The 72,089-nt window shown below is 36.8% G+C and overlaps 3 protein-coding genes across 3 annotated transcripts in view; all 3 read right to left on the minus strand.

The window, feature by feature from the left end:
- Positions 1 to 10,030: 10,030 nt before the first annotated feature.
- On the minus strand, positions 10,031 to 37,915 carry LOC132552057 (integrator complex subunit 4-like). The gene is made up of 18 exons (XM_060216197.1): positions 37,862 to 37,915; positions 34,132 to 34,441; positions 33,557 to 33,663; positions 32,504 to 32,692; positions 30,643 to 30,782; positions 29,456 to 29,576; positions 28,568 to 28,639; positions 28,125 to 28,299; positions 27,178 to 27,383; positions 24,897 to 25,155; positions 23,086 to 23,219; positions 22,302 to 22,450; positions 21,529 to 21,622; positions 20,708 to 20,782; positions 19,077 to 19,258; positions 17,596 to 17,893; positions 16,309 to 16,429; positions 10,031 to 12,397 (listed from the first exon to the last, which is right to left on the minus strand). The coding sequence occupies exons 1-18, from the start codon at positions 37,913 to 37,915 to the stop codon at positions 12,264 to 12,266; spliced, it is 2,820 nt and encodes a 939-aa protein (XP_060072180.1). The 3' UTR covers positions 10,031 to 12,263.
- Positions 37,916 to 46,395: 8,480 nt separating this feature from the next.
- On the minus strand, positions 46,396 to 50,902 carry LOC132552073 (tubulin beta chain-like). The gene is made up of 2 exons (XM_060216215.1): positions 50,378 to 50,902; positions 46,396 to 47,220 (listed from the first exon to the last, which is right to left on the minus strand). The coding sequence occupies exons 1-2, from the start codon at positions 50,897 to 50,899 to the stop codon at positions 46,396 to 46,398; spliced, it is 1,347 nt and encodes a 448-aa protein (XP_060072198.1). The 5' UTR covers positions 50,900 to 50,902.
- A 7,136-nt stretch (positions 50,903 to 58,038) lies between these two features.
- LOC132552066 (zinc finger CCCH domain-containing protein 13-like) overlaps positions 58,039 to 72,089 on the minus strand; it is a 21,097-nt gene continuing 7,046 nt past the window's right edge. The window contains exons 8-20 of the mRNA XM_060216207.1: positions 69,764 to 69,972; positions 68,952 to 69,254; positions 68,436 to 68,498; positions 67,866 to 68,052; positions 66,420 to 67,422; positions 65,871 to 66,009; positions 65,283 to 65,443; positions 62,491 to 62,873; positions 62,128 to 62,237; positions 61,329 to 61,421; positions 60,114 to 60,305; positions 59,285 to 59,496; positions 58,039 to 58,695 (exon numbers count right to left, since the gene is read on the minus strand). Of these exons, the coding sequence (XP_060072190.1) occupies positions 58,540 to 58,695; positions 59,285 to 59,496; positions 60,114 to 60,305; positions 61,329 to 61,421; positions 62,128 to 62,237; positions 62,491 to 62,873; positions 65,283 to 65,443; positions 65,871 to 66,009; positions 66,420 to 67,422; positions 67,866 to 68,052; positions 68,436 to 68,498; positions 68,952 to 69,254; positions 69,764 to 69,972 (3,211 nt within the window). The 3' untranslated portion in view covers positions 58,039 to 58,539. The remainder of the gene's footprint in view (positions 58,696 to 59,284; positions 59,497 to 60,113; positions 60,306 to 61,328; positions 61,422 to 62,127; positions 62,238 to 62,490; positions 62,874 to 65,282; positions 65,444 to 65,870; positions 66,010 to 66,419; positions 67,423 to 67,865; positions 68,053 to 68,435; positions 68,499 to 68,951; positions 69,255 to 69,763; positions 69,973 to 72,089) is intronic.

Genomic DNA, 72,089 nt, shown 5'->3' on the forward strand with positions numbered 1-72,089 from the left:
TCTATGATAAAGACTCTGAAATATAATCCCTGATCTGCCTGCTGAATCTATGATAAAGACTCTGAAATATAATCCTGCTGATCTGCCTGCTGAATCTATGATAAAGACTCTGAAATATAATCCCTGATCTGCCTGCTGAATCTATGATAAAGAATCTGAAATATAATCCCTGATCTGCCTGCTGAATCTATGATAAAGAATCTGAAATATAATCCCTGATCTGCCTGCTGAATCTATGATAAAGAATCTGAAATATAATCCCTGATCTGCCTGCTGAATCTATGATAAAGAATCTGAAATATAATCCCTGATCTGCCTGCTGAATCTATGATAAGGACTCTGAAATATAATCAATGATCTGCCTGCTGAATCTATGGAGAAAGACTCTGAAATATAGTGATCTGCCTGCTGAATCTATGATAAAGACTCTGAAATATAATCCCTGATCTGCCTGCTGAATCTATGATAAAGACTCTGAAATATAATCCCTGATCTGCCTGCTGAATCTATGATAAGGACTCTGAAATATAATCCCTGATCTGCCTGCTGAATCTATGATAAGGACTCTGAAATATAATCCGCGATCTGCCTGCTGAATCTATGATAAAGACTCTGAAATATAATCCTTGATCTGCCTGCTGAATCTATGATAAAGACTCTGAAATATAATCCTTGATCTGCCTGCTGAATCTATGATAAAGACTCTGAAATATAATCCGCGATCTGCCTGCTGAATCTATGATAAAGACTCTGAAATATAATCCCTGATCTGCCTGCTGAATCTATGATAAAGACTCTGAAATATAATCCCTGATCTGCCTGCTGAATCTATGATAAAGACTCTGAAATATAATCCCTGATCTGCCTGCTGAATCTATGATAAAGACTCTGAAATATAATCCCTGATCTGCCTGCTGAATCTATGATAAAGAATCTGAAATATAATCCTGAATCTATGATAAAGAATCTGATCTGCCTGCTGAATCTATGATAAAGAATATAATCCCTGATCTGCCTGCTGAATCTATGAAATATAATCCCTGATCTGCCTGCTGAATCTATGATAAGGACTCTGAAATATAATCCCTGATCTGCCTGCTGAATCTATGATAAAGAATCTGAAATATAATCCCTGATCTGCCTGCTGAATCTATGATAATGAATCTGAAATATAATCCCTGATCTGCCTGCTGAATCTATGATAAAGACTCTGAAATATAATCCCTGATCTGCCTGCTGAATCTATGATAAAGACTCTGAAATATAATCCGTGATCTGCCTGCTGAATCTATGATAAAGACTCTGAAATATAATCCCTGATCTGCCTGCTGAATCTATGATAAAGACTCTGAAATATAATCCCTGATCTGCCTGCTGAATCTATGATAAAGACTCTGAAATATAATCCCTGATCTGCCTGCTGAATCTATGATAAAGACTCTGAAATATAATCCATGATCTGCCTGCTGAATCTATGATAAAGACTCTGAAATATAATCCCTGATCTGCCTGCTGAATCTATGATAAAGACTCTGAAATATAATCCCTGAATAAAGACTCTGAAATATAATCCCTGATCTGCCTGCTGAATATGATAAAGAATCTGAAATATAATCCCTGATCTGCCTGCTGAATCTATGATAAAGAATCTGAAATATAATCCCTGATCTGCCTGCTGAATCTATGATAAGGACTCTGAAATATAATCCCTGATCTGCCTGCTGAATCTATGATAAAGACTCTGAAATATAATCCCTGATCTGCCTGCTGAATCTATGATAAAGACTCTGAAATATAATCCCTGATCTGCCTGCTGAATCTATGATAAAGACTCTGAAATATAATCCCTGATCTGCCTGCTGAATCTATGATAAAGACTCTGAAATATAATCCTTGATCTGCCTGCTGAATCTATAAGGACTCTGAAATATAATCCCTGATCTGCCTGCTGAATCTATGATAAAGAATCTGAAATATAATCCCTGATCTGCCTGCTGAATCTATGATAAAGACTCTGAAATATAATCCCTGATCTGCCTGCTGAATCTATGATAAAGACTCTGAAATATAATCCCTGATCTGCCTGCTGAATCTATGATAAAGAATCTGAAATATAATCCCTGATCTGCCTGCTGAATCTATGATAAAGAATCTGAAATATAATCCCTGATCTGCCTGCTGAATCTATGATAAAGACTCTGAAATATAATCCCTGATCTGCCTGCTGAATCTATGATAAAGAATCTGAAATATAATCCGTGATCTGCCTGCTGAATCTATGATAAAGACTCTGAAATATAATCCCTGATCTGCCTGCTGAATCTATGATAAAGAATCTGAAATATAATCCCTGATCTGCCTGCTGAATCTATGATAAAGAATCTGAAATATAATCCCTGATCTGCCTGCTGAATCTATGATAAAGACTCTGAAATATAATAAGAATCTGATCTGCCTGCTGAATCTATGAATAAGACTCTGAAATATAATCCCTGATCTGCCTGCTGAATCTATGATAAAGACTCTGAAATATAATCCCTGATCTGCCTGCTGAATCTATGATAAGGACTCTGAAATATAATCCCTGATCTGCCTGCTGAATCTATGATAAGGACTCTGAAATATAATCCCTGATCTGCCTGCTGAATCTATGATAAGGACTCTGAAATATAATCCCTGATCTGCCTGCTGAATCTATGATAAAGACTCTGAAATATAATCCCTGATCTGCCTGCTGAATCTATGATAAAGAATCTGAAATATAATCCGTGATCTTCCTGCTGAATCTATGATAAAGACTCTGAAATATAATCCCTGATCTGCCTGCTGAATCTATGATAAAGACTCTGAAATATAATCCCTGATCTGCCTGCTGAATCTATGATAAAGAATCTGAAATATAATCCCTGATCTGCCTGCTGAATCTATGATAAAGAATCTGAAATATAATCCGTGATCTGCCTGCTGAATCTATGATAAAGACTCTGAAATATAATCCCTGATCTGCCTGCTGAATCTATGATAAAGACTCTGAAATATAATCCCTGATCTGCCTGCTGAATCTATGATAAAGACTCTGAAATATAAGATCTGCCTGCCTCTGATAAAATAATCCCTGAGAATAATCCCTGATCTGCCTGCTGAATCTATGATAAAGAATCTGAAATATAATCCGTGATCTGCCTGCTGAATCTATGATAAAGACTCTGAAATATAATCCTTGATCTGCCTGCTGAATCTATGATAAAGAATCTGAAATATAATCCCTGATCTGCCTGCTGAATCTATGATAAAGAATCTGAAATATAATCCCTGATCTGCCTGCTGAATCTAAAGATGATAAAGACTCTGAAATATAATCCGTGATCTGCCTGCTGAATCTATGATAAAGACTCTGAAATATAATCCCTGATCTGCCTGCTGAATCTATGATAAAGAATCTGAAATATAATCCCTGATCTGCCTGCTGAATCTATGATAAGGACTCTGAAATATAATCCCTGATCTGCCTGCTGAATCTATGATAAAGACTCTGAAATATAATCCGTGATCTGCCTGCTGAATCTATGATAAAATCTGAAATATAATCCCTGATCTGCCTGCTGAATCTATGATAAAGAATCTGAAATATAATCCCTGATCTGCCTGCTGAATCTATGATAAAGAATCTGAAATATAATCCGCGATCTGCCTGCTGAATCTATGATAAAGACTCTGAAATATAATCCCTGATCTGCCTGCTGAATCTATGATAAAGAATCTGAAATATAATCCGTGATCTGCCTGCTGAATCTATGATAAAGACTCTGAAATATAATCTTATATTTCATTTCAAAAACTCTAAACATAATCAAGAAAAGTACACAAAACCATATTCTCGAAGAGGCATAACTCTGCAGGAAGGGTCACAGACAGACAAGAATCTTAACTAATCTGTACCCTTCCAACAAGAAGCCATATACCAGATTTTATTTTTATAAACCTAAGCATAACCAAAGAAAGACCAGAAAACAAAGGGGCATAACTCTGCCAAGAAGGGTTACAGACAGCCAGAAATCGAACTTAATCTGTACCCTTCCAACAAGAAGCCATATACTAAATTTGATTTTGATAACTCAAAGCATAATCGAAAAAAGTTCGGAAAACTTTCGTACGGATGCCGCGTGACGACGGACAAAGTGATCCCTAAGTGTCCGCCAGCTCTGCAGGTGACACAAAAATGATAATATACAAAGATAACAACAGCACAAGACACCAACAAAGATGGAGATGTAAACAGGAGTCACACAGAAACAGGAAAAAGATTTTTTTGGATTTCGCTGGTTTTATCATAAAGTACCACTACAGTAAGACATGGTTCTACACATATGGTTATAATTTTTTTAAGTGAAAACTAAGTCTCAGCAAGGCAGGGTGTCGTAAGTCATAGGTTATGTCTCAGCAAGGCAGGGTGTCGTAAGTCATAGGTTATGTCTCAGCAAGGCAGGGTGTCGTAAGTCATATGTTATGTCATAGTCATATGTTAATGTCTCTCAGTCATATGCAAGGCAGGGTGTCGTAAGTCATATGTTAAGTCTCAGCAAGGCAGGGTGTCGTAAGTCATATGTTTATGTCTCAGCAAGGCAGGGTGTAAGTCATATGTCAGCAAGGCAGGGTGTCGTATATCATATGTTATGTCTCAGCAATGCAGGGTGTCGTCAGTCATAGGTTATGTCTCAGCAAGGCAGGGTGTCGTAAGTCATAGGTTATGTCTCAGCAAGGCAGGGTGTCGTAAGTCATTTTAAGTCTCAGCAAGGCAGGGTGTCGTTAGTCATAGGTTATGTCTCAGCAAGGCAGGGTGTCGTCAGTCATATGTTAAATCTCAGCAAGGCAGGGTGTCGTAAGTCATATGTTAAGTCTCAGCAAGGCAGGGTGTCGTAAGTCATATGTTGTATCTCAGCAAGGCAGGGTGTCGTAAGTCATAGGTTATGTCTCAGCAAGGCAGGGTGTCGTAAGTCAAGGCAGGGTGTCGTAAGTCATATGTTAGGCAGTCAAGCAGCAAGGCAGGGTGTCGTAAGTCATAGGTTAGTCATAGGTTATGTCTCAGCAAGGCAGGGTGTCGTAAGTCATAGGTTATGTCTCAGCAAGGCAGGGTGTCGTAAGTCATATGTTAAGTCTCAGCAAGGCAGGGTGTCTCAGCAAGGCAGGGTGTCGTAAGTCATATGTTAAGTCTCAGCAAGGCAGGGTGTCGTAAGTAATATGTTAAGTCTCAGCAAGGCAGGGCGTCGTAAGTCATAGGTTATATCTCAGCAAGGCAGGGTGTGATAAGTCATAGGTTATGTCTCAGCAAGGCAGGATGTCGTTAGTCATAGGTTATGTCTCAGCAAGGCAGGGTGTCGTAGTCTCAGCAAGGCAAGTCATATGTTAAATCTCAGCAAGGCAGGGTGTCGTAAGTCATAGGTTATGTCTCAGCAAGGCAGGGTGTCGTATATCATAGGTTATGTCTCAGCAAGGCAGGGTGTCGTAAGTCATAGGTTAAGTCTCAGCAAGGCAGGGTGTCGTAAGTCATAGGTTATGTCTCAGCAAGGCAGGGTGTCGTAAGTCATATGTTAAGTCTCAGCAAGGCAGGGTGTCGTAAGTCATATGTTATGTCTCAGCAAGGCAGGGTGTCGTAAGTCATATGTTATGTCTCAGCAAGGCAGGGTGTCGTAAGTCATAGGTTATGTCTCAGCAAGGCAGGGTGTCGTTAGTCATAGGTTATGTCTCAGCAAGGCAGGGTGTCCTAAGTCATATGTTAAGTCTCAGCAAGGCAGGGTGTCGTAAGTCATATGTTAAGTCTCAGCAAGGCAGGGTGTCGTTAGTCATAGGTTATGTCTCAGCAAGGCAGGGTGTCGTCAGTCATATGTTAAATCTCAGCATGGTAGGGTGTCGTAAGTCATATGTTAAATCTCAGCAAGGCAGGGTGTCGTAAGTCATATGTTAAGTCTCAGCAAGGCAGGGTGTCGTCAGTCTCTCAGCAAGGCAGGGTGTCGTAAGTCATTTTACGTCTCAGTAAGGCAGGGTGTCGTAAGTCATATGTTAAGTCTCAGCAAAGCAGGGTGTCGTCAGTCATATGTTAATTCTCAGCATGGTAGGGTGTCGTAAGTCATATGTTAAATCTCAGCAAGGCAGGGTGTCGTAAGTCATAGGTTATGTCTCAGCAAGGCAGGGTGTCGTAAGTCATATGTTATGTCTCAGCAAGGCAGGGTGTCGTAAGTCAGCAAGGCATGTCGTAAGGTCATAGTTAAGTCTCAGCAAGGCAGGGTGTCGTAAGTCATAGGTTATGTCTCAGCAAGGCAGGGTGTCGTAAGTCATATGTTAAGTCTCAGCAAGGCAGGGTGTCGTATATCATAGGTTATGTCTCAGCAAGGCAGGGTGTCGTAAGTCATAGGTTAAGTCTCAGCAAGGCAGTGTGTCGTAAGTCATATGTTGAGTCTCAGCAAGGCAGGGTGTCGTAAGTCATATGTTAAATCTCAGCAAGGCAGGGTGTCGTAAGTCATATGTTAAGTCTCAGCAAGGCAGGGTGTCGTCAGTCATATGTTAAGTCTCAGCAAGGCAGGGTGTCGTAAGTAATATGTTAAGTCTCAGCAAGGCAGGGTGTCGTAAGTCATAGGTTATGTCTCAGCAAGGCAGGGTGTCGTAAGGGTCTCAGCAAGGCAGGGTGTCGTAGTCATATGTTAAGTCTCAGCAAGGCAGGGTGTCGTCAGTTATATCTCAGCAAGGCAGGGTGTGATAAGTCATAGGTTATGTCTCAGCAAGGCAGGATGTCGTTAGTCATAGGTTATGTCTCAGCAAGGCAGGGTGTCGTAAGTCAGGTTATGTCTCAGCAAGGCAGGGTGTCGTAAGTCATATGTTAAGTCTCAGCAAGGCAGGGTGTCGTAAGTCATATGTTAAGTCTCAGCAAGGCAGGGTGTCGTAAGTCATAGGTTATGTCTCAGCAAGGCAGGGTGTCGTAAGTCATATGTTAAGTCTCAGCAAGGCAGGGTGTCGTAAGTCATATGTTAAGTCTCAGCAAGGCAGGGTGTCGTAAGTCATATGTTAAGTCTCAGCAAGGCAGGGTGTCGTAAGTCATAGGTTATGTCTCAGCAAGGCAGGGTGTCGTAAGTCATAGGTTATGTCTCAGCAAGGCAGGGTGTCGTAAGTCATATGTTAAGTCTCAGCAAGGCAGGGTGTCGTTAGTCATAGGTTATGTCTCAGCAAGGCAGGGTGTCGTCAGTAACATATTAAGTCTCAGCAAGGCAGGGTGTCGTTAGTCATAGGTTAAGTCTCAGCAAGGCAGGGTGTCGTAAGTCATAGGTTATGTCTCAGCAAGGCAGGGTGTCGTAAGTCATATGTTAAGTCTCAGCAAGGCAGGGTGTCGTTAGTCATATGTTATGTCTCAGCAAGGCAGGGTGTCGTAAGTCATATGTTAAGTCTCAGCAAGGCAGGGTGTCGTAAGTCATATGTTAAGTCTCAGAAAGGCAGGGTGTCGTAAGTCATATGTTAAGTCTCAGCAAGGCAGGGTGTCGTAAGTCATATGTTAAGTCTCAGCAAGGCAGCAAGGCAAGGCAGGGTGTCGTAAGTCATATGTTATGTCTCAGCAAGGCAGGGTGGTGTCGTCAGCAAGGCAAGTCATAGGTTATGTCTCAGCAAGGCAGGGTGTCGTAAGTCATATGTTAAGTCTCAGCAAGGCAGGGTGTCGTAAGTCATAGGTTATGTCTCAGCAAGGCAGGGTGTGGTAAGTCATAGGTTATGTCTCAGCAAGGCAGGGTGTCGTTAGTCATAGGTTATGTCTCAGCAAGGCAGGGTGTCGTCAGTCATATGTTTAATCTCAGCAAGGCAGGGTATCGTAAGTCATATGTTAAATCTCAGCAAGGCAGGGTGTCATAAGTCATTTTACGTCTCAGCAAGGCAGGGTGTCGTAAGTCATAGGTTATGTCTCAGCAAGGCAGGGTGTCGTAAGTCATATGTTAAGTCTCAGCAAGGCAGGGTGTCGTAAGTCATAGTTTATGTCTCAGTAAGGCAGGGTGTCGTCAGTCATATGTTAAATCTCAGCATGGTAGGGTGTCGTAAGTCATAGGTTATGTCTCAGCAAGGCAGGGTGTCGTAAGTCATAGGTTATGTCTCAGCAAGGCAGGGTGTCGTAAGTCATAGGTTATGTCTCAGCAAGGCAGGGTGTCGTCAGTCATATGTTAAATCTCAGCATGGTAGGGTGTCGTAAGTCATATGTTAAGTCTCAGCAAGGCAGGGTGTCGTAAGTCATAGGTTATGTCTCAGCAAGGCAGGGTGTGGTAAGTCATAGGTTATGTCTCAGCAAGGCAGGGTGTCGTTAGTCATATGTTAAGTCTCAGCAAGGCAGGGTGTCGTTAGTCATATGTTAAGTCTCAGCAAGGCAGGGTGTCGTAAGTCATATGTTAAGTCTCAGCAAGGCAGGGTGTCGTAAGTCATAGGTTATGTCTCAGCAAGGCAGGGTGTCGTTAGTCATATGTTATGTCTCAGCAAGGCAGGGTGTCCTAAGTCATATGTTAAGTCTCAGCAAGGCAGGGTGTCGTAAGTCATATGTTAAGTCTCAGCAAGGCAGGGTGTCGTATATCATAGGTTATGTCTCAGCAAGGCAGGGTGTCGTAAGTCATATGTTAAGTCTCAGCAAGGCAGGGTGTCGTAAGTCATAGGTTATGTCTCAGCAAGGCAGGGTGTCGTAAGTCATATGTTATGTCTCAGCAAGGCAGGGTGTCCTAAGTCATATGTTAAGTCTCAGCAAGGCAGGGTGTCGTAAGTCATATGTTAAGTCTCAGCAAGGCAGGGTGTCGTCAGTCATATGTTAATTCTCAGCAAGGCAGGGTGTCGTAAGTCATATGTTAAGTCTCAGCAAGGCAGGGTGTCGTAAGTCATAGGTTATGTCTCAGCAAGGCAGGGTGTCGTTAGTCATATGTTATGTCTCAGCAAGGCAGGGGTGTGGTCAGTCTTATAGTCTCAGCAAGGCAGGGTGTCGTAAGTCATAGGTTATGTCTCAGCAAGGCAGGGTGTCGTTAGTCATAGGTTATGTCTCAGCAAGGCAGGGTGTCGTAAGTCATATGTTAAATCTCAGCAAGGCAGGGTGTCGTAAGTCATAGGTTATGTCTCAGCAAGGCAGGGTGTCGTAAGTCATAGGTTATGTCTCAGCAAGGCAGGGTGTCGTAAGTCATAGGTTATGTCTCAGCAAGGCAGGGTGTCGTAAGTCATATGTTATGTCTCAGCAAGGCAGGGTGTCGTAAGTCATATGTTAAGTCTCAGCAAGGCAGGGTGTCGTAAGTCATATGTTATGTCTCAGCAAGGCAGGGTGTCGTAAGTCATAGGTTATGTCTCAGCAAGGCAGGGTGTCGTAAGTCATATGTTAAGTCTCAGCAAGGCAGGGTGTCGTAAGTCATAGGTTATGTCTCAGCAAGGCAGGGTGTCGTAAGTCATATGTTAAGTCTCAGCAAGGCAGGGTGTCGTAAGTCATATGTTATTCTCAGCAAGGCAGGGTGTCGTAAGTCATATGTTAAGTCTCAGCAAGGCAGGGTGTCTCATAGCAAGGCAGGGTGTCGAAATATGTTAAGTCTCAGCAAGGCAGGGTGTCAGCAAGGTATAGTCATGTCGTAAGTCAGGTTATGTCTCAGCAAGGCAGGGTGTCGTAAGCCATATGTTAAGTCTCAGCAAGGCAGGGTGTCGTAAGTCATAGGTTATGTCTCAGCAAGGCAGGGTGTCATAAGTCATAGGTTAAGTCTCAGCAAGGCAGGGTGTCGTCAGTCATATGTTAAGTCTCAGCAAGGCAGGGTGTCGTAAGTCATATTTTAAGTCTTATCAAGGCAGGGTGTGGTAAGTCATAGGTTATGTCTCAGCAAGGCAATATATGGAAAAGTGTCGCATTTCTAAAGAAATCATATTTAATACAGACAACCATGAAGGGTGATATGGATAGCCCACCATAATCAAATTAGCACTTATTTTTTTTTTTTTTTATTTATTTTATTTTTGCATTTTTTCATTGTATGTACACAAAAAAGTTCACACACACACGCCCTTACATACATACATATGTCCAACATGTATCATCATACACATTATCATCACATACATCATCATTAAACATGTATCATCATACACATCATCATCATACACATCATCATTAAACATGTACCATCATACACATCATCATTAAACATATATTCTCATACACATCATCATCATACACATCATCATTAACATGTATCGTCATACACATCATCATTAAACATGTATTATCATACACATCATCACCATACACATCACAATTAAAGTGTATCATCATACATATCATCATCATACAACACATCACCATTAACATGTATCATCATACACATCATCCTCATACACATCATCATTAAACATGTATTATCATACACATCATCATTAAACATGCATGTATTATTATACACATCATCACCGTACACATCATCATTAAACATGCATGTATTATTATACACATCGTCACCATACACATCACCATTAACATGTATCATCATACATATCATGTATGTATTATTATACACATCATCCTCATACACATCATCATTAAACATGTATTATCATACACATCATCATTAAACATGTATTATCATACACATCATCACTTACATGTATTATCATACACATCATCCTAATACACATATATATCATCATTAGCATGCATCATCATACACATCATCACTAACATGCATCATCATCATCATCATCATCATCATCATCATCATCATCATCATCATCATCATCATCTACGGATTTGTCAAATTGTGAGTGTTCATCATATATCTAATGTACAGCATAAATAATCAACTTTTTTTATATTTATTTTATTTTTTGCATTTTTTCATTGTATGTACACAAAGAAGTTCACACACACGCCCTTACATACATACATACATACATACATATAAGAAAAAAGGAGAGAAGAGACAGATTATGATAGAAAATGGTTAGATAGAGGAGAGAAAGAAGGCAGATGGCTAGAGAGAGGAAGAGAGAAAGAAAGCAGATAGGGAAGGAAACAGGAAGGAATTCAAGACTTAAATAAAACTATATAAAGCAGATGGTGATTTTAAATAATTTACCAAACTGAAAATTTGTTGGTACAGATGATGGCCATTGTCAGGGACTGGTAACCATATCATCAATTAGCACTTATTTGACATCTGACCTTGAGGTCAAAGGGCACTATGATCCAATGACAAAGCACTTCACTAGGTCACTGGTTGATAAAGATGAAATTACTTTTAGAAGTTTAGAATCACACAGAAATGTTTGTGGGTAGCTCACAGAATATGTAAAATTGTGGAAACAAAACAAACCTCCCTGCTGACACCAATAAAAACAATAACATAAAACAATTAGACATTAATTGTATTTATTAACCATAGTTATTTAATTATATTTAGGTTCACACAATCACAGCAGCACTTCTGTTGTTGATCACACAGGACCACACTCAAATGTCCTGATTTCAGCTCCTCACCACAAACATCATCATCATGTTTTTTTATATGGATAATTATGTTTATCTCTAATAGATGACAAGCTAGCATAAACTGAAACAGGTCGTCACACAATTTCTGTTTAGACAGATCATCAGAAAGGAAATTTTCATCAGTATATCTTTCTTTCAAAAACAAATGATCTTGTTTAATCTAACAAACAAAACACAGACCTTTTCATAGGTTTTATCATACTTTTCTTTATTGTTTCCCCAACAGTTACAGCAAAATCAAATTTCTTGCTTTAAACTGCTGATCGTTTTTTTTCCCCCGATGATTATTCTGGATTTTACTTCATAGGTAATTACAGACAAACTTTGCAAAAGAAATTTTTTCAAGTTTTCTATACACATCAAGTATATATATATAGTCCGGTCTGGAGCTTCCTGAAATGTCAGCAGAGTTTTTGTAAGTGAAAAGATGACATGGAAAATCCTGTATCTATTTACTGCTTGTTCACAACACATATTGAGCACCACAAAATTGTAGGTAGTCAAAGGTGCAGCCTTGACATTGTCGTCCAAAACAACACTTGTGTACTATTTTGCAAAGATCGATGATCTGGTCTACATCACATGACAGTTTGACCTACATCACTTGACCGTTTGACCTACATAGTTTTAGAGTGACCTACATTACATGACCATTTGACCTACATCATTTAAATGTAGTTTACGTCACTTGACCATTTGACAAATACACAGTCTCTGTATTCTATATTGAAACAATAATCTATTTTCACCTCTTGAATGATTTGGGCGACACCAAAACTTTGACAGGTTTACAGAGTTCGATGACAGACTCCTTGCTGTCTTGGTCACCGGAGAATGATGGTGTATCTAGTACAACGCTGATCTCAACATGGGTAGAATCTGTAACACAACAAAACCTACACATCAATTGTGATATCTTTTAAATACATCACAATTATATACTTACACATCAATTGTGATAATTATCTTTTAAACACAACACGATTATATTTTTCTCTGTGTAATGGTGCAACATCAGCAAACATTCAGATGATTTAACATCGTAAGCTATTAAGTACGATTCTACAACTTCTTTACACAGACTACTGTCATCAATTACATGAGGGATTTATTTTCATTGATATCATGGACACTTTTGATCCAGTGGTTGATATGTCCATGAACTGTCATTATTAGTATCAGTACATTTATTGTGCTTACACATGAAGTTAACTGTTCACGAAATAGTGATTTGTAATTTTCATTTATTTAACTGATTTCTTATTCTTATAATTCCTGTCGTATCAAAAGAACATACAATGCCATTGTGGTATTCATGTGTGTAGGATTCCTATGATTCTCTATCCTCACACTATCTGTATATACTGGTATACTGTACACATCAATATTTCTTTACTTTTCTGTAAATACTGGTATACTGTACACATCAATATTTTCTGTATATACTGGTATACTGTACACATCAATATTTCTGTATATACTGGTATACTGTACACATCAATATTTCTGTAAATACTGGTATACTGTACACATCAATATTTCTGTATATACTGGTATACTGTACACATCAATATTTCTGTAAATACTGGTATACTGTACACATCAATATTTCTGTATATACTGGTATACTGTACACACCAATATTTCTGTAAATACTGGTATACTGTACACATCAATATTTCTGTATATACTGGTATACTGTACACATCAATATTTCTGTAAATACTGGTATACTGTACACATCAATATTTCTGTATATACTGGTATACTGTACACATCAATATTTCTGTATATACTGGTATACTGTACACATCAATATTTCTGTATATACTGGTATACTGTACACATCAATATTTTCTGTATATACTGGTATACTGTACACATCAATATTTTCTGTATATACTTGTATACTGTACACATCAATATTTCTTTACTTTTCTGTAAATACTGGTATACTGTACACATCAATATTTCTTTACTTTTCTGTAAATACTGGTATACTGTACACACCAATATTTCTGTATATACTGGTATACTGTACACATCAATATTTCTGTATATACTGGTATACTGTACACATCAATATTTCTGTATATACTGGTATACTGTACACATCAATATTTCTGTATATACTGGTATACTGTACACATCAATATTTCTTTACTTTTCTGTATATACTGGTATACTGTACACATCAATATTTCTTTACTTTTCTGTAAATACTGGTATACTGTACACATCAATATTTCTTTACTTTTCTGTAAATACTGGTATACTGTACACATCAATATTTCTTTACTTTTCTGTAAATACTGGTATACTGTACACATCAATATTTCTTTACTTTTCTGTAAATACTGGTATACTGTACACACCAATATTTCTGTATATACTGGTATACTGTACACATCAATATTTCTGTATATACTGGTATACTGTACACATCAATATTTCTGTATATACTGGTATACTGTACACATCAATATTTCTGTATATACTGGTATACTGTACACATCAATATTTCTTTACTTTTCTGTAAATACTGGTATACTGTACACATCAATATTTCTTTACTTTTCTGTAAATACTGGTATACTGTACACATCAATATTTCTTTACTTTTCTGTAAATACTGGTATACTGTACACATCAATATTTCTTTACTTTTCTGTAAATACTGGTATACTGTACACATCAATATTTTCTGTATATACTGGTATACTGTACACATCAATATTTCTTTACTTTTCTGTAAATACTGGTATACTGTACACATCAATATTTCTTTACTTTTCTGTATACACTGGTATACTGTACACATCAATATTTCTGTATATACTGGTATACTGTACACATCAATATTTCTGTATATACTGGTATACTGTACACATCAATATTTCTGTATATACTGGTATACTGTACACATCAATATTTCTGTATATACTGGTATATGTACACATCAATATTTCTTTACTTTTCTGTATATACTGGTATACTGTACACATCAATATTTCTGTATATACTGGTATACTGTACACATCAATATTTCTGTAAATACTGGTATACTGTACACATCAATATTTCTGTATATACTGGTATACTGTACACATCAATATTTCTGTATATACTGGTATACTGTACACATCAATATTTCTTTACTTTTCTGTATATACTGGTATACTGTACACATCAATATTTCTTTACTTTTCTGTAAATACTGGTATACTGTACACATCAATATTTCTTTACTTTTCTGTATACACTGGTATACTGTACACATCAATATTTCTTTACTTTTCTGTATATACTGGTATACTGTACACATCAATATTTCTTTACTTTTCTGTATTTACTGGTATACTGTACACACCAATATTTCTGTATATACTGGTATACTGTACACACCAATATTTCTGTATACACTGGTATACTGTACACATCAATATTTCTGTATATACTGGTATACTGTACACACCAATATTTCTGTATACACTGGTATACTGTACACATCAATATTTCTGTATATACTGGTATACTGTACACATCAATATTTCTTTACTTTTCTGTATATACTGGTATACTGTACACATCAATATTTCTTTACTTTTCTGTATATACTGGTATACTGTACACACCAATATTTCTGTACACACCAATATTTCTGTATATACTGGTATACTGTACACACCAATATTTCTGTATATACTGGTATACTGTACACATCAATATTTCTTTACTTTTCTGTATATACTGGTATACTGTACACACCAATATTTCTGTATATACTGGTATACTGTACACATCAATATTTCTTTACTTTTCTGTATATACTGGTATACTGTACACATCAATATTTCTTTACTTTTCTGTATACACTGGTATACTGTACACATCAATATTTCTTTACTTTTCTGTATATACTGGTATACTGTACACATCAATATTTCTTTACTTTTCTGTATATACTGGTATACTGTACACACCAATATTTCTGTATATACTGGTATACTGTACACATCAATATTTCTTTACTTTTCTGTATATACTGGTATACTGTACACACCAATATTTCTGTATATACTGGTATACTGTACACATCAATATTTCTTTACTTTTCTGTATATACTGGTATACTGTACACACCAATATTTCTGTATATACTGGTATACTGTACACATCAATATTTCTTTACTTTTCTGTAAATACTGGTATACTGTACACATCAATATTTCTTTACTTTTCTGTATATACTGGTATACTGTACACATCAATATTTCTTTACTTTTCTGTATATACTGGTATACTGTACACATCAATATTTCTTTACTTTTCTGTATATACTGGTATACTGTACACATCAATATACTTTTCTGTATATACTGGTATACTGTACACATCAATATTTCTTTACTTTTCTGTATATACTGGTATACTGTACACATCAATATTTCTTTACTTTACAGTCTTTTTTGTAAAGCAAAAGAAATCCATCATAATTTATTTTCTAACAAATATTTGAAAGTTTTGTTTCTCTCTCAAGGAAACAAACTGTCTTTAGTTTGTGCTTTTTACTACAACATCTTTTGAGTACTCTAAAATCATATGTTTTCAAGGGGATTCTGTGGTTTTTCAAAAATCACTATTTCGTGAACAGTTAACTTCATGTGTAAGCACTATAAATGTACTAATTATGACAGTTCATGGACATATGAATTCGTGGATGAAATCTTTTCCATTAAAACATCAATATTAATGATCCTGATACAGAAATCACCAACAGTGATATTTACCTGACCAAGGGGCGTGGGAGAGTAGCACCTGGGACTGAAGACGATGTCGTAGCTGACCAAGTCTCTGGAACGCGTCAGGACTGAGAGTGATGAGCTGTGTTTGTTGATCAGCATATTTCACCTTTATTTAAAACAGCCATGATACAGGTAAATGCATTAAAACTAATTTCAAAAATGAAAACCTTTGTTTTTTTGGGTTTTTTTTTGATAAATGATGATCATCGATGTAGAAGGAATTGAAATCCACAAATATTGCTGTCTAACATTATCATCTACCTTATCAAAACCTCCAATAATTGTTTTCTATCAGTTTGTTTCATTGCATAAATTAAGAAAATATTCATCAACCCAGAGAAAGATTTTCCACCAACATAACTGAAGTAAAAAGTGGCAGGAGATATTTGTTGCTCAGTAAAACATTGGAGACTGAACGAAGAATCAAAGTGTGCTACCAGAGTCCTTTCCATTTATCAGTGTGACTAGTTGGACCAGGTTTATTCATTAAGAAGTAAGGACAATACAAACCTTCTGATCTTATTTTGCTTCCCAACAAGTCTCACCTTAACTTTTCAAAGCCAGTATGAATATCTTTAACAAATTACGGCCAAAAAAAGTTACCTTGCCGTACACTGACGTTGGTCAATTATACAGATATTTTGCAGCTACTAATGTTTTGTGGAAATCCCCAGACTAGTTTCCACCAACATTTTTTTAAATCAGTAAGGTGTGAAATTCAAAGGTTGTCTCATTGAACAAAACCAATTCCTTTACTTTACTCTACATTTGTTCAGTTGAATTTCATAAAATGCATATGTACTATCTCAAAACCTTTTCACCTCAAAAATCATCATTTAGTTTTAAATTCTACAGATTAATGCAATGCCATCTCTGGCAAAAGACAAGAGGGAAAGGGCTATTGGCATACACAGAGGTCGGGTTCCACGACAATGACAATGATTTTTACAGCGAAGGAACAAAGTTTTGTTTACCGAGGAGTCAAAATTTTATATGATGAACAATGATTGGAGATAAGGTGTATGGCAACATTGGAAGGACGCTTTGCTGACTGCTGTGTAAGCAAACATCCAACCACTTATCTAACATATTTCCCTGAAACCTGACATACCTGATACTAATCTTGAATACCTTCTTTACGTTTAAAGCATATTTACAGGAAAATCCTACTTTATGCTTGAAGTGTAATATCTAAATTAAGCATGAATCAGTTTGTCCACATAAACAGACTTACTCTGCCATATTCTAACAATCTTATGAAACCATTCTCACCCGTAATTTGACGTGACAAGGCGACTTAATGTTTTCCAATGTGGCATCGACAGCTACAGCTGATGTGAGGCCCGCAGCAAACTTTATCGGGTTATCTGATGTTCCTGTCGGTTCGTGGAGCACAACACCGGCTTTACGGATCTTATTGATCATAGGAAAGGCACAAGCTTTCACGGACTTCAGCGAGAACTGGAGGTGTTTCCGGAATTCTGTATCACTACAGGAATCGAGACTGTCTAGGACGGAGAATAAATAGGTGCTGAAGGAATCGGGCGTGATCTGGTGTGTGGTCATGTACCTGTAAAATTTGTATCAAACCTTTTTCATTACCTGATACTCATTTATTGTAAAGAATATAAAGTTAGAAGATACATGACTTTTGGCACTCCAGTGTCAAAGCCCTCAACTTCTTATCTTGTTATGGACCTTGCCTTTTTTATATCATGTTATGTCTCTGAATTAAAAGGCTTAAATAAATAAGAAAAAAAAAATCTTTGGGCTTGCCTAAAAAAATTTTACCAAAAGATATCTTTTCAAAAACAGCTTACACTGGAATGGATTTACATCAACTATGAAAAACTTCGCAGTGATGCTGATATACATGTTTGATAACAGATACATTTCTCTATCTGAGACAAGTTTAAAGACCAAATATACACCACAAAATCACAAAGAAGAAATAATATTTTTATATTGATAAACTAAAAATTAAATTTAAGTTTTAAGACCCAATATATATACAAAACTGCTGAGAAATATTGATCTTTTTATGTTGATAAATTATAGATTAACTTGTATTTCTTTGTCTTTGATAAAACAAATGGTTTAAAAAAAAGGGTGTTCCCTTCACAAAAAAAATCATACAAGTGACAAAAGGAACCATTAGGCAAAGTCAAGGGAGATAATTTAGAGGCACAGATCAGGACCAAGACTGAACTGATGAATATCTAGCACATGCATTCTGAGGAGGGCGGCTCTACCTGTCCCCTACTAACTTGCTGACTCAGTAGTTTTCAGAATTTCTTCATAAAACATTCGGTGTAGACATATTTCAGAATTGTCGTGAAATTAGGTCTGAGTTAACATGAATGATATTTCATTATTGTTTTGTTGTTTTAATGTTTGACAGGATATGACATAAAACATTTTAAACATCTGTGTATTCATTTGTAATAGAATGTTTCTGTTTCAACCAGGTTAAGTGAAAGCAGCCATTGACATCAGATAGAATACATACAATGTCACAGAAATCATGTCTTTCATTTTCAAAAAGCTGCAAAATTTTATATGTGTAAAGTGAAAGTTACGGAAATGATATTTCAAGTTTATTTTTAGATATAAATGTATATATAAGTATTTTTTACATAATGTATTGTATTATAGAAATCAGGAACCATTAGATTTCACATCATCAATAGGAAGTGACAGAAATAAACATAACCTACATAGTTTCATAATTAATCACATGTTTATCCTCTTACTTGTGTAGTGTTTTGAGTTGTTGGTTAAATCGGTCCCTGACAATGGTGAGTTCCTGGTAGTCGCCGAGCCGTGACAGCGTCTGTAGCGTACGGGCCTTTAACTCAGTTTGTCTGACAAGTGAAAGTTCTATACTTCCCAGTCCCAGATACACATGTTGTAGACGTTGGGTCATACTTAGGATCTGTAAATAACATAGGATGTTTAAACTCTATTCACCAATAATATCCTGAGACCAACATCTGACATGTTAAAGATCAGCTAGGAATCTATGACGTATCGATACAGAACATCACTAAAATCACATGGTAAAGATCAGTCAGGTAAATTGAATTATTTCTCATTTCTTAAATCATCATATAGTTTTGAATCCTGGCAAAGAGAATTGCTAAAAAATATGAAAAGTAACAATTTTTTAAAACTTTTACAGCGTCATTTCCCAAACCACAGATATTTTGGTATACTAACAACAAATAAGATATTTTGGAATACTAACGACAAGTAGAGTGATATAACACTAATTCCTTAACACTAAATCAGGACACTAATATTTTGTTTAAATTCACGATGGAATATCTGAGAAAATCATATGTTCCACTTCAGTGGATACACTGCTCCACAACCCTAATACACTTGGTTACAGCTTTTTACATTTTAACAGTAAACATTTTTCTAAAGTTCACTGCAGTTGCATGTAAATTTCATGGTTGGTAGTGATTTTAGATGGTGAACAAGAGATCCCAGAGGGATCTTGGCACCCACCATTTGAGGATCTGTTTTCAGTTCTTGAAGATTTGTTTATTTTTTGTTTGTTACAGGTGTTGTAAATGTTCATGAACTGGTCTTCATTGAATGTACTCAATGATGGCACTAGATATTTTTATTAAGCACCTATTAGCAAATATCATTTGAAAAAGATCCCAAAGTATTATTAGATAGCAGTCAGTTACAGGTGGATAATGGACAATATGCTTGTGCTGTATTATTGTCGACATCCAAGATGGCTGCCTGTGGGTCACCTTAATTTCAAATCAGTCCAAAAAAGGTACAATGCACAACTAGGGACCAAGGGAAACCAATATCTATGAAATATCAAAAGGATCCATCCAGTACTTCCTCAGATATAGCAGTAACAAACTTTTACTTCCAAAATCCAAGATGGCTGCCTGTCGGCCATCTTGAATTCGAATCAGTTAAAAAAAGGTACAATCCACAACTAGGGACCAAGGGAAACCTGCATATGAAATTTGAGAAAGATCCATCCAGTTCTTTTCCAGAAATAGCGGTAACAAACTTTTACTTCCAAAATCCAAGATGGCCACCTGTCGGCCATCTTGAATGCGAATCAGTTAAAAAAAAGGTACAATCCACAACCAGGGACCAAGGGAAACCTGCATATGAAATTTGAGAAAGATCCATCCAGTACTTTTCCAGAAATAGCAGTAACAAGAATTGTTTACGGACGGACGGACGGAGGACCACGGACGCAGGGCGATTTGAATAACCCACCATCTATTAGATGGTGGGCTAAAAAAACCCCACTGTTGCATACCTACTTCCCGTAGTATACATTGGTGTATAAGGGAGATAACTCTGATACTATATCCTCTATATATAAACAAATGAACATTACCTTGTCTGTTGTAGACATGATTGTGTCGGTAGCCACACTACTATTGCCAGGCAGTGTCTGTTCCTGCTTCATCAGCTACAAATACAGGATTTATCTTACTGATTTGAATCTTAGACAGTCTAAACAATAGAGTTAATTCTATTTCATCTTCAGGTGCCTTTGTTTTGTTTTCAATATAAAAGCTGTTAATTGGTACATATTGGTATATATTACTACACATTGGTATATATTTGAATGGTATATACTGAATTGTTAGATATCTGAGTGGTGTATACTGAATTGTTGGATATCTGAGTGGTGTATACTGTATTGTTAGATATCTGAGTGGTGTATACTGTATTGTTAGATATCTGAGTGGTGTATACTGAATTGTTAGATATCTGAGTGGTATATACTGAATTGTTAGCTATCTGAGTGGTATATACTGAATTGTTAGATATCTGAGTGGTATATACTGAATTGTTAGATATCTGAGTGGTGTATACTGTATTGTTAGATATCTGAGTGGTGTATACTGAATTGTTAGATATCTGAGTGGTGTATACTGAATTGCTAGATATCTGAGTGGTGTATATATTGAATTGTTAGATATCTGAGTGGTATATTATGAATTATTAGATATCTGAGTGGTGTATACTGAATTGTTAGATATCTGAGTGGTGTATACTGAATTGTTAGATATCTGAGTGGTGTATACTGAATTGTTAGATATCTGAGTGGTGTATACTGAATTGTTAGATATCTGAGTGGTGTATACTGAATTGTTAGATATCTGAGTGGTGTAATAGTTAGATATCTGACTGGTATATAGAAATGCTCACCTTGATGAGAAGGAGTTGACACTTTAGGAAGAGAGACATACATTCCGATGAGGCTGCAGAATTGTCATCAAGCTTGGTGATGTGTTGTAGGTCTCTGTCAATACAAACTTAAGTCATCAAAAAATATATATTTGAAGGTTCAATCTAACAAAAAATTCAACAGGAATGTATTTTTTATCAAAGTAATAAAAAGGAATATGGCTCTCTCTATCAATTTTATTTTCAAGGTATCTTAATTTTTTTTAATTTGCTTCCATCAATGAACAGTGAAATTTTGAACCCCTTGAAAATGAAATTTTTTACAATAATTTTATAATAGTACTTGTGTGTTTGATCATCAATGACGTGGACAGAAGGTTATGTTAATATTCAAACAAAATTAAAATTTATCTTTCTAAAATATACTTCAATAATACATAGATAAGACAGTCATATCACACATTGAGTATAGTGCATTGTTGCTTTTAAATTATATCCTATTAACAGTCAGGGTCATTTAAGAAAGTGTCAAGTTAGGGTGGTGGAGGCAAGCTGGAGTTTCTAGAGAAAACCAACCACCCTGTAGTCAGTACCTGGCACCTGTCCTACATAGGCCTTGAACCTGCGGCCCAGATGTGAAGGGGTTGTGATAAAAACAGTAAGATGCCTTAACCGCTCAGTTAATGCAGCCCCAAGGAAATAATGTAAAATATTTAATAGGCCCTAATACTTCAACAAACACAAATAATGGATGATTCCTTGAAGCTAAATGCTAACAATCCTGAAGTACACACCTAACCAACATCTCCAGCAACCCATGAGCAGCATTGAGATCCATGGTGCCTATGTTTTCCAGTTGTCGCAGAGATTGTTGAACAAACTGATTACTGTCAGACTTGACCCGCTCCGTTTGAACAGTTTCACCATAAATTTTACCAGGTACCTGTCAAAGAAATGTTTTACTAAAATTACTTCACAAAAATTTATTGGCAGAAATTTTGCAGGTGAATATAAACATGCTGTTCCTGTAGTTGTGTTAGCTACACCTGTAATCATGTTACTTGTTTACCAATTAAATAGGTAACATGTCAGGACAGTTGTCCTTAGGATAGTGTAAGTCACACCTGTAATTATCTCACCTGTTAAACATTTCAGTACAGTTGTCCTTAGGATAGTCTAAGTCACACCTGTAATTATCTCACCTGTTAAACATGTCAGGCAGTTGTCCTTAGGATAGTCTAAGTCACACCTGTAATTATCTCACCTGTTAACATGTCAGTACAGTTGTCCTTAGGATAGTCTAAGTCACACCTGTAATTATCTCACCTGTTAAACATGTCAGGATAATTGTCCTTAGGATAGTGGAAGTCACACCTGTAATTATCTCACCTGTTAAACATGTCAGGACAGTTGTCCTTAGGATAGTATAAGTCACACCTGTAATTATCTCACCTGCTAAACATGTCAGGACAGTTGTCCTTAGGATAGTGGAAGTCACACCTGTAATTATCTCACCTGTTAAACATGTCAGGACAGTTGTCCTTAGGATAGTCTAAGTCACAACTGTAATTATCTCACCTGCAGGACAGGAAGCATGTCGGGAACACTCTCCTTGAGGTAGTGATAGTGACGCCACACATGGCCCTGGAACATTGGCATCATGGTGGGCGTATTCACAGCCGAGTTAAAAACTAGTAATAGTATACTAATGTCTGGAATCAGGGGTTAAAGGTCATAATGTAATAAATTAACATTCACTGTAACAATTCATTTCCTAAAATCAAATGGAACAGAATAGAATAGAATATTTGGTGTCATATGCAAATACATTTGAAAATGTTTACATCATACCTGACAAAACATCTGGCAACAATTTTATTTACCTTGAGAAATCATGTGATGTAAATTTTGACTTATTGACCACCAAATTCACTGTACTGTAACAGTGAGTGAAAACAACTTTCTTCTTGAAAATAAAAGCAGGTCTACAGAAAGCAGTTTCCTGGTGTCATCTAAAGTGCCTAGATAAGACTTTAAAATTCCTCAAAAAAAACAAACTTAAGTAACCCAAAGTCACATTAAAATGATAAACAAGCACCAGTCATTGTGTGATATCTATCCCTTACAAGAAACTCTAGACCCAGAAAACCGAGATTTTAATGAGATCCTAGAGAATCCAACTTCATCCTCAAAAATCCAATTTTCCTATAAAACTAAAGCAAGCTTTAATGTGAGACCCTGAGGTCATGACATTTACAATTTTGTTAAAGCACCCTTCCATCCATCATTCATCCAGTTTTTCATTCTACCATTTTTGATTATTGAGAAAAAAAGTTTTGAAATTTCAGTCAATCTGACCGTTTTTGGCCCTGGCCCTCAAGCCCTGGGGCTGGTGACCCATAATCTACCATTTTGAGTAACCTTTGGCCATGGAAGGTTTCTGCCAAGTTACATTGAAATCAGGTCAGGGATTTCCACAAGAAATCAAAAATATAGAAAGCTTATGGATGTACAAGGGATGGACAACGGATGTACAAGGGATGTACGACGGATGTACAAGGGATGGACAACGGATGTACAAGGGATGGACGATGGATGTACAAGGGATGTACGACGGATGTAGAAGGGATGTACGACAGATGCTGGACGGCTGCGGACAAAAAGGGTTTGTCTCAGGTGACTTAAAACTTCATTAGGTGTAACAGTAATACTTAATTAGAAAATGTCTATAAAATATGGATGCAAAGTGTTTTAGTTTGATGAATTTGCGGAAGTTATCAAATGGTAGATGAAAGCATATAGCTGTTGTCTTGAATAGTAATATACCACCTGTTTATTCATTATATACGCACACAATTAGAATACATGTGTACACACATACACAATTACATTACATGTGTACACACACACAATAACATTACCTGTCTACACACACATAATTACATTACCTGTCTACACACACACAATTACATTACCTGTGTACACACACACAATTACATTACAAGTGTACACACACATAATTACATTACATGTGTAAACACATACAATTACATTACATGTGTACACATACACAATTAGATTACATGTCTACACACATACATATACATTACATGTGTACACACACACACAATTACATTACAAGTGTACACACACATAATTACATTACATGTGTACACACATACAATTACATTACATGTGTACACACATACAATCACATTACATGTGTACACATACACAATTACATTACCTGTGTACACACACACAATTAGATTACATGTGTATACACACACACAATTACATTACATGTGTACACACACACAATTAGATTACATGTGTATACACACACAATTACATTACATGTAGTTAGACACTCTATCAGTTAAGGATACAGGCAGGATCTTCCATGTCTGGTTCAGGCGTGTCAAAGTAAGGATGGAGACAGAGAAGTTCTGGAACAAGGGGAAGAATAAGGTGGGCGTGGTGCTTGCCAAGATGCTGCATACACCGCCACACGGACAGTTTATCCTGGGGATAGCGCCTTAAGTTATCCAACAGACTCATAACACTGGTGTTCAGACACTCTTTTGTAGCAAGCCTCATTTCACACAGCATGTTCCGCAGAGCTTCTCGTGTGCTGCCTGAGAAATCCTAGGAAATACAAATTTCAGTGATATAATTTAAAGATGTGTTTATTTTGTTAATTTTTAAAACTTTTGATTAATGATTCATTGACACTTTCTCTGTTGTATAAACTGCATAACATGATATATTTGCTGAGTGGAAATCCATTTTCATTTTGTGGCGATTGAAAAATCACAAAATTACAAACAATTACAATTTCAGATAGTTGAACAAAGTGTAAAGTTAAATGTTATAGTGTATCTTTAAGATTTTTACTACTAAAAGAACAGTTTAGGTTTAAACAACAAAAGAAAGTATTGAATTCCATTTCATGTTATACAGTATATCATAACATAGATCTGCATTTGTTATTTACCTTTGTAATTGATTTCACATCCTTACTGTATAACTACCAGTGTGATATGAATTACCTGTAGAACTACCAGTATGATATGACTTACCTGTAGAACTACCAGTATGATATGAATTACCTGTAGAACTACCAGTATGATATGACTTACCTGTAGAACTCCCAGTATGATCTGACTTACCTGTAGAATACCCAGTATGATATGACTTACCTGTAGAACTCCCAGTATGATCGGACTTACCCGTAGAATACCCAGTATGATATGACTTACATGTAGAACTCCCAGTATGATCGGACTTACCCGTAGAATACCCAGTATGATATGACTTACATGTAGACCTCCCAGTATGATATGACTTACCTGTAGAACTCCCAGTATGATCTGACTTACCTGTAGAACACCCAGTATGATATGACTTACCTGTAGAACTCCCAGTATGATATGACTTACCTGTAGAACACCCAGTATGATATGAATTACCTGTAGAATTCCAGTATGATCTGACTTACCTGTAGAACACCCAGTATAATATGACTTACCTGTAGAACTAACAGTATGATATGAATTACCTGTAGAACTACCAGTATGATATGACTTACCTGTAGAACTACCAGTATGATATGAATTACCTGTAGAATACCCAGTATGATATGACTTACCTGTAGAACTCCCAGTATGATATGACTTACCTGTAGAACTACCAGTATGATATGAATTACCTGTAGAACTACCAGTATGATATGACTTACCTGTAGAACTACCAGTATGATATGAATTACCTGTAGAACTACCAGTATGATATGACTTACCTGTAGAACTCCCAGTATGATCTGACTTACCTGTAGAATACCCAGTATGATATGACTTACCTGTAGAACTCCCAGTATGATCGGACTTACCCGTAGAATACCCAGTATGATATGACTTACCTGTAGAACTCCCAGTATGATCTGACTTACCTGTAGAATACCCAGTATGATATGACTTACCTGTAGAACTCCCAGTATGATCGGACTTACCCGTAGAATACCCAGTATGATATGACTTACCTGTAGAACTCCCAGTATGATCGGACTTACCCGTAGAATACCCAGTATGATATGGCTTACATGTAGACCTCCCAGTATGATATGACTTACCTGTAGAACTCTCAGTATGATCTGACTTACCTGTAGAACACCCAGTATGATATGACTTACCTGTAGAACTCCCAGTATGATATGACTTACCTGTAGAACACCCAGTATGATATGAATTACCTGTAGAATTCCAGTATGATCTGACTTACCTGTAGAACACCCAGTATAATATGACTTACCTGTAGAACTAACAGTATGATCTGACTTACCTGTAGAACACCCAGTATGATATGACTTACCTGTAGAACTCCCAGTATGATATGATTTACCTGTAGAACACCCAGTATGATATGAATTACCTGTAGAACTACCAGTATAATCTGACTTACCTGTAGACCTCACAGTATGATATGACTTACCTGTAGAATACCCAGTATGATATGACTTACCTGTAGAACTCCCAGTATGATCTGACTTACCTGTAGAACTCCCAGTATGATATGACTTACCTGTAGAACTCCCAGTATGATCTGACTTACCTGTAGAACTACCAGTAAGATATGACTTACCTGTAGAACTACCAGTATGATATGACTTACCTGTAGAACTCCCAGTATGATTTCCAACTGATCCTCTCTAAGTGTCAGAAGATGGCTGAGTTTGCGGAGACTGTTGATGGCATTGAGACGTACGCTCTTGATCTCATCATTAAACATGTCAATGACACTGTCTTGGGAAAGCGCAGCGAAACTTGGAGATTGTACAGCCAGCTCACACAATGAATCCAAGGATGCATTTCTCACCTCTGTCAAAGATCAATTTAAAGATATCAGCAGAAGGCATGGCAAGCACTAGGTTTGGTTCTGACTAAAAAACTTTTCTTGAAATAAATAAAATTAATTCTCATTTTTAGAGAATTTTCTTTATATGTGATTTCCCAGGGAAAATTTATGCAATTTGAAGGACAAAGCCATTTATACAAGGAAAACTTCTGGTGTCATGGAACTCTACGACTCGATGCAAATAATGCAGACGATCATTCTACACCTAATTAATACAAATTACATATATACATACTACTGTACATGACTGTAACAGACACCTTAGCTGAATCATTTCACTGGGGACGCTATTAACAGCAGACTGAGAGAATCTCATTAATCATTATATCATAAAGTTGTCACAAGAAAAAGTAAATGTGATCTGATACTCAGATTAACAGAACATATATTCTTTTTATTTTCCATAATTCAGGCTGTCAACTAAGTCTTCTTCAAAATATAGGATTAATATAGGCATATTTTTCAACAAAATATAGATAGTTTTTGCTTGCTTTGAGGCAACAAATTTCCTGAAAAATAAAGAAATATTTTTTCAAAAAATAGGAAAATATAGGAAATATAGGTGGTCTTTCAAAATACAGGTTTTTGAACCAAAACACAGGAAAATATAGGAATCGGTTGACAGCCTGATAATTTCTAAAATTCTTAAACTTATGACAAGTTATCAAACATTGTTTCCACTGATAAATTATGAATGTATCTACCCAGAAACTCATCCTCTAGACCATGAACAAAAGCCCCACAAGCTCCAATATTCATCAGTGAGACAGCATCAGGATCCACCTCCTCCTTCGGAGCATCGTCTGCCCATTTCTGACCTGTTGCCCACTGGCCCGAGGAAAAATGCTCCTTTGCCCTCTCGTGGGCACTCTCCTTCTTCTATAAACACAAACAGGTATTAAATTAAAGTCAATTCACTGTGTACTATTTTCCCAGATATTATCATTTCTGATTAATCCGATTCATTATGTCACAAACACAAGTTGTATCTAAATATCACTTCTGATTAACCCGATTCATAACTTATATAGGTTCAATCTTTGACTGTTTCGCACACAGTCTCCTATTTATAAATCTAAGAAATAGTGTTTTATATAAATAAATCTGAAGTTAATGATGGTATCTTCATATTATGAGTGTTACTTACTCTCATATTAGACATCAGCTTCTTGTCCAGGGTCTGCTCAAGGAACTTTGGACTGACTTGATGTAGAGATCCCTGAAACCATTTATATATAGAGGAATAGATTCACATACAATCATAAGTTGCCTTCTCTAGAACATTCAAACATTAATCAATGATCAGTCATACATATGGTACTACAAAAAATAATATCTATCTATGCCTAGACATTAGGCAGTTGAAACTCTCTGCCATATCACAAGAGGACCTTGCTTTTAAAAGTGAAGGTGTATATTCATGAAAATTATTGAAGTAAGGTAACTTTAACTTTTTATAGCAAACATCAATAATTGGTATTAATATACATTATCCTCAGAAACTGTCTGCTGCCTGTCCATGTCAGTTTTCCCAGAGTACACTGGTTCTTCCCACAGTTACCACACTTCCATCTTGGCCAACGGGAGAGATAAACTGTTAATTTTTTTTTGTAATAGTTGTAATATAAATAAAGTTTATATAATCTCCAGAAAGTGGTGATTATTGTATCACAATGGAGTTCTCAACATACAGTTATACTGGAGAAAGTGTAGACAAATATATTTTAGCCATATGGAAGTTTGAGGTAGCCTATCACCCATACCAATGTTTATTTAAACCAGAGATGTGAAGTGGCAGCAATCAATACTATCAGACTGAACTACTATCTACACCCTCTATGTACTTTCTGACACTATTAACACTTTTGTGTAATACTGAAATAGTGATCTGGTGAATGTCTCGACTGACACCTCAGACAGATGAATAGCCGGCTGGTAGTGACCATTCTAGAATGATTCCTTCCCAAGAATGACCCGGAACAAAGATACCTGGGCCTCTATACAGGAAGTAATATCATTACGGCTGTTATCTTACCAGTAACGTAGCAGCCTCCACTCTCACAATCATCGAGATGTCGTTGATCATGTTACAGATCTTTGTGAAGCCATCATCCACTAATCGTAGTTTCTCATCAGAGTCAGGGACGGGAATAAGGCTACCAATCAGAATCAATAAAGAAATGATTGAGCATGAAATTTATTAAAGAAACACTTTCTGTAACAAAATGAACCATGAAAATGTAACGTTCTGTTTCTCTAACCATTGTTAAAATTTGTTACATTAAAGACCAGAATGAACCAGAAAGAGACCTTCAAATTGTTGATGGGAAATCAGTTAAAATCCATACCATCTTCGATTATCAGTTATAATCGGACCGGCTTTCGAATGTCGTAAATTGATTACATAATCTGCTGGCTGTGTGTTCAATATACGCGGAAAGTGGATGCATACTTATAAGGTAATACCTTATACCATTTACCTAGAATTTGCGTAAGAATGTTATTGGCAATTGGAATCTCTAAAATGCAAAATATGAATTTTGTTTTTGTTAAAACAGAAGAAAATACTAAGGTACTGATGTCCAAAAAATCACAGTCGATCATCGCATCAGATGATGTTCAACAATAAGATAATTGCTTATATCCAATCATTGTCCAATCACTACTACAAATACCATCCAGTATGTTAAAAAACAGACCTTCAGGCATGTCGAACCTTGTTAGGTCGCCTGGACTGCAGGAAAACTTCAAGTAATCTGAGCATTCAATTTAAACAATTTCAAATGTTTGGTGTTCAGTTTGGCTAGGACTGCTTAAAAAATTTAAATTAAAAGTCTTTGTGGTATACAAGTTCGAGATAACAAGGTTCGATTGTATATCGGTAAACTAGTAAAGTTCTTGTTGAAATTTGAGATTTAGCATCATAGAGACTGAGATTAAGAACTATATAATATAATACCTGTGCAGTCCATTATCTATTGTTAATGAAGTTCACTGTACCATGAATATTTGTAAATGAGATTTTGAAGTCAGTACAAAAAGGTCATAGTATTTATAACAGCATTGTTCAAAATTAAACACAAAAAAAAAAAAAACGAATCACTGTTAGTAGATTCCAAAATCCAAGACAGAAAATTACAAAGTATTGACTATGCAAGGTACACCTAAAATAATGCACCTTACATCAGGTCACCCTATAAAATGGAACAAGCACTGACTGACCTTTCTGGGTAAAGGTGACTAAGGACCCAGACAAGTTTGATGGCAGCAAGCCTGACTCCCCGGTAATCATCTGTGAGGGCAGAGCATGCATGCTGGTAGATCCCTTCCCCCAGGGGCAGACCTCGCTGATGAAACTGGAGCTGTAAAGAAAACACAATATACCTTCTTGGCCCTGGTTATTCAAAGGTTCGCTAGAGTTATTCAGTGGTCAGTGAAAAATTTTCATTGTTGCCACTGAATAAAAAGGAGAGAGAAAAGCAAAATTCACACTCAAAATACATCAATCTGACTTATCTCAACCCTACAGCTGTGAACTGATCAGTATCATAATTTTGTTAAATTGATGTTGATTCTCTAGAGTCCACATCCGAGGATAATAGTATTTGAAGGAAATAAGATTATGGGCATGAAGACATGTGGTAATGTGTGAAGAAAAAATGTAAAATTTGTAGGAAATTGTACAATTGTCTGAGAAAAAGGAAAAATGGTAGAAAACAAAGTAACATGATTATAAGATTTGAATATGATTACAGGACAAAATGATTGTTTTTTGATCTAATAAAACATTCATTTGGCGTGACATTCTTTAAAGTTGGATCCTTTACACTATCCAACAAGAGATCCGGGCAGGACCGTGACACACATCATTATTTCATCTTTACAAGTTTTATCTTAATTGAAAGTTCCCTTGGAGAAATAATGATATAATGAACCTGAGCGTATGAAATCTGACAACGATAAATCCAGTGCTTCCGAACTATAACCAGGGGGCTCTTGGCACACACCATTGTTTGATCTTTATTTGTTATTTGAAACTTGAATCTTTTCCCTTCTTTTCTTTTCTCTTCTCTGTTTTTGCTCTACTTAATTTAAACATTTCTCAAAAAACAAAGAAATAACACAATGCGCTACCAAGAGGAATCTACATATGAAATTTGAGAGAGTTCCATTAAGTACTTATCAAGAAATAGAGATGAAAATATTTCCTAGTCAAATTCTAAGATGGCTTCCTATGAGCCATTTTGTTGTTCTGATCAATTCCACAATTGAACAAGCATAACTAGGGACAAAAGTACACTTAAAATTGAAATTTGAGTAAAATCTATTTGATACCTTTCAAGAAATAGCGATAACAAACTTTCATTCTCAAAATCCAAGATGGCCATTTTGGTTTTCTGATCAGTCCCAAAATCACATAGGCATAACTAGGGACCAAGGAGAACCGTGAACCTACATATCAGATTTGAGAAAGATCCATCCAGTTCTTCTCAAGAAATAGAGATAACAACTTCCATTGTCAAAATCCAAGATGGCCGGATGTCAGTCATTTTGTTTTTCTGATTAGCCCTAAAATCAAAATGGCAAAAGTACGGACTGAGGAAACCTACAAATGAGATCTGAAAAAGCATCTGATGATGGTGGAATAAAGATGTTAAAATCTGTAGGTCAGTCCTTAACCTCAACTCTGAACTCAGACTAGTGTAAACAGATACAGTACCCTCTTTCTGGTGATTTCATTGAATTGTTATTTATATGTATGGTTTGTTTCGGATATAGCAGCCATCTTTAACTAGACTTCAAGTGCAAAGGTATGGACAGTTTTTACAGCAAAATAAGCTCTCTTCTGGTTTGAATAAGAAGATAGTTGGGCAGGAATTGTTTATTAGGGATTGGGACTTTAATCAAACTAACTGTGGTATAACATAAGGAAAATTGAGAGTAAAACTGAGAAATACAACCCTGTAAAACAAACAAACCAGTTGGGAGAGAAAATTAAACACGTCGGAAATGTGAATAAAAAATTATCACATTTTTGTAAGTTATTTAATCTTATTTCGAAATAATATTTTCAAAAAATTACCATCGCTTGGAACGCTCGTGACCTCACTCTAGGATCGTGATCCTGTGTAAAACCCATGAGTAACTTCTGTATTGTCATATTGTTACTGCCTGATTGGTTGCTGTCCTCAATTAGCTGGTCAGGTGATCCCAAATCTCCAATCAAATCCAAGCAACTACACCTAGCTATGTGGCCAGTGTTTCTGAGATACTGAAAAATCAAAATTCCAAAGATGTAACTTTCAGTTTAAACTGCAGGAAGGGAGGAATGTAGAAGGATTGTTGGACACCTGTTTACAACAGATCTAAAGGATAGCACAATATTACACTGAACAAATCAGTGAATTTGATCGGGTATTCTCACCTGTTTACAACAGATCTAAAGGATAGCACAATATTACACTGAACAAATCAGTGAATTTTACACCTGTTTACAACAGATCTAAAGGATAGCACAATATTACACTGAACAAATCAGTGAATTTGATCGGGTATTCTCACCTGTTTACAACAGATCTAAAGGATAGCACAATATTACACTGAACAAATCAGTGAATTTGATCGGGTATTCTCACCTGTTTACAACAGATCTAAAGGATAGCACAATATTACACTGAACAAATCAGTGAATTTGATCGGGTATTCTCACCTGTTTACAACAGATCTAAAGGATAGCACAATATTACACTGAACAAATCAGTGAATTTGATCGGGTATTCTCACCTGTTTACAACAGATCTAAAGGATAGCACAATATTACATTAAACAAATCAGTGAATTTGATTGGGTATTCTCACCTGTTTACAACAGATCTAAAGGATAGCACAATATTACACTGAACAAATCAGTGAATTTTGACCTGTTTACAACAGATCTAAAGGATAGCACAATATTACACTGAACAAATCAGTGAACGGGTATTCTCACCTGTTTACAACAGATCTAAAGGATAGCACAATATTACACTGAACAAATCAGTGAATTTGATCGGGTATTCTCACCTGTTTACAACAGATCTAAAGGATAGCACAATATTACATTAAACAAATCAGTGAATTTGATTGGGTATTCTCACCTGTTTACTTGTGATAATAAGCTGGTGATGTAGAGAAGTATTGTAGGGAGAAGACATTCCAATCTTTCTCAAAACTTCCACGAGCTGACTAATGGCCTTGTTGGACTCTGATTGTCAAACAAAAACAAGACATATTGAAAATGACAAGAATGACACACTTTTTGACTATCAAGGACCTTCTACCAAAATTCTACTAGAATTCGAGTAAAATGTGAATTCATGGTTATTCCTACATCAAGTTTGCTCTAAATCAGAAATCAAAATCTGTGAAAATTGGACCTGAATGTGTTAAAGAGCAAAAGACATCTAGAAAGCTTATAATTTTTAACAATTAAAATTCACCAGCTACAAGATAAATTTTTAGTGGTGATCCATAAGGAATTGTTGTATAACATATCTTAGTGATAGTCTAGAAAGAATTGTTGAATAATCATATTAATGTACTGTGAAACAGCAAAAATAGCTAGCGATGCGTTAATTCTTCAATGGTTTAAAAATTATTTCACAGTTTTCCTACTTTTCTGTGTGGTAATATAAATAATCATTGATACACACAATATACACAAATGACTTACTCTCTGTCTTTAGGAGTCTGATGATGTCATCAGTCAGTGCCTCGGCATTGTACCCCGGAAGTTGTACAAGACGAGCTAGTAACGATGCAACCTTCCATCTCAACACTGCCTCCTTTTCACGAGGATAGTGGTCTAGTAGCTCACGAACCACACCAGTTACGTCCTCACCGCGCACTGGAAAGCTTTCCTCAAATGTCAACAGCCTCTGAAGAGTGTCATATGTACTTGTTGCACCTTCTAAGTCTAGACTGATTTCTTGAGGAGGTGGACGCTGGATCAGCTTCAAGCGTTTAACAGGTTTGGGCTCCTCCTGACATTCCAAAAACATTAAATGTGCAATTATATCAGGGAATTTTGCAACCAATGATGAGTATTATCTAATAGAGATTCCCCTGAGGAACTCATTAAAATTTAGAGAACCTTCTATATTTCTTTGTTATTGGAATCTTCAAACTTTTGGAAATGGTGATGGACTCGATAGAAAAACCCTACAACAATTACTACATGACACACATGCTTTTAACAGGTTTTTTTTTTAAAGTTTTGATTGCCTTGGCAACAGATTTTACAGTGTTAACATAATTCAGTCATAACTCTCTAAAACAATTTGAGTGAAATGAAGAAAAGGTTAATAAGACGCCCACAGGCCTTAATAGTAATCTGACTATAAAGACCTTTATATGATAGAGGTCCATGGGCCTTAACAGTCATCTGACTATAAAGACCTTTATATGATAGAGGTCCATGGACCATAACAGTCATCTGACTATAAAGATCTTTTACATGAATGAAGAAAAATAGACCTAAAATAAATTGCTCAACTACTCTACAGTTTATATAGAAGACATTGTTGGTTCATCAAGACATTTTCTGCAAACATGAAATCATATTCTTTATACATGCACTACACAAATGCCATTACTTCGGACATATTGCTTGTTGAAAAAGCATGCTACAGGCCCAATATCATGAACCTTGGCCTTTCGGTTATTGAGAAGAAGTTGCTTAAGTATTTCAACACATCTGATCCCTACAACCTTGAAAGTTGGTCCAATACCTGCAACCTGGTACTTTTAGTTATTGAGATGTCAGTTAAACATGCCAACACATTTGATATGTGTGACCTTGAAAGTGGGTCAATGTCATTCACATGGACAAAGTTGGCAGCTCTTCATCCTAGCATGCTATAACTTAATAGCATCATCCCTGGCCTTTTGGTTGTTGAGAAAATGTCATTTAAAAGTTCTAACACATTTTATCCCTGTGACCTTTCAAGCAGATCAGGATCATTCCTATTAACTACGGGTCAAATCAACTTTCTGAATTTAAGAAATGATTCTCCACTCTCAATGATTTTCATACCAAATTTGGTTGAAATCCATACAAGCATTAAGGAAGAGTAGCATTTTTCAGCAAAATGTTGCCTTACTTCCCCGTTTTGGGGTCCGCCCCAAAGTCCCTAAGGTGTTGAATCATCTTTCTGAATTTAAGAAATGATTCCTCTCTCTCAATGACATTTCACACTAAATTTCATTGAGATTCATTCATGAATTAATAAGGAGTAGTGTTTTGAGGCCAAATATTGATTATTTTCCATTTTCGGGCCTTGTCCCAAAGTCCCAAGGGGTCAAATCAAATTTCTTAATTTAAGAAATAATTGCCTAATTGATGAATCAGGCCAAAGGCTTTTGAACATCACTCAGGCAGAAAGGAGGAGAAGGGTTTTAAATCAAATTTCTGCACTTTCCTCATTAGGGCCCTGTCCCTTGGACCCTAAGGATAGAAACAAAATTTTAAAATGATTACCCTCACCCAATCATGCATCAGACTAAATTTAGCTGAAATCCATCCAGGCATGAAAGAGAAATAGGGTTTTATAGAAAAAGTTTACCCATGATGGACAGAGCATGACACCAGACAAAGCACAATGGCTATAGATCATCTTAAACCCTTTGGGTCAAATGACCTAAAATGAAATAAATCAGCAAAACCAGCATTCTTTTTTTACTGTAACAGGCTGGACACAACCTCCCATTTAAATATAATGGTCCTAAAACTGAATGATAGTTACTACTTTGAAAAATAAATTAGTTAATTAAATTGGATATATTTGAAATGGAAACAACTGATTAAGTTCTTTTAGATTTTTGCGCCAAAAAAAAGTGTCATATTTTTGACATGGTGCAATATCAAATGCAATAATAATTATACATTTTTACACAAAAACTGAACAATTTCAGTTGTCTGGTTTTTGTAAATATCACAAATTAATCACTTCGATTCCTGATAGTGTGGATGAAATATTATATGCTCCAAATAACTAAGCACTGTAGTCAACAGAGAATAGAAATTAGAACAGAAATTATTGTTTCTTATACAAATAAACACAGTGGATCATGTTAAATAGTTGAAGCTCCTTTAAATTAGTAGCAATTTTTTAAAAGCATGTATGTTTTTTTAATTTCGAATCATTCCTCATTTGAGTAAGCAATTTATTACTCAAAGCTGTCACTCAAATGCATGAATATTACCCATATTTGTGGTTGTGTATATTCTTATTCATTTAAAAAATGTTTTACATTTGAATAAATTAATGACATATTTTGACCAAGTATTCTTGCACAAGCTGCTAGCATCTGAAAGAGCGATTTTGTATACAACTTGATCACATAACTCACTGCACAGAAAATATATCGATGCAGATAAAGATATATCAACACCATTATACGATGCAAAAATCAACCAAATAATACTCAAATCCTTTTCTAGATTTTTATAAAAGCGACATGACTTTTACTTTTTATTTCCTTTATTCACACGTGGAATTTTAACAAATACTGTATAGTAATAATAGTGTGACTGTGTTATACCAATGACAATAAATGTTATATTGTGTTTATTCATTAATACGTTTTCAGTTCGATTCTTTTGTTTATGTACAGCTTTGCTTTTTTCCTTTCTCGTATGATAAGTCATGACCGGTAAGACTTTAAATGTATATATCATCTTACTTAAAGTCGGCGGGTAAAGCACCATATCAGTCTAAAAGTTAAGTTAAGTTAAGTTTATTCTGGTGCAGGACTGTTGTAGTCCTCTATACCAGGCTCCATAACAAAATAAAAAAAAATACATATGTAACTTCTGAGTATAAAATAAAGCATTCAAAATAAAAATTACAGTTCTGTTTTCCATATATAAATTATGTTATTTCGGCTTTGTAGTTATATACTAGTTCTTGATTATTCCAGTGATTATCTATGGCGTTTTTGAAAGCATTTATACTGGGTGCGGATACTATTGATTCTGGTAGACTGTTCCATATCTTGACAGTTCTTATATAGAAATTGTTTTTCCGTAATGTGCATGTAGCTCTCTTGGGATATATCTTCTTTGAGTTATTGAGTCTAAACATTTATAAAGTTTTCTTTTTACCGACAAAGAAAACATTTTACAACAAACAAGCTATATCTGCAATCCAGGTAAATAATATGACGATATGTTATATATTCGCCAGGTATACTTTTAATTAATTAATAACTAATAATTGTACCTCGCAGATCGGAACCTTTTCGGATTGCGGTACATCCGTCAAAACTGGGGATGCAGTCCAATATTGAAACGCTACGGTGAAAGGCATCTTACTTCACGCATTTTTATAACCAATTATAATAAAGTAATGATGTATAAAACATCTCCGTTTGAATGACAAAATACTTTAGGCTTTATTTACCTGAATAACTTGACTAAATTCTGCAACCGCTCGTTTCTTCAGGAGGGCAGCCATTTTGGAGCTGACTAAAATAAAACTCATATATGGTTGTTTATATCCGGACCAAAGCCGGAAAGGTGAACTTGTGTGATGTAATCTGAACAATCATGTATTTATACAATATCAACAATATTTGTAAGCTGGTCTAATATATAGTATCATGACCCGTGCAATTCATCAACACCATTTATCAGATGACAGTTTAAAACACAGTCATGAACTAGGTTCAGTATCATCGGCAATTGATATCGTAAACAAATCGATACTAGTACAAGTACTGAAAAAGTGTCCGTCAACCGATGTGAAATATATATACAGGAATTCACATTGATGATGTAAAACATATGTACCCCTGCAATATATACTGTATATGATAATGATACAGTTTAAATTACATGACGTACCAACCATCATGTGAAGAATAATGATAATTGAACCATATGTAGCTCTCATCCTTACACTCGAAAAGGAAATAGCACTAGGCCCACAGAGATACACTCAATCACGAGCACACTAGACTTTCAACCCCCCCTCCCCCCCCCCCCCCCCCCCAAAAAAAATACCAATAAACTTAGAATACATACCTACACATGTAGACAGACCAGTGCATGATATGACATAAGAATAAGCAAAGAAATCTCTAGATAATAACTTCATTCATTGTAAAGCTGATCTTTCTGAAGAAGAAGTTTATTCAATGATCAATAAATCAATAGATCTATCGTGGACAAACTTTTGGACGAACATCAGCAGTAATGATAAGCTCAGGAGAGTGGCAACTAAACTTACCAAAAAACACAGAACTTTTCGGACAAACACAAAAGGAAGACAGAATTATAACAAGGATTCGGCCAAACTCAATTGATACATCAGTAATATCTGGGACGTTTAATACAGATACGTCCCTGGTAATATCTGGGACGTATAATACAGATACGTCCCTGGTAATATCTGGGACGTATAATACAGATACATCAGTAATATCTGGGACGCATAATACAGATACTTCCCTGGTAATATCTGGGACGTATAATACAGATACATCAGTAATATCTGGGACGTATAATACAGATACGTCCCTGGTAATATCTGGGACGTATAATACAGATACGTCCCTGGTAATATCTGGGACGTATAATACAAATACGTCCCTGGTAATATCTGGGACGTATAATACAGATACATCAGTAATATCTGGGACGTATAATACAGATACGTCCCTGGTAATATCTGGGACGTATAATACAGATACATCAGTAATATCTGGGACGTATAATACAGATACATCAGTAATATCTGGGACGTATAATACAGATACGTCCCTGGTAATATCTGGAGACTAAACCTCTATATGATAGCGTATTTTCGAGTATAATTATGACAACATTTAAGGTATGGTAGACCCTAAAAAGGGCCGTTTTACATAATAATTAGGATACCATTTAAGGTATGTGGGCCCTAAAAAGGGCCGTTTTACCGACATTAGTAATGTCGAGCGACTAAACCTCTATATTATAGCGTATTTTCGAGTATGATAAGAATACCGTTTAAGGTATAGGGACACACATACTTCCTTAGAAGACACAACTACTTCCTCACGTAACACTCCTGAGACAACGCCCGAAAATACACCATCTAAATCAACACACAATGAAAAATCCTTACCAGATACACTAAAAACAAACAAACAAACAAACTAAAATGGTAGACTAGGTATAGCATTAGGAACGGGGGTTGCCGTCTAAATGATAGTTTTTAAATTAGTACAAGTAGCATAGACGGCCCTTCTCTACCTCATCTCTATATCCAACTCTCTCCCATCAATGCTACTTCCCGCCGCCCCGCCCCCTTTCTCTTTTTTTATCTGTTTTCGTCCGCTGAAAGACCGAAAGATCGAAATCGTGGATGTAAAACCCGTTAAAATAAAGAAAGAAAGGCCCACTTTATCCAAACCCTTTAAACCCCGATAGTCATTTTAATAAAACACTTTTAAAAGACTTTTAACTAATCAATATCATTATTATATATTAATCTCTCATTCTTTTATCCCCCTATCTTCTCTGTCTACAATATCCGTTTAAAAAATAGTACTAACATGACACACCAGCTAAATACATAACATAATCTTATCCCCCACCCATCCCACCCTGAGTAGTAATCCCGCTATCCATCCTGAATAACCTTATACTATCATACCACTTTCTACTCCAACATAACATCTTTAATCAAAACCAACACTAACCGCTTTGAAAAACAAGCACATTAAGTACAATTAGGTACAAGTCGGAAAGGTAAATCAACCCATGTTGAAGGATCAGAATGGAAACACAGAAAGCCATAGATATTTTGAAAAGCAGATCAGTTTACCTGCAGTGTGAATGGAAAGTTAACCAGATGGGACGTGCAATAACAAATTTCACAAAATCACCAAACTAACAACTAATCATAGTCCGGCGGACGGGACTTTAAACGGTGACCTGTGTGAGAATTGTCCAACCTCGCACGAAAAAGATCCTCCCGCGGTTATCGATAATAATAGTAGGCGCTTAACGCCGCCTATGAGCCCGTATAAGCCCAAATTAAAACAACATTCGGCCTACTGTCATTTTTATTCTATTAGGAAAGGATTTCTAAATTTCCCCTAAACAAAAATTAATAATCATAGAAAGACAGCCTGGAGATTCGGCAGGAAAGAAGACAAGGATCCCCTCCAACGCCGGGATTCAAGACATAATCACCACAAGATTTACCTTTAGACCAGGGAGTCGTCTCCAAATTACAGACCATTCAACCCCCTGTCGACTCCAACCCATGAGGGGAGCACCCCCTCACGTCGCCAGAGAATTGACACACGTCGATTAAACAATGCCTTCTTTCAGAAAAAATATTCATATATTGTTTTGTTAATAAAAATTCCAAAATCAAAAACATTCCTTCGTTACAAAGATATCGTTGTTTTTTTGTTTTTTTTTTTTTTTAATTTTCGATGAAAATTAGTTGTATCATTTGATAGCTGAAACTTACACATGGATCTCCTTCATAGTGTTACAAAATTTTAACAAAACTTCAATGTGAAATAAAAACATTATTATTTATAAATTTCCAAATGAATACCTCTGGTTATCAAATATAGTATCCTCCCAACACATTGATATAACTTTGACAAACTTTAATTAAAAATTAGTTGTGTCATTTTTTAGGTGGAAATGTCACATCATTTCAATTCACGAAAAGTCCCATCGCTGTACAGGTAAACGCGGCATCAATGTACGGATATCGATGTGACATTAAGACGGACTGCTGTTTATATAAAGTTAACAGATACGTTATTTTCTGATCAAAGTATATATCATAACTTCGAAATAAAGGATTTCATATGTAATTAACGAAATGAATAATGAAATATAAACGGCATTTCCACATATTGGCAAAGTTATAACCAAAACATAGTTCACCGTATGTGAATATCAACAATCACTGCAGTTTTAATGCCTAGCTATTTTACGTCTCTCTCTCTGCAATTATCTTGAGATTTATAAACTTATCAGTAACCATTGGTGTGAATACTTTCTGGAATTTTAAAGAGGTAGGATGAGACGTCCATATACTACAATACTAGATGTTTGAGCTATTCGATTACAATTTAAAAAAAAAAAAAGAAAAAGATGTACGGAAGTGATTCAAGTCACGGCTAATTACTTTTTTTATCTGTTTGCTTTCTTTGATTTTCAAATATTCCTCAACCAACATCCATGTTTCTATAACTAATTTGTATCATCAATTCCTTGTCAGTAACTATCGGACGAAGTGATCCTTTTTCAGAGGGATAGTGGTTGGTTTTCAGGTGTTAGCTTTTGTGTTTGATCATTGAGCCATGAAGTCCTTCCATTTATTTCACAGGCACTCGAGGCCAGGATATTATTTTTTAAACATTGATTTTTGTTTTAGCACTCATAACTGACGTTATTTAAACGAAATATCAGCAGAATTCAAGTTTATGTGCCGGTTGACAAATCCGAGGTCCACGGTCATTAAAAATACTGTATTTTTAATGACCGTGGACCTCGGATTTGTCAACCGGCATATAAACTTGAATTCTGCTGATATTTCGTTTAAATAACGTCAGTCATGAGTGCTAAAACAAAAATCAATGTTTAAAAAATAATATCCTGGCCTCGAGTGCCTGTGATTTATTTACCTTTGTTCCACTCACAACAAAATAAATGCTGTCTTTACACTGACTGGTCAGACCAGAGCTAATTTGTCGGTCAGTGAAAAGGGAATCTTATTTTTTGTAACAAAAATAATTCTTATGAATTTAAATGACGAATCATAAAAATCACAGTAGACAAACGCAAAAATGATTGAGTTTTTTGTGCCAATGATTTACAAATTACTTTCTTCAATATTTGGTGATATTTCAGTTGTGCATAACTCAAGAAAGCGTGTTTGTTTTGTTCTTTTTTATTGTAAAGTAATTAGAAAGTATTTTTCACGAAAGTGAGCGCGATCGATTTGAAAACTGAGATTTCTACTACACTGTTAGTTTTGAAAAGACAAGTTTGGAACTTTGGAGAAAAATGGCATATAAACACAGTTATGCTAATTAAATCTTATTGATACAGTATTTCAATTCAATCCATTCCATACTAAAATTATCGCACAGAACATATACATTTATTCGTTATCATTAGCACGTTTCGAGACAATCTTAATAATTTGATATCAAAATAGATACAAACATGCGTTTCTAGCATCTCAAACAACAAGGACAAATAGAATTCTCAAATCCCTCTATTATACGTTTCAGATTTTACCTGATATAGTTGACTTTTCAGGCTTGGTTAATAGAAGATCAGTTATGTTGGCGTGCTAGTATCGCATATCATTATATTGGACTTTCGAAAAATAAATCACGGATTTGTTGCTTGAAAATTAATAACATCGATTGATGTTGCAACAACCAAGCAAATGGATAACATACATAAAAGAATTGACTTATTGACTGCTATTTATAAATGTAATTCATAACTCTTAATGAGAAATAAAATTTACGAGTTCAATTAATTCGAGATTTGCTCTGTAGTGTGTATTTACGGGATAGAAACATTGACACAGTAGAGAAAAAAATGCTGTGGTTAATCAATTTCTAATCATTGTCATTCTTTTCCTTAGTGTAATGGGTTACTTTAAGATATAGTTAACGGTAGATGTTGTAGATCTCTTTCGATCCAAATCCTTGATAAAACGTTTTCATTTGTTAATATTCCAATTTAAGTTACTACAGTAATAATTCTATATCTTCTTAAACTGAGGCAAAATCAGATGATTATTTCGTACCTTGACTGTAGTTATGTGTGAAATCATACATAAGACATGGAGTTCGACAAAGAGAAACAAGCTTATGACGGAGATTGCTATAGTTCATATCTGTCCACGTAAACCACAGGATGGAGGGGGAGGGTTCTCATCAGATGGGGTTTTAATGGCGCGTCCTTCGAAATAACTGATCATATGCAGTGATTCACTAAAACGTGATATTTTTAATCAACAGACATTGTTGAACTGAATTGTAACACTCTGATTTTTATAATAATAATTCACTGTGGTTATTATTTGTTTGTGATTTTGAACATGGATATTTATGCTATGACGGATTCAAATTTAAAGTAAGTCTTATATGTTATGTACCGTACTATTACGGAGGCTACAACAGATACCTATGTATAACCGTGAGTGTACGGGTCATTTGAAACAGTCACTGCCTAAATGCGAGCAATGCGATCAGAAAGATGCACATTTTAAACCGACGAATTCATGAATTCACTGAAGCGTTTGTTTTTGTTTGTTTGTTTTCAATTTGCTTAAATTTTGCAAGATTTTCACAAGACACGACGACATATCAACACGTAATAATGTTTTACGTCATCATCTTCGTTTCCTTCAAGACACCGTTGCATTCTCAACACCACCACCATCACCGCCACCACCACCACCCTCCTCCTCCTCATCATCATTATCATCACCAGGTCACTGGTAACACATTGTCTTTCACTGCGTTTCTCTGAACGGAGATGGGTTTTTTCTGATTTCCTTAAACAGTAAGAACGCTTGTGCGCCTACATCAAGTGTGGTTAGTGTTGATTAAATTGTTATTGAGATATCATCCCTTCTTAATTTCGAAACACCATGTATATAGTGCACCGTCCAGCGCTACAAGTTTGTTTCTGATCTCCAGTCATGGCAGTTCAAACCAAGGGAGATAACTATCACATTTTTCACTACAAGCACCTTTTATGCAAATAAGTCTAAACCCAAACAGTCGACTTCAAGAAACACATATAACTAATACACTAAAGGTTGGATGGTGGGGGTGTTTTCAGCTCAGAAAAGACAATGGGACATTCTCGACTCCCATTGTCTCATAAGAGTGAAAAAAAATCGCCAATTGGCATCTCCTTTGCACACGTGGACAACACATTGTGCTAGTTTAGGATTTTATTAGAATTAAACAAAGGTAGTCTGGAGTAAGGTTAGCGCTGTTCCAGCGGTCTTTCGTAGATTGCCGTATCGCACCTGATCGTTTGGGCTTGGCGCCATATCGGGCGCGCGGCTTTGGACCATTCATGACCTAAAGTAGCTATTATTTTTCATGATTATTTCGTTTGGGCTTGGCGCCATATCGGGCGCGCAGCTTTGGACCATTCATGACCTAAAGTAGCTATTATTTTTCATGATTATTTAGTGTAGATAGTTGTTAGGTTTACTGCCAAGTTTGGTCACACATCTCGGTCCCCTGGGTTAAAATGTGAATGCTATCAAACATCACAATTTCGGTGAACTACGATTTTCCTTACGACGATTAAGATTTAATTAAGATGCCGTCACACTACGACGAGTTTTTATTTCCATCAGCACCAAAATGCGGACATTCGGTGTACATGTTTCAAGCCAAAAAAAAAGTAATCGAGTTGACGCATGGCCTCGGTTGTTCAAAATGCAGCTAGAGATAATTATTGGTAAGCGGAAATTTCCAAACATAATTTAACAAAGTTAGGAACATAACATATTAATCACCAACTGTAGGTTTGTTGTGATAGGTCAAGTATCTTTTTACAGTTGATTTTTCTCGTTTTGTCAGTGGTAGCAATTCAAATTTTTCACTTACCACTGGTCAAATCTAACCTTTCAGCAACCAGGGCCAGGTAGATACGTTGTTGTTGACCTTGTTGATGAAGATTTCATCGTCGTCATAAGGATCTCTTTGGGAAAAAAGAGATTCCCTTGAGCGATACGAAGTGTTTGATATTCGTTAGTTTGCCTATTGGTTCCGTTGTTGATTACCTAGTTCTCATTTGAGAACGTGACATTACTTTCTTGACTGATCAGAATTTACCTCGCGGATGTCGTCGACGAATCAGAAGACGCTTACTCTTCCGAAACACGTGGTCTTATTCTCCTTGTCCTTTTTCCAATCTGACATCATTTGAGTTTGAAGTCCATAGCACATTTTGAATATATTGGACATGACCTTGTACCTATCATCAATATCGACCAGCAGGATAATCGATTGCAGTACAATGTACACCATCTAATTTACTTATTGTATAAGTTTTCTCCGGAAGTAAAGATTTTCATGCCATTGTTTTTGAAGTATTTATTTCCTACCTCAACATGTACTTATTTACTTTTGCGCATATAATATAGAAGACGTTTGCGTCCAAATCTGCGTAAAGTAGTCCCGTTTAACTCAGTGTAGGTTTTTTTTTCAGAATGTTTACATCATACCGTCACTTTCTTTAGAGTATTGTAAGAAAAAAGGTGTAAAACTGAAATCATAATTAACATCCAGATCTGAAATAACAACTTGCTATTTATTTGTTGAAAAAAAAATCTGAATTCTTTGAGAATCTGTAATAAAAATAACTTCAATAGCTTTCTGTTTGATTTCCAACTTTGATTAAACAGAAATCCTATAAATAATGAGTTTGCTGTATAGTAACATTCGATATAATTATTCAGTTTATTTGCTGTTTTATACAGTGAAGCTGTAGTGTCTATACATATGTACAGTGTACACGTAAATCAGACAAAGGTGTATTTGTTAATATGAAGGTTAGAAACCCGTCCGTTGTTGAACAAAATAATCCGGAAAAAGTCGTAAAGAATGAAACATATTTAAAGTATACAAAAAGAAATAATTTTATTAACAGCAAAGTCAATCGAACAAACGTTTCAATTGGTGTAAGAAACAAGATCCAGTAGAATGATCACTTATTGACGATCTTAATGAAACGAAACCTGATGAGGAATGCGAAAGTTTTTTGAAACATTTATTCATCTCATTTTTTTCTTCATCAACCCCACCCCACCCCCAGTTTTTTTAAAGGTACCATGCTTGCAAAGGTTTTGTAAAGCAAGGTTCACATTCCTTTCAAAGTCTGTTTTATACTTGGTACTCGGTCTTCGATATTTGGCCTATTCGCCTATTAAACCTATTCGTCGGGTTCACCTTCCTCTTCCTCTTCGAACTGGGCTTCGTTCTCTTCGTCTATTGTGGCATCCTGGTACTGTTGGTACTCGGATACCAAGTCGTTCATGTTGGACTCAGCTTCCGTGAACTCCAGTTCGTCCATTCCTTCACCTGTGAACCAGTGCAAAAACGCCTTACGTCGAAACATTGTTGTGAACTGTTCAGACACACGCTTGAAGCTCTCCTGGATTGCGGTGGTGTTGCCAACAAAAGTGGCGGACATTTTGAGTTCTCTTGGAGGAACGTCACAAACAGCTGTCTTCACATTACAAGGAATCCATTCTACGAAGTGACCAGAATTTTTGTTTTGAATGTTGAGCATTTGTTCTTCAACTTCTTTCATAGACATACGGCCTCGGAAGAAGGCCGCAACGGTTAGGTACCGTCCGTTACGCGGGTCGCATGCTGCCATCATGTTGCGAGGATCGAAGATTTGATTGGTCAGCTCTGCTACAGATAAATTACGATATTGCATACTCCTTATTGATGTCAGAGGTGCGAATCCAGGCACGAAGAAATGGAGACGGGGGAACGGAACCATGTTGACAGCCAATTTACGGAGATCAGCGTTCAGTTGACCAGGGAATCGGAGACAGGTGGTGACTCCGGACATCGTAGTTGAGACGAGATGGTTCAAGTCGCTGTATGTAGGAGTAGCTAATTTGAGCGTACGAAAGCAGATGTCGTAAAGAGCCTCGTTGTCGATGCAGAAGGTTTCGTCGGTGTTCTCAACCAGCTGGTGCGTAGACAGGACGGCATTGTAAGGTTCTACAATTACCTCTGACACCTGAAAAATACAAAAGTTGACATAAAATATATAAATGATCGAAGGTTTAGCACGGGCATGGTCGAATAAAAACACTACGCGTGAAATTTAAATGGAAATATGATATCAGTGTGAGAAATTCTACCACACCCTCGCTTCAGAACAAGACCCCGCATGTGAAAAGATTCTATTGCAATGCTTTAGAGTAAGGCGTAAAAAGTGAAAGTCAAGTAAGCCTGTTTATACATCCTTTGATACAGTAACGATATCATTTTAGCAGTTCAAATTGGATTTCGGAAATTAAGCCAATTATACAATGATCAGCACTATGATCTTCTATAATGACAATGACACAATGATACAGCGGTTATGTAACACTAAGGATTATACAGTCAGATCTACTGACACTGTGGAATAAAAAATTCTCAGGACAGTAAACGATTGTGTGGTGTACTGACAGTGTGGAATCAAAGATTCTCAGGACAGTAAACGATTGTGTGGTGTACTGACAGTGTGGAATCAAAGATTCTCAGGGCAGTAAACGATTGTGTGGTGTACTGACAGTGTGGAATCAAAGATTCTCAGGGCAGTAAACGATTGTGTGGTGTACTGACAGTGGGGATCACAGTGTGATGAACTGACTGTGAGGATCAAATAGTGTGGTCTCGTGACACTGTGGGGATCAAAATGTGTTATCTTAGAGTGGGATCTTCTGATACTGGAGGGGGTTACAATCACTTTCACTCTCAGCACCCGTGGAACCATCCTCGATACTCCAGTCGTTACAATCACGTTCACTCTCTGCCTCCAGGAACATGTCATGGCAAAATCGAAGGCACAAGCGAAGTAGTTTGATTAGTTGCAAGAGAGAAAAACTGACCAATCACAGGCTGAAGCGCTCCTTTTCCATGATTACAAAGGAGTGCCACCAAACTTCAAAGCCATTACAATATATGTATCGCATTTGGAATCTTCAATTTGGCCATGACATGTTCCAGAGGTGTAGAGTGTAGACTGATATTTTGTATATTTACATTTACATTTACACATCAGGACTTCGGGATGAATCATTGATCAACAATGCGAATCAAAACGTGGTTTGTTTAAAACTATTGAGATTGCACTGTTGATGATGTATCTTACCACCATGGTGATAAAACCGGGTCACGTGACTTTAATGTACTTGTATATATCTAAAACGTGGATGTGTTAGAGACGTTGCTAATGTGATAAGGCATCACATGTTTCACTTACCTAACAACGATGGACGTACGTACACCATTACATATCGTATAGAGTCTGACGGAAGTGATGTCACATGATCAGATCACGTGATTCATGTGATTCGCCCTTTAATCAGGATACATGTGGAATGTTTGTGTTTATCTCGTTTATCTAATCAGACAATTATTTGACACCTGGGAATGTGAAGCGATAGTTGATACATGTACGGACTTTACTTACACAGATCCATCCTTTATCTAACTGGAGTGAACTCACTAATCTTTACCGACCTTTTTGGGAATGTAACCTGTGATTACAAGTACTTCAAACATGGAAAAGATTGGTGTAAACCTATTCCGGAAGCATTGAATTCTGTTTAGTCCTAACTCATAAAACATTACGTTTTAGAAAGTCTTCAATCCAAACACATTGAAATATTGTTTACGGAAACTCTCCTGTCCGGACACCCTTTAACATGAAACTTTTCTGGAGAAACGGCTAACTGGGCACACTGAAACATGGTTTCCGGAAACTTGTCATTTTGAAACTACGTGCTATTTTTTGGGGGGATTTTTTGGAAACTATCTTATTTCATCGTATACGGCGACTCATTTGGACAAACCATCGACCTTCTCTGTAAGCACTTTGGCAGATAAAATAACGGATTTGATATGCTTACACCGTCTTTGGACTTTTCGGGATAAAGAAATAGGGTGTCTCTCAGAAAGCCTGGAGCTCCGTGTTTGAGCAGGAGGAAACTCATAACAAGTACATAAACATGCGCAGTAATATGAAGGAATGTTGGTCACAGTGACCTATAATTATTGATGTACTGTCACCACGAGGAAGACTTTTCGATTCTGTACGATTCTGGGGTCTAGCTGATAATGCAGACGAGTGTTTTGGGAACTGGCGAAAACATGAAATGGACTCTTTGATTATTCTGTATTTCGGGGTCTGACTATCACCTTTAATTGTTGTGTATTTCGGGGTCTGACTATCACCTTTAATTGTTGTGTATTTCGGGGTCTGACTATCACCTTTAATTGTTATATATTTCGGGGTCTGACTATCACCTTTAAGTGTTGTGTATTTCGGGGTCTGACTATCACCTTTTATTGTTGTGTATTTCGGGGTCTGACTATCACCTTTAATTGTTGTGTATTTCGGGGTCTGACTATCACCTTTAAGTGTTGTGTATTTCGGGGTCTGACTATCACCTTTAATTGTTGTGTATTTCGGGGTCTGACTATCACCTTTAATTGTTATATATTTCGGGGTCTGACTATCACCTTTTATTGTTGTGTATTTCGGGGTCTGACTATCACCTTTAATTGTTGTGTATTTCGGGGTCTGACTATCACCTTTAATTGTTGTGTATTTCGGGGTCTGACTATCACCTTTTATTGTTGTGTATTTCGGGGTCTGACTATCACCTTTTATTGTTGTGTATTTCGGGGTCTGACTATCACCTTTTATTGTTTTATATTCCGGGGTCTGACTATCACCTTTTATTGTTGTTTATTTCGGGGTCTGACTATCACCTTTAAGTGTTGTGTATTTCGGGGTCTGACTATCACCTTTAAGTGTTGTGTATTTCGGGGTCTGACTATCACCTTTAATTGTTGTGTATTTCGGGGTCTGACTATCACCTTTTATTGTTGTGTATTTCGGGGTCTGACTATCACCTTTTATTGTTGTTTATTTCGGGGTCTGACTATCACCTTTAAGTGTTGTGTATTTATGTATAGTAGAGCTTGCTTGATATACTAGTAGACTTTTACCCGTATTTGGAACGCATGTTAGCCTATGATACAGTGACACTGTTAGATTTTGGTGTAGTTAGGTGTGTGTCGTTTTGGAGGATTGACCACCTTTGACGAGTATTTTGAACAGTAATTGTTAAAGACATGATAACTAATTCTGCTTTGGGGTCATGACCTTTCATACTAACCTTAGGCGACGGCATAACGGAGTAGGTACTCATTATCCGGTCAGGAAATTCTTCTCTGACTTTGGAAATGATCAGAGTGCCCATTCCGGATCCGGTACCACCTCCAAGGGAATGGGTCAGCTGGAAGCCTTGGAGACAGTCGCAGTTCTCGGCCTCCTTTCTGATGACGTCCACCACCTCCTCCACGAGCTCAGCACCTTCTGTGTAATGTCCTTTAGCCCAGATGTTCCCAGCTCCACTCTGTCCGAACACAAAGTTGTCCGGCCGGAATACTTTTCCATAAGGTCCCGATCGTATAGAATCCATTGTACCCGGCTCCAAATCCACCAAAACTGCTCGGGGCACGTAATGAGCCCCCTGGGCCTCATTAAAATAAACATCTATACGCTCGAGCTGAAGGTCCAGATCCCCCTTATATAAACCATTGGGATCTATACCATGTTCGTCTGCAATCACCTCCCAGAATTTTGAGCCAATTTGATTTCCACATTGTCCGGCTTGGATATGAATTATTTCTCGCATGACTATTCTTAACTAACAACACTTGTATGAACCAAGATAAACGTTCTGTCTATTCCAAGCTGTAGTGCCTGTTATGACGAAGCATCACTTATCGCCTTATATAGGACAGATACGTACTGTCTATAGATAACGTGTTAGTACATATATATGTACTAGTGGACATTGTACGCTGTACGTCTCTGTAGGTACGCGCATGTGACTCAGAAAATAAATTTAATCTTACTGATAATCCTATAACAAAAAAAATCTCCAATGTCATTGTAAGACTTCTGAAATAGCAATAAACAATTATTTAAAAAATATGACAGAAAAAAACGAAATAAAAAGCGCCCGAGGCTGATTACAAAATCATGACTTATTTAAGTGTGTACCCGAGTGCTGTTTTTCTCCACAACACTCTGTGGTATTTTGTACTGTTTTTCTCCACAACACTCTGTGGTATTTTGTGCTGTTTTTCTCCACAACACTCTGTGGTATTTTGTGCTATTTTTCTCCACAACACTCTGTGGTATTTTGTGCTGTTTTTCTCCACAACACTCTGTGGTATTTTGTGCTGTTTTTCTCCACAACACTCTGTGGTATTTTGTGCTGTTTTTCTCCACAACACTCTGTGGTATTTTGTGCTGTTTTTCTCCACAACACTCTGTGGTATTTTGTGCTGTTTTTCTCCACAACACTCTGTGGTATTTAAGATGGGTTAGAGGAGATTCGTTAATCAATATCGGAAACTTAATCTACTTAACATGTAAGTCACTGAAACAAGAGATCGCTGTGGTATCTAGATTCATTTAGCATATTATCGTTAGAATAATGAAATCTCACACTGTTATATATATATATATATATATAGTGTGTGTGTGTGTGTGTGTGTGTGTGTGTGTGTGTGTGTGTGTGTGTGTGTGTGTGTGTGTGTGTGTGTGTGTGTGTGTGTGTGTGTGTGTGTGTGTGTGTGAGTGTGTGTGTGTGTGTGTGTGTGTATGTGTGTGTGTGTGTGTGTGTGTGTGTGTGTGTGTGTGTGTGTGTGTGTGTGTGTGTGTGTGTGTGTGTGAGTGAGTGTGTGTGTGTGTGTGTGTGTGTGTGTGTGTGTGTGTGTGTGTGTGTGTGTGTGTGTGTGTGTGTGTGTGTGTGTGTGTGTGTGTGTGTGTGTGTGTGTGTGTGTGGGTGAGGGTGGGTGGGGTGTGGGTGAGAGAGACCGAGAGGGAGAGAGAGGAGGGGGGGGCGAGAGAGTGACAGAGAGAGGGAGAGAGAGGGGCGAGAGAGAGTGACAGAGAGAGGGGGAGGGAGAGAGAGAGAGAGGGAGAGATAGATTGTAATCTTTACTTCGCTAATGTAGATTAAAATACAATAATTGGCGTAATTGGTGCAATGACTAGTTTATTCCGATTTTGTTCACGAGAAATTGCACTTTTTCGGCGTAATAATTTTTCTTTAATACACATGTCACTAAAACAGATTTCTGACACATAGTGTGTAGCTCTCTGACATGTACACGTATACACAGGTGATGACTAAGGATATATTTATATTCAAGCTCTCTACCACGGACAAGTTTACACAGATTATTAGTAAGAATGTATTTCTGTACATTACCTATGGTGTATAGTACTATTAGATAAACACTTGTTGTCTGAGTGACGTGGACCCACTGATGAGTAACCAGGTATTTTTGTCGCTTACTTAGATACTGGTCAAACAACATATCAGGTTTAAGATAAAACTTTGTACCTATATTTCTGTAATCAAGAGATCGTTGTATTTTTTATAGAAATATTAAAACAGTGAACTTTGTATGCTGTATGCTTCAGATAAATATTGACAACACGCAAATAAAGTTAATGAACTTATGTTACATACAAAATACGGCGTCGTATTTTCGCGTGGTAGGTATGAGTCATTTCCTATGGGCATAAACAGTTAACGTATTGATATTGTATCAAATTAACCATATTTTACTGTATCCACTGAAAATATGTATAGATACATTTTTTGGTAATGCATGTGCGCGTACGCAAAGCTAGGAAACACCCACAAAGATTTACAAGTGTATTTTCTCGTCCGATCAAAATTCGCCACTCACTTTATTCAGAGAGTGTCAAAGTAAACGTGTAAATACAAAACCCTATAGCAGAGATCCCGGAGATATCATGGCGTCCAAACCTGTAGTATCTTTATTGTTTCTCTGTAAGTTTGACCTTCTGTCTTATTTACTCGTCCTCCTTCTTATCTCTCCTTCACTACTAGAATCTGTATTGACAGGTCAAACCGACTTCCGAAACTTGAGAAATATTTCTTAAGTACTCTTTCATTAATCATGATAATAAACTTGAATTTCTAAAATCCAAGATGGCCACCAGTCCACCATATTGTTCTAGCACTACACAATACAAAGTAAGTCTAGGTATGAAAGGGAATGAACAATCCATCCAGTACTTGTCAAGAGACTAACGATAACTATTAAAACAAGAGAGCGAGGACAACCTACAATAATGGACGTACGATTTGAGAACATCTACCCAGCCTTTCGTGAAATGTCGACAACAAATATCTAGGGACCAAGGGGGAGATAATTTGAAATAAGTGAAAGATCAATTAGTAACTTATCATGAAATAACAATTTTTCGTTGTCAAGATTGCCTACAGGCGACTATTATATCTTTCTGATTAGTTTAAATTAACAGGAAATAACGAGGGACCAAAGGGAACATACATATGTACTGTGAAGAAGATCTCGTCAGTACTTTTTAAGAAATAGCAATAACCAACTTAAATTCACAAAATACAAGATGGCTATCTGACGACTCATATCTTTATGATCATTTTCACAAGCGGGAACCTACATATGTAATTTGAAGATTTATTTCGCACTTCTCAAGAAAAAGCGATAACAAACATCCACTCTGAGAATCACGGACATTTCAGTGGTTGTATTTAAAGTCCCTACACATGTTACTGTGTATTAAATAAATAGTAGATTATGCGATACCTGTATTAGGCACCGTATAATTCTTCAATCGAATCGGACTTTTATACGGTGAATCATCACTGTTTCTATGTCCATCATAGTGACGTCACATTGGTCACGTGCTGTGCTTAATTTTTGGAAAACCTTTCGTGGTTGATTTAGTCTCCTTGTCCTGTAAATGAAAATATTCAAGTCTGTACTAGCTGTCTAATTAATGCTAGGCATGTCGCAATATTTGTACTAGCTGTCTAATTAATGCTAGGCATGTCGCAATATTTGTACTAGCTGTCTAATTAATGCCAGGCCTGTCCCAATATTTGTGCTAGCTGTCTGATTAATGCCAGGCCCATCGCAATATTTGTTTGAAATACACTTTGAATAGTAAAACGAATTTTGTATATAAAATGAAAATTGTAAAATAAAAGAACAAAAAAAAAAAAAAAAAAAAAAATCATTTAAATCAAATTTTGAAAAAAAAACACAATTCACAAAATTTGATATTCGATTCTGACTGGTATACTGCATGTATTCATTATAGGAGACAAAGATACACAGCTCTAAATTGGTTTTCACCACAGAGACGAATTCCTCACCGTATTGTATATGTTTCAGAATAGTGACAGTAATGCATGTATATGGACCATGGGTCGGGAATTCGCACCAAGTCTCTGTGGTTGTATTAAGCTCTTCCTCATAAGAGATCCCAGAGGGATCTTGGTGCCAACCATTGTATGATCTTCATTTGGATCTTTATAAGTACGAGTTTTTCTCTTCTCATCATCCATTATTACCTGTTGTATTGACAGGCGAATAGGTCATATAGACGATAGTATCAATAAACAAGGAAAATCTCAATCTAGATTACAACTGAGAGGACCAAGGAAACATCACAGATAAATTTTAAGAACAAATGATGAAACTCTACTAATTTAAAATCAAGAGGACTAGTTGTCAGCATTTTAGTTCTTATACAAAATTTAGAAAGGCATCACAGTACAGCAAACAAATGGATACCTAAATGTACCTATCATGTAGTTCTCAAGAATGAGAGATTTTCATAATCAAAATCAAAGATGGCCGCCTGTCAGCCATTTTGTTTGATCAACCTCAAATCACAAAGGTAGAATTAGTGACACAGGGGAACCTTAATCTTAAATTTGATAAAGATTCACGGAGAACTTTCAAAAAATTATGATTGGAATCTTTCATAACTAAAATTCAAGATGGCCACTTGTCAGTCATTTTGTGTTTTTGATCAGTCTCGAAATCAAATGGGCATAACAGAGACCACTGGGAAATTTCGTATGAAATTTGAGAAAAAATCATTCAGTTTTTCTCACGGAATAAAGTGAATATTTTAGGATAAATGGACAAGGAACTGCATGACAGTTTGAATATATATAGCCAACCATCTGACATCTTCATTAGTCACAGAGTAGAAAGAAGATACTAGGTCATAAGGGAAGATGGCCACCTATAGATTATAGACTAAAACGGGTTTTTTTGTCAGATGCATCACTGGATCATTGCCATAACGTTAAATAATTACAAGAGTCTTGTATGGTGTTACGGTTCATTTACCAACAATTCAAGTCACAGTTTGCAATAATTTTTAATAAGAAGGGAGATAATTCAGCAGAAAAGTCTCCAGCTGAACACCAGGATTGGCTGTATACAGCTGCAGCTGGAAATCCTCCTCAAGTTACACTCGGGTATACATATAAATGTTTTGAACCTCGACAAACTTTCAAATGTTTATCTGTTCTTCATTCCAATGGAAAATCGTGAATTATACATGAAAAAAGGTTTTCAAAATGGTCGCCTTGACAACTATATCAGGCTCCTGATGGACACTTCGATTATGGTTGGAAAAAACAGTATTGAGAACATTCTGAAATGTTAATGTGAAATAATTCTAAATTCATTAAAAAAAAAAATACCAGTGACAGACCAAACGTGACGGTGAAGATTTTAATATATTTAGTAGTTTACAGTGACAGGCCAAACGTGACGGTGAAGATTTTAATATATTTAGTAGTTTACAGTGACAGGCCAAACGTGACGGTGAAGATTTTAATATATTTAGTAGTTTACAGTGACAGGCCAAACGTGACGGTGAAGATTTTAATACATGTCTCATGATCAGATGAGTATTTTTGAAGTATGGTGTAAAAGATTCTGACTGGTTTACAAGAAGAAAACAAAAGCCTTATGTACAAATCTTTTCATGTTTTATTTTACAATTGGTACTGACACAACATCAACAATAGCATTTTACATATTCTGTATGTACAAAATAGCGACGTTAAAAAATATTAAAGGCAGGAAATGATTTCCTCAACAGAGAACATGTTTCACATGTTATTTAATAGTAAACGTGAATAAAAATGTGATGACACGACTTTGTCAATGAAACATTCTTAAAATCATTCATATCACTCATTTATCTCCAAGATCCAAGTACAATTCTGTTTGTTTACCAACACTTAAAGCAATCATCTTACACACATATAGTATCAAAATAAATGTTACTGATATTTTATAATTTTAGCTTTCCATCTCAAATTTAATTCTCTATATCTAAACTCAAAGTAATTTAATAAATAATCACCATCTGAAGAGCTAATGACAACTGATTAAATTCATGTTAAATTTTCAGTAGAAAATATGCGGAAGTAGTTTATCTAAAATAATTACAAATTGCATCACCGCACAAATCTTGTCGTGTTGCATCACCGCACAAATCTTGTCGTGTTGCATCACCGCACAAATCTTGTCGTGTTGCATCACCGCACAATACTTGTCGTGTTGCATCACCGCACAAATCTTGTCGTGTTGCATCACCGCACAAAACTTGTGGTGTTGCATCACCGCACAAATCTTGTCGTGTTGCATCACCGCACAAATCTTGTCGTGTTGCATCACCGCACAAATCTTGTCGTGTTGCATCACCGCACAAATCTTGTCGTGTTGCATCACCGCACAAATCTTCTCGCGTTGCATCACCGCACAAATCTTGTCGCGTTGCATCACCACACAAATCTTCTCGCGTTGCATCACCGCACAAATCTTGTCGTGTTGCATCACCGCACAAAACTTGTCGTGTTGCATCACCGCACAAAACTTGTCGTGTTGCATCACCGCACAAATCTTGTCGTGTTGCATCACCGCACAAATCTTCTCGCGTTGCATCACCGCACAAATCTTGTCGCGTTGCATCACCACACAAATCTTCTCGCGTTGCATCACCGCACAAATCTTGTCGTGTTGCATCACCGCACAAAACTTGTCGTGTTGCATCACCGCACAAATCTTGTCGTGCTGCATCACCGTACAAAACTTGTCGTGTTGCATCAATGCACAAAACTTGTCGTGTTGCATCAATGCACAAATCTTGTCGTGATGCATCACCGCACAAAACTTGTCCTGTTGCATCAATGCACAAAACTTGTCGTGTTGCATCACCGCACAAATCTTGTCGTGTTGCATCACCGCACAAATCTTGTCTTGTTGCATCACCGCACAAATCTTGTCTTGTTGCATCACCGCACAAAACTTGTCGCGTTAAATCTTGTCGTGTTGCATCACCGCACAAAACTTGTCGTGTTGCATCAATGCACAAATCTTGTCGTGATGCATCACCGCACAAAACTTGTCCTGTTGCATCATTGCACAAATCTTGTCGTGTTGCATCACCGCACAAATCTTGTCTTGTTGCATCACCGCACAAATCTTGTCTTGTTGCATCACCGCACAAATCTTGTCTTGTTGCATCACCGCACAAAACTTGTCGCGTTAAATCTTGTCGTGTTGCATCACCGCACAAAACTTGTTGTGTTGCATCACCGCACAAATCTTGTCGTGTTGCATCACCGCACAAATCTTCTCGTGTTGCATCACCGCACAAATCTTGTCGTGTTGCATCACCGCACAAAACTTGTCGTGTTGCATCAATGCACAAAACTTGTCGTGTTGCATCACCACACAAATCTTGTCGTGTTGCATCACCGCACAAATCTTGTCGTGTTGCATCACCGCACAAAACTTGTCATGTTGCATCACCGCACAAATCTTGTCGTGTTGCATCACCGCACAAAACTTGTCGTGTTGCATCACTGCACAAATCTTGTCGTGTTGCATCACTGCACAAATCTTGTCGTGTTGCATCACTGCACAAAACTTGTCCTGTTGCAATCATATTTTAATAAAACACAGTTGATTTTAATCAAATACATGCTGCATGTATCAAAATTCTTTTAGACCATATAGGTTCTGAATACTCTTCATTAACTTATAATAACAAGTACGAGTATAAAATGACTGAAATATTGCTGTCTTTCTTCTTCAAATATTCATCAAACTGTTCCCTCTTATGTAGATTTTATGACATCACTGACATACTCTGTTTTCATGTCTGTTGGTTTACAGGAAGCATCCTGGACTTTAACTGATGTGTATTTTATGACATCACTGACATACTCTGATTTTATGTCTGTTGGTTTACAGGAAGCATCCTGGACTTTAACTGATGTGTATTTTATGACATCACTGACATACTCTGTTTTCATGTCTGTCGGTTTACAGGAAGCATCCTGGACTTTAACTGATGTGTATTTTATGACATCACTGACATACTGTTTTTACACCTGTCAGTTCACAGACAGCCTATAATACGTTATCATTGACATGGGACCTCTGTTTTTACGTCTGTCGGTTCACACACAGTATCCTCCCTGATTTTCACGGACGTTGCATCCTTAAATAATTGAACACTGAGTTTACAAAGATCTGTGTCGAACACTGGTGTGTGATAGGAATGGAGGTGATCTGGGTTCTGTAACAAAAAACAAATGCCTGTAAATGTGAAGATAAATAGAATCATACATGGGTCTGTTGTATGGACTGTAAAGGTGGAGATAAATAGAATCTTACATGGGTCTGTAGTATGAACTGTAAAGGTGGAGATAAATAGAATCTTACATGGGTCTGTTGTATGGACAGGGCTCAACTGAAAGAGTCTGGCTGGTCAGCACAAAGCTTTACCACTGTTCACCAGCTAAACTTTAACATCAGGATTGAGATAACCCTGTACATAAAACGGACTCACGTTTCATTATTTTTCTCACATACATCGAAATAAGGATGTAACATTTCAGATGTTGTTGTGTTCTGTTTCCATTACATTTCTAAAATGTGTGTTGAAGCTGATTACCACATTACCACAAGGTAACACTATATACGATGATAATGTTACTGCTGATATGAAGCATCCTGTGTGAGACTTACTTTTCCTCCCCTTGGAGGGGAGATGGAGGCTCTCAACCCCAAAGTAAAAATTATGATGTTGGCAAAAACAAGGCTTGCCATCTTTTGTCAATTATTCCAGATCATTTTCATTCTGAATCAGAGAATGTCAATTATACCTTGTATAGTTTACATAGCTGTCGTCTGATATCGAGATCACGGCGAGCACACAGTCCATGGCGGTTTGGTCCGATGCTGTGAATCAGTGTGGCTCTCTCCTGCTGACGTGTTACCTCGTTCAAGTGAAGCATTGCTACATCATTGTGCCAATGAAATTCTGGGCTAGCCTTTCTTTCTTTATCATCTTCAGCTTCTTTTTCCTCGTCTTGAGCTGAAAGGATAAAAGACCTTGTTACCTTATCCATCCTCTTGTCCTAAATGATACTTACCAAACAAGAATCATATTTCACAGCTGACAATTTTGAAAATTTAAATTCGTTTCCATCAAACAACTTACATATTGTACATGTATTGCACTGTAAAGATCCTCCATGTACAGGGCTACCTATATATAATTATTCTTGATGGGTTCTATTTTTTCAGTTTTTGAAGACAGAATAAAATTGTCAAAAATTTTTTGAAATCAAGATTAAAAGCTATATACTTTAACACCATTGATTTTTGTGGGGAATTATTTTCCTTGATTTTGTGAGTACTCTTAATTCATGAATCCATGTGTCCATGAACTGATAAAATAAGAAGAACAGAATCAAGTATCCGTGGAATGGTATTTGTTTGGAAAACAATGAAAATGAAGCCCTAATAAATCAAACAGTTTAACAGTATTTTGTTTCATTATTTTGGCAAAATGTCTCCTTTTTCCTTCAAACGTTTGCTAAAACAATGAAATTTGAAACATCAAATAAGACAATATTTACAGCATAGAAATAAATGGTATGTTCGACTCCCTGATCCTACAAACTAGAGTGAACTTTGACCCATACTCACCTTTTTCCTGACAGAAAGATTCCACTTTCTTGAATAATTTGTCACCAGCAAAGGCACGTGAAACACCCAACTTAGACAAGATGGCTGCTGGCTTGTATTTGTTGAGAGCAGAGCCTGCCACTGGTTTAACAAGAGGGTCACTCTTGAAGCTGGAGAAATCAATCTGAAGCACGTCCACAATACCTGGAGGTTCTACAGAAAACAATAACAAGTTCTACAGAAAACAATAACAAGTTCTACAGAAAACGATAACAAGTTCTACAGAAAACAATAACAAGTTCTACAGAAAACAATAACAGGTTCTACAGAAAACAATAACAAGTTCTACAGAAAACGATAACAAGTTCTACAGAAAACGATAACAAGTTCTACAGAAAACAATAACAAGTTCTACAGAAAACAATAACAAGTTCTACAGAAAACAATAACAGTTCTACAGAAAACAATAACAGGTTCTACAGAAAACAATAACAAGTTCTACAGAAAACAATAACAGGTTCTACAGAAAACAATAACAGGTTCTACAGAAAACAATAACAAGTTCTACAGAAAACAATAACAGGTTCTACAGAAAACAATAACAAGTTCTACAGAAAACAATAACAAGTTCTACAGAAAACAATAACAAGTTCTACAGAAAACAATAACAATGGGTATATAAACACGGTGAAAATCTAATGATTGAAACAGATTTCTGAATGTGAAGGAATCTTGATGGTGTAATGTTATGGTTAGAATATGAACTACATCTGTCCAAGGGTTTGTGTGATATCATGGTACACACGCAGGGAGGAAGGGGTTATATGTGAACAATCATCTGTATATCTTGGTTAGTAGGCATACTGTACTTTCCCCATACATAACTATGGTTTTGACAATTGCTTTTTTAATTTATTCCTTACCTATTCACAAAGTTAATAGAGATACACAAATATAGAGAGGGTGTTTGGTTGCGGAAGAAAACTTAACTATGTAAGGGGTATAATAATTTATTTCATATATATAAACTAACTATTTACAATTCAAAGAAAATGAGATCCAATGTCTGGCGTTTCAGTTTGGCTAGTTTGACAGTCTCCCTATGGTGGATTCCAAAAAGGAATATCAAGTCTAGTACCAAGAAGTGTTGACAGTGCAGACAGTGTAGACAGCATTAGACAAGTGTTTTCTGGAGCTGTCTACAACATGATTATTTACAATACATATTTACAATACTGTACATACCGACAACCTTCTGATCCTCATCACCGATGATGCTCTCTTCTTCACTGGATATCTCATCATAAGACATTCTGTCCTCTTCATCATCTACTGTTGTAAAATTGTAAAGAAAAAAAAACCACAAAATGAAGACATTACACAGAACACAGAATATGATTAAATTTTCACTGAAATCCTGGAAATGATGCTGCACATTTATTTCAGTTTTCTTTCTAAGCTTCTCATCTTGACATACAAGGTGCAATGTACTTTCATTATTTGTGAACTTATCTTGAGATTTTTTATTCCAAGAATTTTGAAAATTAACACATTAAATAACTAAGATGTATCTTGAACCAAGATTGATTCAGCCTCAACCTGTAACTCTTCAGAGGGAAAGGAATTTGTCAACTGTCGAATGATAAATTATCTGTTAGGATGTCCATGAATTGTGTGCTAAGATTAACATTAATTCATCAAGTTTTAATGATGAAAATATTATAACCATGAAGGATTCTACATAACGTTTACTATTACAGAGTAATCCTTCCTTCATTTATTGTACCTGATACCCAACAATTGTAATCTGCCTGCATTTTAAGTACTTTACGAGATAAGTCTGAAGGTAATGCTGTCCTGATGAAGTCTGACTCATAGGCTGAACCCTGTAGACATTACACCTGATACTATAAATTTAAAGAACCCTCCTCAAGCCTGTTGAGATTGATTCCTCTTGAAATAACTGAGATATCATATTCAAGTTATATTGCTGCGATAAATATTCCACAGTCTTTCTCTTTTAACTTTCACAAACCTCCAGATTGATGGTCCTTATCTTGTGACATTTGTGACAACTCCTGTGATTGGTTTGAGTCCTTTTGATCATCCAGCTGAGACTTGATTTGTCGTTCTAGATGGTCGTCCCTATCATCACACAAAACATTACATAAGTGTTGTTAACACATGACTTATACAGTTGCCAAGCAGCAAATTATACGAATTAGTGTTTCATTCATCAAATTCCTGAATTTCATCTCAGGCTATTTTAAGCACAAAACCTTTAAAATCATTATTGGTACAAAAAAGTCCATTAAGTCTGTAAAGATGCTGCCCTTATAATGAATTGAGATACAATAAAAGCCTTTTCTAGTGTATAACATCCAATATGGCAACATACCTTTTTTCCTGATCTTCTGTTACCAAACTTGGGCTGTGACCTTCACGTGACTTCGCACTTGGACTACAGTCTCGTGACTTGTGACCTGAGCTGCGATCACGTGACCTTGTCCTTGGACTGCGATCTCTTGACCTTCGTCGTGGACTTCTGTCACGTGACCTTCTTCTAGGACTACGGTCACGTGAATATTGTTTTGGGCTGCGATCATGTGATGGTCCAGATGGACTTTGGTCCCGTGACATTGCTGGATCTGGGCTATTACTGTCTAGATCTTGTGATGACCGTCTACGACCTTTTTCACTGTGTTTACTGTTGTAGCTGCTGCGGCTGTTGCTACGGACACGTCCTTCATTACGGACATGCTCTGGAATTGCTGAGCAAACCTGAACAATGTGAAACAAAGGATGTAAGGTGAGAGATATAAGTGAGACTTTTGATCTAATTCTTATCATAGTGACCAAATATTTAGACAGATTCATATTTTTTATCATTACAATTCAGCAGGTGATAAAATTGCTATAAATTCACCTGTGTTTGAAGTAAAACAAGGTCATAGGAAAATGTAAGATATGTCACTGCTTCCTGTACATTAGCATCAAACATTGATCAATTTCTATAAATAGCAATTCTTACCTTGAGGTTTTCTTAGAATAACACACATATAAAAAGTTTTATTGAAATCCATGAAGATATGAATGAAGTGTTTTATGGATGATGACTGTGAGGGTGAAACCAGAAATGACCACTACATACACACTGCCACAAAAATGTAGGGCCATGATACCCCACAATCTAGGACAACAATCCTTTTACCTCTGACGACTACCACACAATCTAGGACAACAATCCTTTAACCTCTGATGACTACCACAATCTAGGACAACAATCCTTTTACCTCTGACGACTACCACACACTCTAGGACAACAATCCTTTTACCTCTGACGACTACCACACACTCTAGGACAACAATCCTTTTACCTCTGACGACTACCACACAATCTAGGACAATAATCCTTTTAGCTCTGACGACTGTCACACTCTAGGACAACAATCCTTTTACCTCTGACGACTACCACACAATCTAGGACAATAATCCTTTTACCTCTGATGACTACCATACTCTAGGACAACAATCCTTTTAGCTCTGACGACTGTCACACTCTAGGACAACAATCCTTTTAGCTCTGACGACTACCACACAATCTAGGACAACAATCCTTTTACCTCTGACGACTGTCACACTCTAGGACAACAATCCTTTTACCTCTGACAACTACCACACAATCTAGGACAATCCTTTTACTTCTGACGACTACCACAACCTAGGACAACAATCCTTTTACCTCCAACGATTACCACACACTCTAGGACAACAATCCTTTTACCTCTGACAACTACCACACAATCTAGGACAATCCTTTTACTTCTGACGACTACCACAACCTAGGACAACAATCCTTTTACCTCCAACGACTACCACACAATCTAGGACAACAATCCTTTTACCTCTGACGACTACCACACAATCTAGGACAATAATCCTTTTACCTCTGACGACTACCACACACTCTAGGACAACAATCCTTTTATCTCTGACGACTACCACACAATCTAGGACAATAATCCTTTTACCTCTGACGACTACCACACACTCTAGGACAACAATCCTTTTACCTCTGACGACTGTCACACTCTAGGACAACAATCGTTTTACCTCTGACGACTACCACACAATCTAGGACAATAATCCTTTTACCTCTGATGACTACCACACAATCTAGGACAACAATCCTTTTACCTCTGACGACTACCACACACTCTAGGACAACAATCCTTTTACCTCTGACGACTACCACACAATCTAGGACAACAATCCTTTTGCCTTGAAGACTGTCACAATAATGACAAGACTGCTTTTACCTCTGACGACTACCACACACTCTAGGACAACAATCCTTTTACCTCTGACGACTACCACACAATCTAGGACAATAATCCTTTTACCTCTGACCACTACCACACACTCTAGGACAACAATCCTTTTACCTCTGACGACTGTCACACTCTAGGACAACAATTGTTTTACCTCTGACGACTACCACACAATCTAGGACAATAATTCTTTTACCTCTGACGACTACCACACACTCTAGGACAACAATCGTTTTACCTCTGACGACTACCACACAATCTAGGGCAACAATCCTTTTACCTCTGATGACTACCACACACTCTAGGACAACAATCCTTTTACCTCTGACGACTACCATACTCTAGGACAACAATCCTTTTACCTCTGACGACTACCACACACTCTAGGACAACAATCCTTTTACCTCTGACGACTACCATACTCTAGGACAACAATCCTTTTACCTCTGACGACTACCACACAATCTAGGACAACAATCCTTTTACCATTGACGACTACCACACACTCTAGGACAATAATCCTTTTACCTCTGACGACTACCACACAATCTAGGACAACAATCCTTTTACCATTGACGACTACCACAATCTAAGACAACAATCCTTTTACCTCTGACGACTACCACACACTCTAGGACAACAATCCTTTTACCTCCGTGACTGTCACATTCTAGGACAACAATCCTTTTACCTCTGACGACTACCACACACTCTAGGACAACAATCCTTTTACCTCTGACGACTACCACACACTCTAGGACAACAATCCTTTTACCTCTGACGACTACCACACACTCTAGGACAACAATCCTTTTACCTCTGACGACTACCACACACTCTAGGACAACAATCCTTTTACCTCTGATGACTGTCCCATTAGTGGTGATTTCTCTCCTGCCCCTGAGGCTAACTGTGATTTATGGCTTAGCAAGTCATCTCCGGAATCATCAGTCCAGTCGCTGAACCGATGATCATCGCCTCTATTGCCTCTTGATCTTCCCTCCATTGAAGAAGACACAACTACAAAAAACATCAGAAAGGTGAATAACTCTGTCATCCATTTTAAATCACCTTGACCTATTAAGACCAGTCTTTTTTCTTAACAAATATGAAAATGGGTGAAAGCTGGATTAATTGTATCCTGGTACATTAGTTCAATCTTTAGCTGCCTCATTATTTACCTCATTTAACTATATATTATACATATCATTAAAAATGAAATAATGTGGATGTTACAATCTCTATTTATAATATGAAGCAAAGGACAGTTGTAAACCAGTGAAACATTCACAATTTTTACAGATTTATAGTAACAACCAATATAACTGGCTGAAAATAGTGATAACATATTACCATTATGTGCCTGTTATATTTAAGTATAAAGGCCCTAATGACTATTGTAAAATAAAGAGGATTATCATACAAACAGGATTTCTGAGATACCAACCTGTTGAATCCCCACCCTCCTGTTCCGTGATCTTTCTTTTTTTTCTGTCATCTTCATTGTCCTTCGCGTCCTCTTGTCTGTAGTCTGGAGACCTTGACCTTTTTCTAAAACTTTTACTCTCGTAATCTCTGGCTTCTGGCTGTAAGTATATTTAACATTTAACACTTAAACATTGAGGGGAAAAAGTTAATCTTCCTTATACAAGAAATTTCCATTTTTAATTTTGAGATTTTTACTAGTGATTAAACAGATCACATGAATCTACACAAAATTTAAAAAACTGATGCAAAGTCTGTTTAAAGTTTTTATAGACTTAACCTTACTTTAACGTATCAAACTCATAAAATCTATCTGTTATTTATACCTGTAGATAATAATTGAAGACAGAAATTGACAGCATAAATGATGATGATTTACTCTGTATCATATAAGCCAAATTCTCTTCACTACATCACCAATCATTGTTTTGACTTATTTAACAATACTAAATTCCTGGTCACCATGTTAAATTTACATTTAATCTCAAAATATTGCAATATCTTTTCTTACACTTCTGTCTCGTCGTCTTTCCCTTCGACTTGTTGTTGATCCCTGTGACTTCTCACGGTATTGATCTCGGTCAGATTCCCTACTATGTGGCCTTGACCTATCGCCACGTCTAGAATCCCTATCATCACGCCTACGACCTCGTGACCTATCTCTGTCTTGTTCTCCGTTACTGCCACGACTGCGCTGGGAGTTGGCCGGAGATGTGTCACGCACTCGTTTACTAGAAGGTGCTGGAGATACTGACCTCTCTTCCTCATCAAGACCACGCTTTCGAGAATCCTTAGAATCTTTGAAATCTTTTGTTTCTGAGGTATCTTTATTATCCATACTATCTGTCCATGCATCACTTTTTTCTGCAGTCTTTCCTTCAATGAATTCATCATCTGTTTTCTTCCCATCAACGTTTTCTTCTTTCTCCTCAAACCCCTTGTCTTTCTCTCCTCCATCCCCTTGTCTCTCCCCTGTTTTTGTATCTTCTCTCTTTCCGCTGCCTTTTCCGTCTTTCTTTGACTTTGAAGGACTCTTTGGTTTGTCTTTCTCTTTGTTTTTCTTCTTTTTGTTCTTTCTCTTTTCTTCCGGACCACTATCAACTTTCTCTGTCCTTTCCACAGATCTTCGTTTTTCAGCTGTTTTGTCTTTCCCTTCTGCAGTCTCTCTTAACTTATCATCAGAACTCACATTATCACTCTGTTTTTCCTTTTCTTGTTCAGATCTTCGACTGTCTATTCGGTCACGTTCCTTTTCATTGTCCTCATGTTTCACAGGTTTATCTGCTAGTTCTCCATCCCTATCCTGCCTGTCTCGGTCTTGCGACTGATCCTTTCTGTCACGCTGTCTTGAGTCTGTAATACCATCACGGTCTCGCCGCTCAAATTCACGTTTTTCTATACTTTCATCACGTCCTCTACGATCATCACCATAGCGACCCCCACGCGAGCTTTCTCGATCGTCTGGTCTATCTCTCATTCCGTCTTTGTCCCTACGATCATCTCTCCTTTCCATCCTTGGAAAGAAAGACAAAAACTCTCATCAAAATAAACAAATAATTTGCTAAGGCTACATAAACAATTTGAATTAAATTTGTATCAGGATTTTGAACAACTCCAATGAAAAATTATATTATATACCAGTCAATGCTTGCTAATTCTCTCAAATTTTCATGTTTTTCACCTCAAATTAAGATTAAAGAATTCCAACTCTCTAGAATTCCAAATCTCTACTTAATTGCAGATTTGATTTGTAAATCATCAAGGCCTTAACTTTTTATCAAACATGGCAGCTAAAATAAACATAATGTATCAGTGTTGATGAAGACACCAATGCTAATCGACAAGTAACCACTTTAGTCTTACTTCTGTTCCTTCCTCGTAACAAAAGAAAAATTTATACAGTGAAAAGTTGCTTGGATATTAAGGAAATAATCAAAATTTCTAGTTGGAGTAGTACCTGAAACCTCTGTCGTCTGTCCTGTCCTCGCCTCTGCGGTCATCCTCACGAGAGAAGTCACCACGTCTCTCCTCCCCTCGTCTCTCATTCCAATCTCGTCGTTCGCCCCCAGGGAAGAAATCATCACGTCGTTGGTTTTCCCATTCACCTCGACGACTCTGACGCTCCTGGCCTGGATCATATCGCCCTCCTAGTATGAAAAATTATAAAACATGATAATTTGGAGAATGTGCAGTAAGATTCATGATGTGTGTAAAAAGTGATGCTGATACCATACATTACAGAGCTAACACATCACTAAGTTAGGCATAAAATTTTCTCTTGGTCAATGATATAGGTTTTAAGAAATTTGACCTCTGTAACATTGAATATGAGTGACAGTCATTACTTTGTACAAAATTTGTCAGGTTTCATCAAAGGAACTTTTCTGTCAAATATCCTGAATTTTGACCTGTTAATGAGGTGGATCTTTTTTAAAGAGAAGTTGACATCACTTTACTCTGGAGACCAGGTGAGTTAAAAAAATAACAGTATGTAAACTACACATGTTACAAAGCTGTATGTTTATACCTCGTCCTTTGCCGTTTCCATAGCGATCATTTGGACCAAAACTACCCCTTCCTCTTCCACTACCTGAAAAAGAATGACAACAAATCATTTTTAAGTTGATCTATAGCCTTCGGTACACTTACAATATTCAGCCTAGGAATTTCCCTTGTATTTAATGTTGTTCTATAATGAACTCCCATGTCTAGTCTTTCACTAACCCATATAAGGATCAAAATGAGCGAAAACACAGATTTCTTTTCTATGTAAAACAAGATAATTTCTACACAGACATAAGTAATGTACATTAAATGAATATTTCATGTCAAATATCCACAGGATTTTCCCACTGTCATAATGTCAGCAAAAATCCCTGATGAAATAAAAGATTATTCGGTTAGCTCTAGTGTGAACAGAATAAGAGAGGATTTTGGTTTTGCCTTGTCCCATATCTATCAGATCTTCTGTAAATTATTTCCAAAACTGACAGTATCTACCAATATCAAGATAAGAGGATTAAGCACATAACTTAACTCTTACCATAGTTTTGTGGTGGAGGGGGACCTCCTCTTCCTCCCCTTCCTCCAGGAGGACCATGTGGTGAGGTCCATGACCCACGACCCCGTGATCTCTCCCAGCTGTTCTCTCTAGGATCCCTCATATCTCTCGTGTCACCTCTAGTATCCCTCTGATCACGAGGGTCCACTCTGGGATCTTGTATGTCTCCTCTATGTTCTCGCGGTTCTGGTCTAAAGTCACGAGGATCTCTAGAATCACGTGGATCACGAAGTTCTCTCGGGTGTCGATAGTCAGGGTGACCTCTGTCATACTGTCCTCTTGGAACTATGTAAATATATCAACAAAACTGATACATAACATGAAAAAATAAAAACACAAATGTGACTTTTTTGAAAGAGTGAAAATTTCCTAAAATCTCCAAAATCTAAGAGTTCCATTTAAAAATGTTCTTGAGTTAATAAAACTCACAGAACCAAAAGCCACTAAAGATCAACACGACCTATAACTTATAACAGAGCACCGTTGTCAGTCATTTATACAGATGGAAACTCAATGATTCTTAAGACACAAACAACTAACCATAACTTTAAATAAAAACAATTTAGAGATACTATCTGATTTGCTCATCATCATTGTCATTTTTTTGTATCATTTCAAACATTTTTTTATACATTTTCTTGACCATATTATTATTTACTAATTGAATCTCTAGGGATATTCCTGATCCGGACACCTAATTAATTTTTCCATTCCATATCCCGGATAAGAGTGCTATAAGTTAGGAATATGTTTTCTAACCAAATTGACGATAAACCTGGAACAGACTGGCATACCTGGTCCGTATCTTGGGTCTGGTGGTTGTCCATATTCTCTGCCGTATCGATCTCTCTCACGCTCCCTGTCGTAACTTTCTGGACGACCCCTAGGAGGTTCAAATGGTGCCCTACCTGGTCCATAGTGGCCTCGATCATCACCTTGAGGGGGAATTGGGGGTGGAGGAGGGAACCTTTCTTCATCATAACGCTCTCTTCTTTCATCATACCTGGTGGAAATAAGGAACAGATTTAGCAAAAGGCTACAAAACCTATTATGACTTTGTTTTTTGAGTTCTGTGCTTACAGCATTGGAATACAACTACAACTAATGATCAAAGTAGCCGGTCAAATTGGCCGGCGTCCGGCTCTTATGGAAAACCCTGAATAAACCACTATTTTGAAGAGCTACTAACACCATGCTTATTGCCCTCGTAAGCCCAGTGTAAGTGAAACCAAAAACGAACAAAAATAAAAAAATAAACCAAGTGAACATTTTAACCTAGTGTATGTAGTAATAACTGCCTGCCTGAAAAATCACTTAGATTTTGTCGATATTTGATTTCAGAGACTTACCTCTTCAGAAATATTCGCAAGTACATAATTTCACAAACGCTGATCTAGAAATGACTTTAAATTCACAATTGATGAGCTTTCAGAGACTAGACTCTTCTGGGATCTGATATCAGTAACTAGATCTACATGGATGTAATCCAGAATTATTTAATGTAAATGATAGTGATGAATTCAAATTTGCAATTGTCTATCCTCTCATATTAACACAAAAACAAATCCTATACTACATACAAATCAGTAATAGTATTATGGATTAAGAGATATACAAGGAGCCGGAAAGTGTGGCATTGTCCCCTGTACCCAGCTGTTGGTGTACAACCCAAACATATATATACCAGTACCCCCTTAGTACCCCCTTACCCAGCTGTTGGTGTACAACCCAAACATATATATACCAGTACCCCCTTACCCAGCTGTTGGTGTACAACCCAAACATATATATACCAATACCCCCTTACCCAGCTGTTGGTGTACAACCCAAACATATATATGCCAGTACCCCCTTACCCAGCTGTTGGTGTACAACCCAAACATATATATACCAGTACCCCCTTACCCAGCTGTTGGTGTACAACCCAAACATATATATGCCAGTACCCCCTTACCCAGCTGCTGGTGTACAACCCAAACATATATATACCAGTACCCCCTTACCCAGCTGTTGGTGTACAACCCAAACATATATATGCCAGTACCCACTTACCCAGCTGCTGGTGTACAACCCAAACATATATATGCCAGTACCCCCTTACCCAGCTGTTGGTGTACAACCCAAACATATATATACCAGTACCCCCTTACCCAGCTGTTGGTGTACAACCCAAACATATATATACCAGTACCCCCTTACCCAGCTGTTGGTGTACAACCCAAACATATATATACCAGTACCCCCTTACCCAGCTGTTGGTGTACAACCCAAACATATATATACCAGTACCCCCTTACCCAGCTGTTGGTGTACAACCCAAACATATATATACCCCCTTACCCAGCTGTTGGTGTACAACCTAAACATATATATGCCAGTACCCCCTTACCCAGCTGTTGGTGTACAACCCAAACATATATATACCAGTACCCCCTTACCCAGCTGTTGGTGTACAACCCAAACATATATATACCAGTATAACATTTTGTGACGTCACTCAATTATGTACCACTACTATCACCTGACGATCTAATACAGTGAAAGCGCTAGTGCAAAATGTAAAGTCTTCTTTTGTCAATTATCAATTAAATTTCCTTACATCTCCTCAACATCAACATTTTATATATATCTTATATATCAACCTTATTGTAAGAGTTTATATCTTGATGTAGATCCTGTGTGTTTGACTGTTGATATTTGAATAGAGTTTGGTATTGTTCATGAACAAATTTATGCAACATTCTATAAGCTATGGAGTACTTAAGAAATTGAAAACAAGAGTGCCGTGGACACAATATATGCCGCCACAAAATATAAAGATCAAGATCAAATGGCATAAATCTTACAAAAATCAATGAACCGTAAAATCGCCCCCTCATGCACATTGAACCATTGTATTAGTGACATTGAGCAAGTTTTATGAAAATCTGATCATTAGTTTAGGAGGAGTTGCGTTCACAAGAAATGGATGTACGGACGTACAGATGACGATGATGACGCAAATATACGACCGCATAAAAATTGATGGTAACCAAAATAAAAAAAAAAGAGACAAAAATGATAGAAATGTCTTTAATAAGAAAAGACACTTCTTGGGCACTGACCTTATATATACTGAAA

This window comes from Ylistrum balloti, unplaced genomic scaffold (assembly GCF_031769215.1).
Source record: "Ylistrum balloti isolate Yb309-2 unplaced genomic scaffold, AGI_CSIRO_Ybal_v1 Utg370234, whole genome shotgun sequence".
NCBI lineage: Eukaryota > Metazoa > Mollusca > Bivalvia > Pectinida > Pectinidae > Ylistrum > Ylistrum balloti.

Excerpts from the sequence above, each read along its gene's own strand:
- LOC132552073 (XM_060216215.1), bottom strand. The coding sequence starts at position 50,899 with ATGCGAGAAATAATTCATATCCAAGCCGGACAATGTGGAAATCAAATT. Across the intron at positions 47,221-50,377 it reads CCGTTATGCCGTCGCCTAAG|GTGTCAGAGGTAATTGTAGA; the intron begins GTTAGTATGAAA and ends TGTATTTTTCAG.
- LOC132552057 (XM_060216197.1), bottom strand. The coding sequence starts at position 37,915 with ATGGCTGCCCTCCTGAAGAAACGAGCGGTTGCAGAATTTAGTCAAGTT. Across the intron at positions 32,693-33,556 it reads TTATTATCACAAGTAAACAG|TATCTCAGAAACACTGGCCA; the intron begins GTGAGAATACCC and ends TTGATTTTTCAG. Across the intron at positions 12,398-16,308 it reads CTCCCACGCCCCTTGGTCAG|ATTCTACCCATGTTGAGATC; the intron begins GTAAATATCACT and ends GTTGTGTTACAG.